Below are 67,274 nucleotides of genomic sequence, written 5' to 3'. Positions count from 1 at the left end.
ATTACTTTTTTTCTCAAACCGTAACTTCTCTCTTCTCTCTCTAAACTTAACTTTTTCATACTTAGATCTTCAGATATACTCACCTAGAGCCATCTTTTCACCTTGGTCCTTTGGGAAAGGTTGTAGATCTGTGATTCGAGTAGTTCGAGGTTTCGTCGCTGATGATTTTTGGGTTGTCTCCTCTTTGCTTCAAGAGGTAGCGATTTCTTGCTCCTCTTCAATGCTTCGTCTATAGATAGATATGTGGTAGATTTTTACTGCATAAAAGCCATTTATATTGGAGTTCTTTTTAAAAAATCATATGAGAGATATTTAGGGTTTGTTACTTGGGGGTTGGAAATCATTATATAAATTGTTGTTTGGGTTCTTTGGAGAGAAGTTTAGCATGTTGATGTTGGAGAGAGAAAAAGATCTAATTTAATATTATAGACTTAAACGATTAATGATGAGAGAAAGTTGTGTAAAATTTTGTGCTTGATGGATTGTGTAATTGTGTTAATTGATAAAAGGGTGGATTAACCATGGTATTAGAATTAATCTTGATTAATTATGTTAAATTGAGTTGAGCTATGGCTTTGAAATTCATGGATTTTAGTTTTCTAAAACAAAGGGAATCGATTTTGGTTTTGCAAAACAAAGAGAATGGATTTAGTTTTGTAAATTAAAGAGGATGAATTATGGATGAAGATTTGAACATGTTAACTTGGAAAACAAAAGTGATGATTTTCATAAGAGAAAGAAACCATGGCATATTGTAAATCTAGAATCGATGCTTGGGGATGGATTTTAAAGCTTGGAATATCGTTATTATTATTATTGTTGGGACTTAAGGTCAAGTGAACATCAGATTATTGTATTATGTGTGTTTAAATATTTATGCTTAGAGGTTTTATCCTTGGTTATTGGTGGAGGATGATGTTGTGATATTGAACAGATTATGTGTATGTAGTATACTCGGGTTATTTATCTTTATTGAATTATGTGATGGTTGGGAATGTGTTTGCGCTTCAAATGAGAGGTACCATTACTTTTCAGCTAGCGCCGGAGAATTGGTTGCACTTAGAATGAGAGGTACTAGTACCTTCCAGCTAGCGCCTAGAGAACTTGGCAGAGGTGCTATTACCTCCCAACATGTGCCTGGTAAATTGGAAGAGATACCATTACCTTCCAGCTTGTGTCTGGTAAATTGGCATTTCGTCATGGAAAGGTATATCATTGGTTTACCGTGCTTAAGGTAGTTAAAGCAGAACTTATTTATCATTATTGTCTCAGTGTATCTGTATATATTATGGGTTATGATGGTTATGGTTCAAGAAGGCCGAGTTGTCTCATTTGTTGAGTAGATAATTGTTGATTGCTTGTTGTTTTCCTTTTGTATTAGATGTATATATGTACAAATATGAATGTGTTGGAATCGGATGTAGGTACTGTATTGAAATTGTGAATAATGTGAATGACGTCTTATACTTGTGAACATGTTTCAAAAAGGTAAATCAGGTGTAAGTCTGGAAAGTGGGAGAAAGCGTAATGGGTTTTGTGAAATTGTTTTCAAGAATTTGTTATTGTAATATGAATTTTGATAAAAGGTAACAAGAAGAAAGAAAAGTGAATTGCCTATGTTGTTGAATGAAATGAATGATTTTGAGAAAAGTTCTTATATAAGTATATTTTTATATAAACCGTCACATTATGTACATGATATGATATAAAGCATTCATGATCATAGCTATCTGTATGTTGTTATTGTTTAGGATCATATTGAGATCCCTACTAAACTTTATGTTCATCCCATGTTGCTAATTCTTTTTCAAGTAAAAGTCGAGAAGTGTTTCAAGATTGAGGATCTTCTTTATGTGTTGGCCACGAGACCTTTTATTTGTAGGCGGAATGCCATTGATGTAAAAGGGTTAAACCTTTTTTTTTTTAAATTTAAAATATGTAAACCCACGAGCAATTTATTTATTTTTAACTCATGTTGCATTCACTTCATATTCGAGTGAGAGAACCTTTAATAATAGTATTCGTTATTGTATTGAATTTTCGCGCATGATCTCTGAAATTGTGTAATAATAAAGGATTTGATAATGGTATCCGTTGGTATAAAAAGTAGGGCGTGACAGTCACATGGGACATAGAATAATTTTTACAACATATATGTTTTGTGAAGTGATGTAACAACCCTCATACTGTTTATTGATTAATGACTGATTGATTACCGATAATCACCGATTACTGTTAAACGAAACGGATAATGACTGATAACTGACTGATAATTGAACTGATTAAAAGTACTGAACTGACTGACTGAAACTGGAAACCGAATTGATTGAGTATATGTTAGTTAAATTGCATTATATCTGTTTGACTGTATGATTATCTGTTCATGTTCATATGTTTAAACTGCTAATTGAAGGCCTTATCGGCGGCCGAATCTGAAAACGATTAGTGTTTTGTGACCCTCATAATTTATGTGATTTTATAGTATAATTATCTGAAAATTGATTAGGTATGATTAAATTTGATTAAATTAAGCTAATTAAAGAGTTGGACTTAATTACCATTTTGCCACTTAAGTGGCCCACTACTTGGATCATCTTTGATTCTCATTATGCTCACACATACACATTTCATCAGCTCATTTTGAGCACACCACCGACTAGAGAGAGGGAGGTAGGGAGTTAGAGTGAATTCACCTTGAATTCCTTGGAAACTTGAAGAATTGCTTGGTAATTGAAGTGTATTTGCATATTTGAGCTCCCTCACTCCTAATTCTACAAGACTAAGGTAGGACATCCATCTTCTTGTTGCTGTTCTTGAGTTCATTCTTGCATGATTCATGTTAATTTGTAGAGCTAAGTTATGATTTGGTTCATTAATGATGGATTGAAGATCATTTCTTGCATGCATGTTGGTATTGTTGCATTTTGAGGTTGAGTACATGGACATTAGTGCATGCATGCTCATATTGTTGTTATAGACCATGTTTCCAACTGGTTTGAAAAGAAATGAGCCCATTTGAACAAGCTTTGAAGATTTAATTTGGTTTAAAAACTCATGCATGACATGTTTGAATGTTGTTCTTGAAAATGGGTTTGAATATGGTTTTAATTGACTCACCTTTGGGGCTTGAATTCATAAATTGAGCTTTGAAACTTGTTATACATTGAATTTAATGATGTTTTCCAGAATTTGGGCCCAATAGGTCGAGTTTGGAGTGGTTGAATGCTTGGTTTGAGCTTGGGAGGCAAATCTGGAAATTCCAGATTTGGCTTCCTCGCTCGAGCGAAGGATTCCCCGCTCGAGCGAGCACCTTTGTCCAGGGCTCCGCTTGAGCGACCATCGAGCGACGATCGCGCGTAAAATTTCAGCATCCAGTACTTTTACTGTTTTGCAGACCGCTCGAGCGAAGGATTCCTCGCTCGAGCGAAGCCTTTGATTTTGGACTTACGCTCGAGCGTAGAAAGTCTCGCTCGAGCGAGGCTCCTATTTTCAGCAAACTTTGCGAAATGTTTTCTAAGTGTATTTTTGCATCCTCATCCCATCCTAGGCATTCTTAGGCCTAGTTTAAGACATTTAGATGAGGATATCGTTGTAGAACACACCGAGGCAAATTAGGGATTTAGTTATGATATTTCCCAACTGTGTAGCTTAGTGTGTGTTCAACCTGTGAACTGTGTAGGGTTGGCAACTGGGGAGACACGCTCTAGCATACTGTAGCCCAGAACTCTGTGAGTAACAAATGTGTAAAGATATGTTCAACTGATATCTTTTGAATACTGAACTGAACTGTTTACTGAACTGGTATTACTGAATGAATGTATGTCCTTTATTTTCTGAACTGTACTGTGGCATCCTTAGTACCTACGGTTTACTGTTACTGTTACTGTTACAGAGATCTCTGTCGGTTCCCTCGTGGAACCACTACTGTTTACTGACTGATGGCTATCATTACTGTTCGGTCTTTTAAGACCTACTGTTACTGTTATGCTAATGGATGTACCACATATGACTGTTTACTGTACTGAACAACTGAAATACTGATTGAATTGAACTGTTTTCATTACTGTAAGGACATTCATTCTAAACCTCTTTACGCTTTATGTTATTCACTGGGCTTTAGCTAACTGCTCATATATATATGTAGGTGTACAGGCACCAGACCGCAGCTAGAGGCGTCAGGGTTACTCCAGTTTTGTCAAGCCCGCCTTTGTGCCTCACTGCGAGGTTCCGAGTTGCCATGCTATGGCTTTGGGGTGTTTTGTTTGTCTTCCCCCGTCTGTCTCCGTACTGTTTGGTCTACTGTACTGTTATTAAGGGATTAGGTCCCTGTACTGTGTGACTGTAAACTTTGTATAGACCGTACTGTTTTGTACTGACGGAATGTTTTCTGTACTGTTATGTAGGGTTGAGTCCCTAGTTTGAATGGATGTCAATATTGTACATACTGTTCTGTACTGCTTGTGTATAAATGTATGAAAAGCCTTTTTGCATACAGACTGTCACAGCTCAATGGACACTATTTACTTGCTGTATTGGCTTCCGCTAGGCCCTGTACTCTGTTTTATTGTATTACTGTTCTGCAGGCCTTCGGTAATCTCGGATTACTGGCCGGTTACGGTGCTAAACCCATAGGGCCGGGTTTGGGTCGTGACAAGTGAACACACAATATATTTTGGAGCTTCCTCATACAGTGAATTACTTTTTTGACAAAATTAAGTAATTTTACAATTTCCAACAAGTGTACTACTTAAATGCTAATGTAGATCAACAGTTTTATAGCTTATATCAATTTGAATTAAAGGAGCTTTATTTATTTATTTTTTATTTTTTATTTTTATAGTGATAAAAACAAAATATATTTATGTAAATTTGTGTATCTACATTTTATTTTTTGAAACAATGAAATCAATATATTAAATTTTTATTTTATTTATTTATATGTGTGTGATTTGAAAAGTCTAAAAAAATTTAATTCTTAAATGTCTATCCTAAAAAAAAATGTCCTGAAACACCCACCGTGAACAACTTAGAAAAAATTCCTAAAGTTGTCACTGATTACTACCAACTCATCTAAAAAGTCAAACTATTAGAGAAATTGACAATTTTATTATTTATATTATATTCTCACCGCTACAATTTAACATTTCAGATGACGGTGACTTACTAAAAATAAAAATCAAGTTTGGGTATTTGCCTTATGTTGTGTTTGGTTGGGGGATTTGGAGAGGGATTTGGAAAGGGAAATGGAAAAGGTAGGTAAAATGTAAATAAAACATGCCTATATTTCACACACATTTTTCCTTTTCCTTTCCAAATCCCTCCCCAAATCTCCCAACCAAACACAGCATTAAGCTCTCTTACACTATATGCAGAAGGTTAAGGATGTTATAAGAGTATTTATATCATCAATAAAATAATTCTCAATAAAATAAAATAAAATAATAGTTTCAAAATTTATGATTTATTAAATAAAGTGTAAGCGACAAAGAATATTAAATAAGTGTCATTCCTTTGATTTATTTATATCTATTATATCGATTTAGTCTAAAAAATATGACGTTTAAGATTAATTGTTTTTAGTTGACCAATTTTGACTAGTTTTAAAAATAAATGTGAGAATTATTATGAATTAGTTCCATCATGTTTTCACCTTTAAAATCATGTATTTGGATTTTTCAATTATGAAAAATCATACAAAGACACCTTTTTGGAGGGGTGAAAATGAAGCAATTTTAATGGTGCTTTGGAAAATTGATAAAAAATTGACTTTTTGACTTTTTTGGTGGCTTTTTTGGCCAAAAAAACTGATTTCTTTGGCTAAAAAAATTAAAAAATTAAAAAGTTGACTTTTAACTTCTTCCTAAAATGCATTGAGTGATTTATATGTACAATTGTAAAGTTGAAAAGGGTCGAGTGATAATTAGTTATAATTGGGCCGAGTAAAGTTTAATTAACCCTTTTTTTAATTATTATTATCTATTTATTATTAATTTTGTTCTAGAGTGATTGAAGAAGATAGTTTCGGATAATGAAACATTGAACAAAAGACGAGATGAGATGTCTAGAGATTGTTGAAAGTAGGGGCTTATGGACAGTCACAGGAACTTCACAATGGGCATGTTCGGTATTGTTCCTTTGGAAAGTTGGACTGGCTTTTTTATATTTTAACTTTCCTAGTTTAGGTTAAAAAAATTGTTTGGATTAATTTTTTTTTGACTTTTATAAGAGAAAAAATAAAATAATTATAATTTTGATGTGACATGTTATTTTATTGACTTTTTAATTTTTTTTTTTGTGTGACTAATTTAGCCAAAAAACTAACCCAACCCAACCCAATTGCCAAACGACACCAATGTATTGTAAATTAAAAGTTGATAATTAAAAAATAAAAATTAAAAGTAGTTCTCTCTAGTTTTTAGATAATTAAAATTTATAGCTTGTTTAAGTTATATCTGCTTTATAAGCTGTAAGCAGAAGTTACATCATAAAACAAGTTAAAATTTAATAATCATAAAGTAAAAATTAATAAAAGTATCTCTCTTCAGCCTTTAAATAATTAAATTTTTTAAACGTATTTAAGTCATATCTGTTTTATAAGTTGTAAGCAGAAATTATACCATTAAACAATCTAAAACAAATTCTCAAAGGAAAATAAGTTATAAACAATTCAAATAAACTGCACCTCGCAATTTCAATGTATGGACCAAAGAGTAAATGTACAGTCAAGCTTAAAATATTGATTATCATAACTAACATATATTTATTTGGGTTTATGAGCGTAGCTCTAATGAAGAGTTGAAATTAGGATTAGGTTTATTAACAAAGAATTGTCTGAAAACATTCCATTTGGGCAATGCAAGCCCATTAGGTTGAGAATGGCCCATGGGCTAGCCACTGAACTATCACTAAAAGAAGTGTCATTGGTTTAAAGTCTGCCATTTTAAAATATGTAATTCTAAAACCATTTTATTTCAGTTTTAAACTTAACAGTTGAATTATTATTATTATTATTATTATTATTATTGCCTATGTACAGCAACATCATGGCACAAAATCACAGAATAGAAACTTCCTCATTAAAAAACAAGAAATGACAATGAAAGTGAACCAATAATTTTTGGTGTAAATTGTCACACTTTTTTTTTCTTTTCTTAAAATACCAAAAACATTATAACTGTTCTAAATTATTTTAATTCTTTCAAATAAAATTTCTATAATTATCAGAAACAATTACTTCAAATAACTATTTTTTTTTTAAATTTCACACGTGAAATGTGTGCTTACTTCTAGTTAGATAAAATACTAACATAAATAAAATATGTCTCATTATGTGCACCAAAACTATATTAGGCAGTTGAATCCCCCATAAGTATAATATTAGTTATTGGGAATTTCTAAAAGGGTGTGTGTCAACCTTTGTAGTTTTTAGTTATGATCTATTATATTGTTAATTATGAGTTAATTATACATATTATGAAGTTAGTTATAACTTTTTGTGAACCAGCCCGTTTAGTCAAAAAGTCAAAAAGTTACTAAAAAAGTCAAAAAGCCAACAACTCATACCAAAAAGTCAAAGATTCTCTTTTCTCTCTACTTTTTACACATTTTTTCGTAAAAAGCTAAAAAGTCATCTCAAACATACTAGTTTTTTTTAGCTCATATTTTAGCCATATAGCCAAAAAAGTTACTAAATTAGCTTGTTCCCAAACGAGGCCTCAGATTATGATATTATTTTGGTTATAATCCAAAAACTCTTTGGTTATGCCCAATGTGATGTTTAGTTAGAATTCATTTTTTCAAAGGTTAAATTTCAATAACATAAATTAATATGACATGAACTTATTGGGCTTTTGTGGGCCTATCACAGAACCTATATCGATAATCCGAACTGTTAAATGTATAGTGCTCGTCAAGTATTTCATCCATACAAAAAATCATGTTAATCAGATATTGATAGCCACTTGATCTATTCAAATTTATGTCAATGATAAGTATGATTTCAAAAATAAATTGTTGACATAAATGTGATATGATCAATTGGCTATTGATATTCTAGCAACGTGATTTTTACAAATATGAAAAACTCAACAAGTTCTACATATTGAATGGTTGAATCATTAAGACAAACACAAAATAAATCTAAAATAAGCCAAACTAAACCGTCGAATTAGAATAACTAATTGGAGAGATTCTAGTCCCAATTAATATATATGTGCATATTATGTGCAGTTACTCATCCAGCATTGTTTGTTTGTTTGTTTTTTTCCATAGATAACAAGGTATTTAGAAGTGTAAAAATGGCATGCGGCCCGTGGGTGGCGCAAAGCTCGCTTGCGGCCCGGGATAGGCCCAGGCCTGAGCCTAGTCCGAGACTTTGGGCCTAGCTTATCATTTTCAAACTTGGCTCAGCCCGCCTAGCCCAGCCCATCGATCCACTTAAGGTCCACTCAATACCTTGCCCGAGGCTCAGCCCACCCAACTTGCCCGAAGCTTAGTGTCTTTTTTAGTGAAAAATAATAAAATTTTAGTAGAAAAAAATTTAAAAAAACAAAAAAAAATATTCAGGCCCGTCCAAGTCTGAGCCTAGACTCAGGCCCACTGACCCATCCAAGGTCCAAATATCCTCTGGGCCTGGGCCTAGGTCTAATTTTTCGGACCCACAGCCCGGCCCGAACCGAATTTTGGCTAAAACTCACGAGGCCCGAAATGGGTTGGGCCAAATTTACACCCCTGAAGATAACTGAAGTTTGGGTGTGTTTCAACTAATTTTAAGATTTTAAAAATGGGATATTTAATAATAAATCCCAAGTACTCTAATTAATTCTAAATTTTTTTTATTAATCTATTAAGTCCTATAAGTGGAGGGTTTCTTTCCATGTGGTCCTATTTTTTTTATTTTGATAGTGTTTTAGTAGATAGTTATACCATTTTATTAATGTGACAGGTATGATGTGATACTCAAATATGGCAGGTATTAATATCACACTCTAATGATGTGATATTCTAAAAAAATTAAAAATTCCTTAGTGTACTTTTTCTAAATGTGACAACGTGACGGGGTATGATGTCACATTCCAAAACTTTTACTCTAAAAAAAATAATTCCTCCTTAGTGTACTTTTTAAAATGTGATAGTGGCTGGTATGATGTGACACTTCAAAAAAAAATTCTTAGTATACTTTTTTCAAACGTGACAATGTGGCAGGTATGATATGATACTTCAAAAAAAAAAAAAAAAAAACTCTTTAGTGTAATTTTCTCAAACGTGACAATGTGACAGGTATAATGTGGCACTTTAAAAAAAATTAAAAAATTCTTATTGTACTTTTCTCAAACGTAATAACGTGACGAGTATGATGTGACAATCTAAAAAAATTAAAAACTCTGTAACGTACTTTTTTCTAAATGTGACATTCTAACGTGGGGAGTATGATGTGCCACTTAAAAACTCCTTAGTGTACTTTTTTTTCTAAATGTGACACTCCAATGTGACAGGTAAATGAGTCATTACATATCCAAAAGCGAAAATGTCTCGTAGCTCGAAAGGGTCGAGCTCGAAAATGGAAGAAGAGTGGAGAAAGAGAGGGAAGAGGAGAAGAGAGGGAGAAAGAGAGAGGAGAGGGCTCGTCGCCGTGGGTCGTCGCCGATCGTCGCAGCAGACCGTCGCCTCGCCCAGCCCCGGTCGTCTGCCCAGCCCCGCAGACGTCGCAGCACCACCGTCATCTGCCCAGCCTCCCCTCCTCCTCCAACCGGTTTTTATGGCCCCCTCTCCTCCCTCCTCCTCCTCCTCCCCTCCCTCCTCTTCCTCTCTTCTCTTCTTCTCCCTTCTTCTTCTTCTTCTTCTTCTTCGTTCTGTAACAAAACCAGGGAAGAAAGAAAGAAAAAAAAAAAAAATTCGACACCAAAACGATGTCGTTTTGGTGTTGAGCCGCGATTTCGAGCCGCGTTTTCGAGCTACGTAGCATGGTCGATCCAAAAGGACTAAATGGATCCAAAAAAAATAAAATTATATGAGACTATATAGATTACAAGTCCAAAATATAAGCCCTGTTTGGTAGAGTTATGGAAAAGTGATTATAAATTATAACTTAATAGATTATAACTCATACCTGTGAACATAAACAATTAACCTGTTTGGTGCAGTTGTGAGATTATGGATTTAAGCAGCAGAGTAGTGTTTGGTTGATAAGCTGAAAAATAACGTTTTGTTGCATAATTGTCCTTTTTGCCCTTAAATGATATAAAAATGATTATTTTGTCATTTTTTACAGTTTTAATTTAAAAAAAATTATTTCATTAATAAAAGTTAATATAATTAGTATTAAAAAATATTATTTTCATTAATAGTATCAATTACTATAAAATTATTTCTTTTTTTCATTATAAATTAATTAGTGTCAATTAATGGCTTAATTTATCATTAATTAATACTAAAATTATTAATTAGTATCGATTAATATAAAATTTATTTCATTAATGACTAAAATGCTTTATTATTAGATTATTATTATTAAAAAAACATTGAAAACCTCAAAATAAAAAATAAAAAAAAACATTGAAAACCCTAGCTTTGGCAAGCACAGCGACAACGTGGCGGCGTTAGGATTTGAGATCGCCTCGCATGGCTGATCGCGATGAGGGATGGGGGGTGACGATGGAGGCACAGAGAGAGAGAGAGTGACCAACAACAACGTAAATCGCAAGGACGACGTTGGTTGAGATCACGATGGCGACGAACCAACGCCGGAGAGAGAGAGAGAGATAGAGAGAGAACAGAGCGACAAACCAACACTGGAGAGAGAGAGAGATATAGAGAGAATAGAGTGACGAATCAACATCGGAGAGAGAGAGAGAACAGCTCGAAATCCTAGTCGGAAATCGTCATCGGAAATCGCCTCTCACGCGCTCTCTCTCTCTCTCTACGTGTGAAGTGTTTGATTGTTAGGTTTATATATCGATATTTTGGTAATTTTTGAAATTTTGGAGGGACATTTAAATCATTTCACCCTTCCACAACCAACTGTGCGCATAAGCTGGAAAAAAAAAGCACCTCAAACTCAGCTTACAACTTTTAACTCAAAATCAATTAATTTAAGCTGTAATATATCTCTCATAAGCTCAACCAAAGACTCTAAAATAGTTTATTTTAAGTTAAAAATGAATTTAAACCGAAATTAAGTGCTACCAAACATGCACATAAGACTTGTTAGTCAATATCCCCTTTTAAAATTAACCGAACAATCATATAGTGCCATGTAGTTGACTGGAATTTAAGACTAGCATTGTTTGACAAGAACGTAACCGCGATCCAAAAATTGCTCCAAGGAGAGATTCTAACGTCTCTTGCTGTGTAAGTTAGCCGTTACCATTCCCTCCAAATTTAAACATACAAAAAGAATAACAAAAAAATTTAAACATACAAAAAGAATAACAAAACCTCTCAACGAGATTGAGAAGCCTTTGCCCAGTACATCACTCATCCTTTCCTCTCTAATCAAGAAACAGAATCGATGAAGAAACGCCAACCCAAATTGCCTTTCGCAGAGAAAAAAGAAAGTGAAATCTCTTTCTGCAACTCCAAAATGCTATTCTTTCTTCCATTACCCCATTCTTTATACATTATGGCTCCGTTTGGGAAGTGAGTTGACTTTTTAGTTTTTTGACTTTTTTGACTATTTTAGCTTGGGCTTAAAAGCTTGATTTGGGAAGGGCTTTTTGACTTTTTGACTTTTTTGAATTTTTTTGTGAGAGAAGAATGTAATGATTATGGGTTGGATGTGATCTTTTGTTTGTTATGGCTAAAATAACCTATTTTATTTTTTGTGACTAAAATAGCCAAAAAAAACCTGCAAACCCACTTGCCAAACACAGGCTATATATATCAACCCATTTCAATTGCTCATCTACTTTTCATTCTCTCAACCCAAAAACAGTGAAACCCATTTCAATTTCAAAGATCTCACTCAATCCCATTCATGTCTTTGAGCCCTCCTCGCGAGACCAATAATGGAAACAGAAACTACCCGCTCTACTGGTGTTACCAGTGCCACAGGACTGTCAGGATTGCATCTGAAAACCCATCTGATATCGCCTGCCCTCGCTGTTTCGGACAGTTTCTATATGAAATTGACAGAGCCAGACCTGTGGTTGTTGTTGATGATTTCACCCAATTCGATCCCTCCCCGGAGGCCCGTATATTGGAAGCACTCTCTCTCATGTTTGATCCTTTGATGGGGCAGCAAAATCGCCCTATCGAGCCGAGGGAGAGTCCTTTAACGGATATTCGATTTCGTGCCCCTTGGGAGCGACGAAATGATTTCCATGGAAGAGATCATAGGTTGCCGGAGAGTGGAATTCGGGGCTGGCATTGGCCTTGGCCGTGGAGGCGAAACCGGGTTTTTGATGATGATTGGGGATCGGAAACAGGAATTCTTGCTCGTCCCCGAACCTGGGTTATCCTCAGGCCTGCTGGTCCTCTACCTATTCAACAAAATTCCCAAGAGGAAGGTTTGATGCCTCGGACGGTTAATCCTCGGGATTACTTTATTGGGCCGGGGTTAAGCGAGTTGATCGAACAACTGACACAGAATGACCGACAAGGTCCTCCCCCAGCACCCGATTCAGCTATCGATGCCTTGCCGATTGTGAAAATCATGCCGGACCATTTGGTTAACGATGCGCATTGCCCTGTTTGCAAGGAGGAATTTAAGGTCGGTGGTGATGCGAAGGAACTTCCTTGCAAGCACATATATCATTCTGATTGCATTGATCCTTGGTTGAAGCTTCACAACTCATGTCCGGTTTGTCGGCATGAACTGCCAGTTGCAGTTGAGGGCAGAGTTGAAGATAACAATGAAGCTGAGGATTCGATTGTTGGAGGACGACTTAGGGACAGACGGTGCTGGAGGTTGAGACAGCAATCGAATCCCCACAGCGGTAACATTACTACTCATGGCAGTGAGAGTTAAGTTTTCTTAGCTTTGACATAGCTGTGCAAGTTTTAATCCGTGAAATTTATGATTCTATTCTGGTTCATCTTCCAAATGTAGCAAGTAGATTGTATCTGTTAGAAATTAAGAGCCCAACTAGCAATGAAGATGATATTAGCAGGCTGAATAGAAAAAGTTTGTCTGAACTCTGAAAAACTTAAATTAAATTTGTTTCTTGAGAAGGCATTGATATCTATTTGTGAGGGATGGGAACAATATCTCCTCTTTATTAAGTAATATTAATTCTAGAAAGCGATTTGTTCATGAAAAAAACCTAATGTTAATAGAAACTCAAAGTAGTAGATCAAATGTCCAATGAATAATCAAGAAGTGCAAGTAAATGGTATTTTTGATGAAATATACTGACATCGTCATATCAAGTTTTATGCATCGATCACTACTATATCTCTCTTCCATGAACTCCATTGAAAGATATTCAGTTTTCTTCATTTTTGTTGCGAGTTGGAATGACAAAATGAAATTGTGTTTATAATCAAAGGAATAATGGAAGGAAGTTGAAAAGAATTGAACTTTCATGAGGGATAGATTCAAAAGAAATTGCCTAATCTTAACGCATATACATCATACTGTTGTTTTCACCATTAACTCAACGAAGTGAATCCTTACATAGAGCGGAAAACCCTAGCAGTTTGTTGGCAAAAGTGATTGCAGGAAACACCATATCGATGAACATGCTTGTCTTAGGAAGATGAAAACCTAGCAGTTTGTTGGCAAAATTAATAGCATAGAACACCAAATCGATGAACTTGCTTGTCTTAGGAAGATGATCTTTCGACATAAATTTTTAGTAGGATCAATCAAACTATAGTCTTTTGACTGCTATTTAGTTCATTATAACCTCAATGATTGTTTTCGTTCTGAACCCTTCATGTGATCTTTGCCTGTTTCCAGCAGCTGACTCACTGTCGGGCTCTTGCTTTATTCTTTAGCCCATAATGTTACACTCAATGCCAGAAGAAGTAATGTTCATCATTGAAACAACGGCTAATTGCATACATAAATATGAATGGGCATCAGCAAAACGAAGCTACTGTCTCAATGTTGGGTTATATGGTATGTCTTTTGGCTGCTGTATATTGTTAATCGCTCCATGTTACTATCATCGAATAATTCGATGGTGCGAAATGTTATATGTCATGATTTTTATTATCTTTTAATTTCACTGCATATATGGCAAGATCACTCTCCGTTATTTTTCCCTTATATAATTTCTTCCAAACACAAAAACCAATCCCAAGCATCCAACCGGTGATGTACTAACATTTTTGTTCAATGATTTATTCCTTCTTCTTTATGTCAAGATATAGGTGAATTTTCTCAATGAATGGCGTTCTTTTTCTCTAATGAGGGCGATAGTTTGTTGCTGCAGGCCTTTGACTACTTCGTGTACATCAATTTCTACAAGGATCCTCCGACAAAAAAAGAAAAGAAAAGAAAAGAAGATTAATTTTACGTTTGGTTTTCTTCTTTTTTCTTTTTTAATATGTAGAATGATTATTGTTCTGATTGATAATAAACCACTTGAAATTTGTTACTGTTGAAGGTTTAAAGTATTTCCCACTATTTTCACTATCATTTTATGGCTACCTGTTTTTTTATTTTATTTTATTTTTAAATACTCGTGTGTCAAACAATTTTCTTTTGCTAAAATTGTTTTATATTCTTGCAAACTAGGAAAATGAAGAGAAGAAAAAAAAAAAAAAAAAAACGTTTGACAAACTGTTCATGATTTTTTTATTTTATTTAGAATATCCCGCTTTTCGAGGTGTAAATTTGGCACGGGCCCAGGGGGTATCTAGGTCTTGTACAGGCCAGGCCTCGGGCCTACGCCTAGGCTCGGGCTTGAGCTGGGCCTGAGCATGCCTGAACATTTTTTTTTTTCTATTTTTTCTACTAAAATTTTATTATTTTTCACTAAAAATGACACTGGGTCTCGGGCTGAGCTTTGAGTGGGTCTTGAGTGGGCCGATAGGCGGGGCCACGGGCTGGGCCAGGCAAGCTAAGCCCACAGGCCAAGCCGGGCTTCAAAATGATAGCCCGTGCAGAGGTCCCAAGCTTTGAGTGGGCCCACCTCGAGCCTTGGGCAGGTTTCGGGCCACGGACCATTTTTACACCCTACCCACTTTTAGAAAGCATTTTAAAATTGTTTTTGATTGTTATAATGAATGACAAAGCGAGTTTTTGGCTCAAAAGTATAAACAAACTGTTGGTATTTTTTCATAATAATACTATAAAAATATATAAAATAAATTAAATAGAAATGACAAAATAATTTTTTTTATTAAAGAATAAAATACAAAATAAACTACAAAACTACGAATATAGGAATGAACTAGATTATATCATAAACATATTACAATACGGATCCACATAGACATACAAAATAATATGCAAGAAATAATTTAAATCTAGAAGTTTGATGAACAAAAGATAAGAGACGTAAACCGAAACCCATATGATATCACAGTTTCCTTAAGATAGATTCATCGCCTCCCGTTGGGTGTTGGAGGTACGCTGGTGTCTCCCAAGATGCGATGGTTGAAACTAGCTGATGTAGAAGTATCTTTTGAATAGCTTTGGTGAATTTGACAATAGCAGTACTCTCTCTCTAACAAAAACAAAAAAAAAAAAGGCTAGCAAAAAGACCATAGAAAAAATTTCTTTGATATAAAAATCATCTCCAACTTTATTATCTCTAAACACTATCTCATTTTTCATTACAAAAAATCTCTTTAAAAACAACTTACTAAAGAGTGGCTTGGGATGATCTAAATAAGTGCACTTTTTGACTTTTTATGAAATATGGGTTGAGTATGGGTTGGCTTTGAAGTGATGTGTTAGAGATGTGATGTGAATGTGACTTAAATAGGATAGTGACTTTTTGAATTTTTTAGATCATGCCAAACAAGGCCTAAGTTAGAGGGAAAAAACCTCTATTTATGCTTGTGGGGAAGAGCCTTAGCTATGAAGGCTAACATTAATAGGGTCATTAAATTGCCATTACTAAGGCCATCACTACAAGAATTTACACATTTTGCGACCACTTTTACCGACTAAAAAAATTTTGGTCGCAAAAAAATGACGTTTGGCGACCAAATATTAATTAGTCGCGAATGATCATTAATTTTGGCGACCAAATTTTATTAGTCGCAGAAGGTTATATTTTTGCGACCAAAAAATATGTTGGTCACAGAAAGTGGTATACTTTTGCCGACCAACTACAAATTTGGTCGCGGAAGGTCACATATTTTCTGGCGACCAAAAATTTAGTCGCGAAAAACTTATTTTCAGCAACCAAAAAAAATTAGTCGCCAAATTAGTACTTTTAGCGACTAATATTTTAGTCGCCGTTGATTGAGATTTGGCGACTAAAAAAATTTGTCGGCGAAAGAACCTATTTTTGCGACTAATTTGAGAGTTTGGTCGCCAAAAGTTTGGGGGAAATTTAAATCGTGGGGCGGGAATTGAATTTCAGAAAAAAAATTGCAGATTGGGGTAATTTTTTACTTCACACACTGTTGATGCATCAATCGAGCATCAATCGAACCCAGATTGGGGTAATTTGGTTTAACTCGTCTCCTCCCATTCCCTCTCTGTCTCTCTCTCCCTCTCTGTTCTTCTTTCCTACCCTCCCTCTTGTGCTCGCTCCCGACGCTGGCCTCCATTTCTGCCTCTCCCCCATTCTCTCTCAGTGTCTTCAAGTCGCAATCCTCCCACTCGCAAGGTAGGGTTTCCGATTGTGAATTGCGACACTGTGCTTCGATTGGGTCACCGAAGGCTAGGGTTTCCACCACCACAGCCACCGTCATCATCATCAGCTTCCTCAAATTCTACATTGACGCCGCTGTCTTCTCTTTCTCTCTCTGCTTCGAACCCCCATGGGAGCTCTCCGGTACCTCTATCCCTCTCTCTCTCTCTCTCTCTATGCTTCTCTATGCTTCAAGTAAATCGATATTTGTTGGTGGAATTGAGGTAATGGTAAAGACTGATTATTGTCAATAATCAGTCAAGTAAATCGATTACAGAGTGGAATTGAGGTAATGCTTTTCCTGATACTTTGAGGGTTGCTTTGCAATTATTGATGTTTGGATGTTTATCTATACAATGCAGGCATATCTTTACTTTAGGGTCAATGAAGATATTGAATTCTATTTTATTTTATTTTATTTTTTAAAAATTCTGGTTATTGATTATCCTATCCGATCCAATTCAATAGAAATAAACTAGGGGCTTTGACTACAGAGCACTTGGATTTTTGATTTTGAAGTTTTTCATGTGGAATTTAGGTTTCTGTTAGGGTTCTGTTATTGGTATGTTGTTCTAATGTGTCTGAAACTGAGGTTTTTTGTTTACATCATAACCATATAGTAGGAGTAATTACATAACCTTCATTTGTGTTGAATTTTGTTGGGTTCCTTTGAGAGATGCGTCAATTGCTTTGTTTGGTCCAGTGACAAAGCATAGCAAACGCAGAACATCATCAAATATTGAACTTATTACTTGCTATCTGGTTTCCAACCTTGTAAAGGCTGTAAAAGCCTTCTAAGACAATTGGGGTTTCTTCCAAATTTAAGTCATACCATGCATGTTTCGCTTGCCTGCTAATATGTAAATTCTAATTTGAATCTTTTTTATAAAAAAAAGTTGGTAGCATATTCTGTTGTTTGTACATATAGTTTTCCTTACAAAGCCTTATTATGATTCATGTGCTTTGCTAACTGGCAAGTTCCTTCCACTCCTATGAAGGTTTTCTCCAACAATATGGGAAAGAAATCTGAGCCCGTCATAACAAAATGCAAGGACAGCGAAAACTGGACAAAAGTTACATTTAAGCCTGACTTAGCAAAATTCAATATGACTCATCTTGAAGATGATGTTGTTGCCCTGATGAAAAAGCGGGTGATTGACTTGGCAGGATGCCTTGGAAAGACTGTGAAGGTTGAGCTTAATGGGCAACGTATTCCAGTAAAGTCTTTTCTTGACTATGTTAATCTCTACCTTCAATCTGCCTCCAAAGCCAGACTAGATGCCCTCCCAGGGTTTTCATTTCAATATTTATTGATTCATTTTACTTCTCATAATTTTAATCAAAATACTATTCAAATTCAACAATTTCATCAGGATTGCTGAAAAGGTTAATGATAGGTGGGAGATAGTAGTCCTTCCAAACTTAGGTTAGGAATATAATTCTATTTGTTCCATTTTTTTTGCCAAATTAATAAACATTTAAACTTTTTAGGATGAGCCTCATCATAAAATTTTCACTAATATAAATATTCATCTTTGAATTGGGCATCATTGGCTGATCTTATCTAGAATTTGTCCAGGAGAGTAGTGATCAGTCGCCCAATTGGCAGCATAAAGCTCTTGTAAAATTTCATTCTATTGGTGATCAAACACACAATGGAATTGTCTATAAACAGGATGGACTAAGCAATGGGATTGCACAATCTATGCAACCTGAAATCATTCGAAGATAGAATCAAAACAATCTGGTATTCAGGGCAATGAAAAGGTAATGGTACCTTTTGTTCTGTTTTGTTCTGACAATTATATATCATAGTTTGAGTGAGATATAGTTTATTTATATGTATCACCTATTTTGTGTCTTAGATTGGATCCTAATGTTACAATTTCCAAATTGATTTTTGGCTAGCTTGCTAAAATTTCTTAGTTTTAGGAACCTTTGTATGGATTAAATATTTTTTATTAAAATTTAATTTTGGGATCAGCACATTCCCTGAGAAGTTATCACTTCGCTGTGTTTATGATGCAACTTCTGTTTTTTTTTTTTTTTTTTTTTTTTTCTTTTTTTCATGTTTCCTCTCTTGAAGTCGATTAGTTAGTGTGTTTCATTTTTGTTCTTTGTCCATAATGATTGAAGTTGACAACACATATATGAATGCTTTCTAGGAGCTTGCATATTTGTTAGAAGAGAAAAACATGTCTCTGGCAGCGATTCAGGCAGCTCATGAGTCGGAAATAAATAACTTGGGCTTAGAACTTGAGAAAGAACGTGACAAGTTAGCAAATATTCAGCTAAAATTACAAGGTTCTTCCCTACTCTTTCAATGTCCAATTGTAATATCACATTTTGTCGTCTTAAATTTCTCGCCTGATCTCTTTTCCATTCCTAGAGGAACTGAAGTTGAATAAATTCTGTCAAGAGGAGCTGAACTTATCAAAAGTGGACAAGAACAAAGTGAGTTCTGAATTGGGTTCCTTTCTATTGGAATTGATGGCTATTTTGGCATTTTGACATTATTTATGTAAAGTTGACCATAAATTACTTTTACTCATTTATCTTGAAATTCACCAATTATTTCTCAAATAGTTGTTACCTTTCTCTGTTGCAGCGAAAAATAAGGATCATAATCTAACTATATTTTCAAGGATCTAATATATTCTCATTAGTGGAACTTACTACTGACTATAATATCTTGATTGCTATTTTCTTTACAAAGACAAGTTGAAACTAATAGCTAAACTGAAATGTGGATAAAAGTGGTGAAGGGTTTAAGTCAAGTTTTATTGCTTAACAAAACATCACTTGAGGTGCTGTGTGCATGCACAGGATTTTGTACTCTGGTAGAATCTGTAGCATAGTGCTGGGAATTTAGGGTGTGGGTCTTCATGAAACATGAATATCTGGTACTGTTCATGACATGAATTGTACTCTCCGTTAACATCATATGTATGTTGTGTGTATATGATACACCCATGTACTGTGTACATCATTAAATGTAACCTCTGTGAAGAGTTCTATGATTTTAAAACTGTTCTTAAGAATTTGGATCTGGGGTTTTTGGGCAAAGAATGCCTACTGGTTTATTCTTTTAGATTGCATATTGATTGAAGTGATGAAACACTATGCCAATGACGTTTCCCACTTTCTGGAGAGTTTCTTTGTTCCATTATTTTTGTAAGATAAGATGGTCTTGTTTTTGCATGAAAACTAATGATTGGCTTTTATAGTCTAAATTGACAGTGGTATGGTTCATTGTTTTCAGTAGGGACAGAGAAAGGCATCCAATAGGGATATTTTTCAGGGTAGGTTGGCCATCATAATATTGATCCTTGTAATCTGATTCCATTTATTTATTTTTCCTTTTCAGAATATGGAAGCGGAGAAGCAGGTTAAATTTTTCCAAGGTTGTGTTGGTTCTGCATTTGCTGAACGAGATCATTCAATAATGGAGGTTACTACTTTTTCCCCTCTTAAAGTTTCTATGTTCTGCTTGGTGCACAGGAGAAGGTTGGGGTTTAATGCCAAAAAAAAAAAAATTTACATATTTAGCAAAGAAAGCACATTTATCTGATGGTATACACCCGGTAAACTTAGAACAGCAGAAGAACACAACTGACAATCCATCAACTAACAACAGTAGCTGAAATGTTGAAGGTGATTGCTCACATCTGTGGGTTTTAGTCTCAACTCAAAGGAGTTAGGGATAGAAGGAAATAAATAATATCTGACATCTGGTGAGTGATTGTGTTCATCAATAGAGGTTAGTTTTAATTCACTTACTTGGGAATACCGTGCGTGTAACTAAAACAGAAGGTGGCCGACTATAAATTGGTCTTTTTATGTGGGTTTCTATAATTTTTAAAAGGGACCACTTAGGCCACATTAAGTAACATTCATATAGTTATATGGGCTTATAAGAAGTGGGTAGCATTTCTAAATTTAGATAGTAATCGTCTACGAAGCATGGACACAACCTCATTAAGTAACATTAAGTAACATTCAGTAACATTAAGTAGGCCACATTAAGTAACATTCATAGTAATCGTCTACGAAGCCATCGACCTCGACCTCCATCCAGTCGACTTCGACCACCGTAAGCCTCTCTCTCTCTCTCTCTCTCTCTTGCCTTCCCTCTCGCTCGCGTCTCTCGTTCTCTCTCTCTTGCTCTCCCTGATTAATATGTATAATATATATATATGTATGTATTTATTTAATATTAATAAAAAAGACATCTTATATAGATTGAGAGTCTTAATATTTTTGGCCTTTACTTCCCCTAACTGATAGCACAATGGGTTGTCATTAGCATGACCCCAATCTGTTACTATTGATTTGCAGATACTGTGCGTAAAGAAGCAGCCACAATAACAGCTGTATTTCCTTCTCCGAAAGATGTTATGTCGATTTTGGTTCAGGTATTCTGACAAGGAGTCCCTTCTTTTGTCCTATATGGGTTTCATGACAGTGGACTTGGATGAAGTTTAGATACCAGGATCATATTGGTTGGCAGTTTCATAATTTTGACCAGTTTCTGTGCTTGTATGCAGCGAGTTTTGGAGCAGCGACTTACAACACTTCTTGACAAATTGTTGATAAAACCATCTCTCGTTAACCCACCTACTATGGAAGAAGGCGGACTTCTATTGGTGAGTTGAATAATTGTTAATGTTTTTGTTCTTCCTTCACCCCATTGTCCATTTGAAGATAAAGTTGGATTGTGATTTCATTTGTATTCGCCTGAGGTTACAGTATCTTAGAATGCTAGCAGTGGCATATGAGAAGACACAGGAACTTGCTAGAGAGCTACATGCTGTTGGGTGTGGTGATTTGGATGTTGAAGGTAAGAATTAAATTAAGCAAAACACTAATTACATATCAATTAGACATCTAAATTTTATTTTTTTCAAGAGTCTAATTGATATTTTGAGATAATTTGAGATTGAAATAAAATTTTAATTGAATTTTAGATGCCACAGCAACAACTTCCCTTTAATAAAAAACGGCAATTAACGGTGAAGGTTAAAATCGAGACAAAATCAAATAATTTAAATATAAAATTAATATTATTAAAAGATATAGATTAAATTAATTTTTAAATGATAATTTAGGGGAGAAAATAATATTTTCTCAATTTGCAATGGCTTAGTGTAGTTGGCAATCCGGGGGCCACAGGCTCAGCTTGTGGATGAAATTTCGTTACATCTTTGCATGGTCCCTCTCTTTACCTCCTCACCCACCCCCTTCTCTCTCTCTCTCTCTCTCTCTCTAGAGTGAGGTAAGTGCTGCATTTGTTCGTTGAGTATTCAGGATCTGCATTACCCTTCATTCTTGAATCTTGATTGTCTTTTCACTGTACTTTGTTTAGTGGATTGTCTAATTCTGTGATGTTTTTTTAACTTCATTGATATGTGGGTATTCTATTATCAGTACTGTTTCAATCTCTCAGTCACCATATATATCGCTCTTTCTTTTTAGTTACTGTTCAGGTTTGTTTGAATTTTCTGTTATTTCATTTGTTCTGGTGACAATAATCCAACATTTGTGTAGAGCTCATCATTTGTGACTATCTGTTTATAGAACAAAGCTAGAAGAAAAGAATATGAGGTCTTTTATTCTGTGAGTGAATTCATAATATGCTACTTCCTGATGGTTTCCTCATCTGGGCTTCAATTTCTCTTTGGGGTTTTTTTTTGGTGTGTTCCCATATATAGAAATCTGAACTTCTTTCAGTACATTTAATTTGATTCACTACTTGTTATGCAATTGCTCTGAGGTGTATATCATTATTGAGGACTGTCAGCCCATCCTTGAAGGGATTTTATTTTAATTTAATTTTAATTTTTGATTTAATATGCAGATAAGATAAAGGTCAAGCTTTGAAGAATTATTTGATTACGACAAAACACCACTCAACATAAACAATAACACTGTAGTTAAGTCGTGGAGTCGAGTTTTATTGCTTTTTTGCCCAAATGATGGCAACTTAAAACAAGATATAATATAACTATTTATAGATGTCGAGACCCCATTGGCATCAAGTAGTTTTTGGGTGGTTGATGTAATATAGCTAACAAATTAGAGTAAGAAAGTGAAAAGGTTTTTAATTCATAGCCTTCCCTCTTGCGTGCAAATCCCATAATGTGAGAGAGGGAGAGCTATGAATACAACAATGATGCAAATTTCTCAATGTCTAAAATGATGGTGACATAATAATTTATTGGCAGCATTGAAAGCCATCACTCGTAGAAGTGTAGATATCTTTCGCAATTCGTTAGACTTTTGTGCTTGCTTGCTAATCCAGGCTGAATTAACAAACTTTAAGCAGTATCGTATCAACTAGCAATTAATTTGAACTCACTGAGTGTCGCAACTATTTTGAAAGTGAACGCAATCTATTCCTATAGTTGTTAGTGTATGTCCTGGTTGTTAAAATTTTACACAAACAATGCAGTTACACCTTAAACATGAAACATATGCAATTGAAGTTTTAGAAAATACCTTTGTGGAAAACATCAGTTGGTTTGATTATAACTTCACTGGCTCAATGGCACTTTTATGACTTTAACGTGCCTCAATATTGTGCATTTGTAATCGAAGTATCAATTTGTGTGCCCCAAGGAACTTGCATAAGGACATTGATATGGTGTTATTCACAAAAGAGAGAGCACTACTTCTAAAATATTGAACTGAATGAGTTTTTTTTGAAGCCTATAGTGCAGAACCATTACGTATTTCTGAAAAAGATTGACATGGTAAAGTTGTTTGTTGCCTGATGATTTTAGTTTCTTAGAAGCACTTATTTGTACTTTCTTCAGTGTTGACCTCCTAATTCCATTTTATAATTTGCTTCAGCTTTCAGCTTACTCAAAGGATATGCTGGCTGGGATTGTAAGCTTATCTTGATCCTTCTATGGCTCTCACTGCAACCAAGGTTTCAAAAGGTTCTGTAGCGATTGATGCAACAACTGTCAATAACTTACAAGGAAGCAATTATATTTTTGCCAAGTCACCGCAGCACACTAGATTACATGGTACAAGTCCAGCACTTGAGTTTGGTAAACAGAGTGATGGACATCTCTGGACATTAAAGTTGAAGTTTCCTAAGAAAGTTTTGTGGAACATATGTGGAAAACCTAGTAGTTTTGTTCTGTCTCCAGGACTTTCTGCCATATGTCGATCAACAAACACAAGCAATACTGAAACACAAGAATGTATTAGAGACCATGGTGATTGTTCAGAATCATCTAGGTATGGGCTTTGGGCAAAACATATAACTGAAACTGTTTGCAATACAATTTATTATACCATTATTGTTTTCATTCTTCTGTTGATAAATCAATGATCCATGATAGATTTCATACAATAACATTATTGATTCCAATTTGCTAGGCTCTAAAAAATATATTTTGATAGGAGCAACTTTTTTTAAACAAATATCTCCGAAATGTAAGCCATTTTTCATCAGTGTTTTAATCTTGAGTCTATGGCTGGATTTTTTGAATGCTTAGATGTAGTTATGGATTATGTGATGCCTAAGGGATTCTAGGAGTGATTCTTAGACCTATCTTCTTCTTCTCCTTTCTTTCTTTCTTAGATTTCAGCACTTTCACAGCCCCAGAACTGCCCTTACAGCGCTGTCCCTATTTGTCCTACATCAACATGTATGATAGAACTATGATCATAATGAAAACAAGTGTAAGTGAACCTAGTGATTTTTTAATTATTGTATGTTTGCATTAGGGATATGGTAGTGACCGCAGTGTGGGTGTGTCCTGTATTTCACTTTTTCATGTCTGAGGTGCTTCATGTATCACTTGGAGTGAATTTTGGTGTAGAAAAATTTCAGAGACATAACAGAAAATCAAAACAGTCAGCCCTATTTTAAGTATAACACTTGTACGCTTTGACAAAAAAGAGAAGAGAAGGGGTAATACTAAATTAGAAGTTTAGAAAGAAGCTCTAAAATGAAGAAGGTTTAAGATAAGTTGGACTAAAATTGAGTGTATGAAATGTTACTTTTGTAAAACCTGAAATACAAATGAGGTGGTAGTTATAATTGCAGGCTAATAACCAAAGTACCTAGGCTCGATTATACATACAGAGGGACAAAATGGTGATGGTGCTACTCATAAAAAAGAGGAAGAATAAATTTTTGTCTGATCTTTGACCTTTTCTTATATGTATATGTAATTAGTGTTTTATAAATGATATATTAGCATACTAACAACAAAAAACTGAAAAAGCTCAAACTAGTGCTATTGGCTTATCAGAGCCAATCAACATGCTTACACTTCTTGTTATTGTCGGGTACTTGTGTAGGTCAATGCAAGGTATTTTCAAACCCTGAAGCTATGGGAAAAATCATCGATGTTGCAACTCTTCTGGGTAGATCTAGAGGTTTGTGCACATTTGAGCTGTAATGTTGGTTCTCTTGTTGTGCGTTTGAACGTTACCAAACTTTTAGAGATGGTGTTGCATAAGGTGGTGACATAGCAGTTTATCTTCCCAGCATGTGTTCTATTTACTATCCCATGTGAGCTTAAAAAAGAAGTGCCAGCATTCAACTTTGTCTCCATATATCTTGAGCTAGAGTTTGTACATCATAATTTTAGCCTCAGATCAGTCTGGAATGATTGCAAGAAATAATTGTTGCAACAGGTTTGGCATTCATTGATTGCTCTGCCAGTTCTGAGCCTATTGGAGTGCTAAACTGAGTGGTAGATTTGGGTTGTTGTGTTGTGATGGCCAATAAGAAGCCTCTTAGTTCTTCAATGGTAACTAATCCTTTTATGTATTTCTTACGCACCCTAGTTTGTTAATGGATGCCTTTTGATGTTTCTGTTTGTGATAAAGGTAATGATAGTATGTGGTTGCTGTTTGATTGTTCTGCTTACCATGACAAATTGTGGGGAAAAATTTCATATAATATTTCATTTGCTTTCTGTTGTCTGAAGAAAAGTTATTTTTTGTCTGGATTGTAGGAAGATTATGATAAGTTGCTTGCATATCCACGTCGCATTCGACATGAGTCAACTGTGAGTGTGCTTTTTACTTGGTTGGTGCAGATAGAAGTGTTTTTACACCTTGGAACATAGATAACATATGAATGTGATGGTCGGAGACTATTGTTGTGCAATAGTGAGTGGACAGATGATTATGACTTGCAGATCAAAACTGAAATTTTTGCTAATCTCTTCTTTGTCTTTTAGAGCTAGTATTCAAGACTGAAATTGTGATTCAGTTGATGAAATTATACTAAATTGAAATACATTGTTGCATTCTTTCACATATTACTGCAATTACGAACCAGTTAAGATGTATAAAGTCTCTTAATGTAGGTTTAAATATTTCAGCTTGTATGCTTTCTGTTTGATGTAGAGATGGGTCTGCCAATATTAGCATTCAACCAGTTATGACTTATGAATGTCTTCCATACACTGTTTGTAAGCGGTTTGTAATAAATTCTTCAGTGGTTTTGGTGGTACTTGGAAGACACTGTTTGTAATAAATTGGAAACCTCTTTACGGAGTCTTGTTTTTAATATAAACTCTTCTAAATAGTTTTGGCCAATTAGTTGTTTCATTTGGGAAAAACCATTTATCTTGAGTAGATCTTGCTCCCTAAACCTGCTTCTGCTTCTCCTATAACTATAAAAATTTCATTGTTTCTGTTAGTTTTTGTTTATAAAAATTGAGCTTGATAGGACTAATCATTTATAGTCTGCATAATTTCATGCTGTGATATTTAATGAAAAATAATAATTTCATGCTATGACAACTGGCAGGTTGGTGCTGGCCTCCCTGTTATAGCATCCTTAAATCGTATACTTTCATCTGGAGATCCCGTGCACCATATCATTGGGAGCTTAAGTGGTATAGCATTTATTTTTATTTTTTTATTTTATTTTTGAAATGTCTTATTTCTTCTTCATGCTTGCTTGCATATATCGAACATGCTTTGTTTTTTAAGTTGTAATTTTATCATTTTGTTTCATATCCTTGTATGTGAATAGGTACGATGGGTTATGTAATGAGTGAGGTAGAAGATGGAAAGCCATTCAGCCAAGTTGTCAAATCTGCTAAAAGCCTTGGTTACACTGAACCAGGTTTAATAATTTATGATGTTACCATTTTAATAAATCAGTTTAGTTGAATTCTAGGATTGTTCTTGGTATAGAAAAGCCATATCTAAATAATTAGTGATATGGGTCCAAATTGTCAATTATAAGGCCTTTTTTACCTTGACTATTTGTCTATTCTTGTTATTCGTTTCCATTTTTTGTTGAAAAGAAAAAGGCAAGACAATGAAAACTGTGAGCTTAATTCAAAATTCCTATGGCATTTTATTAGTATTAGATTAATGAATTTATTTGTTTCTTAAACTTTTTGACAGAAAGCATATATTTTGTAAGAATTTTGCGTTATACATTACTTTGATATCTATATATGATGCTTGGTTATTTCTTGTTTGTTTGTTTGTTTCTTGAAATTTTTGTTCTGTATTGAAGGATTTCTGCTAAAATATATCTTTTTTTTGCCATTAGTTTCTAATTTGTTATAGGAAAGTGAGTGACTTCTGACCATTGTACAAATGAATGTGATTTTTTTTTTTTTTTTTTTGGAGTTTTCCCTGATTATGGTTAAGGAATTTTGTTTTCTATTATTATTTTTAAGGAAAACTCGTCAGATGTATTCATTCATATCATATCTGGTAGGTAGGGTAGCAGAATGGATGAATATGCTTTCCCTTGATGTCTTGGGAAAGAGAACGGAAAGGAGGCACAAATGTTATGCCACCTTATTTATGTGAACTGCAAATTTATATTTTTTTTTTGGTACACGTTAATCGTTTGTGTGTGATTACTTAGATTAGGGGCCTTGATCATCAGTGCTGATTGAATGTCTGCTCAAGCTGCTCATTTACAACCCAAAGTTTAATCTAAAACTAAGAACATCAGAATCATTCATGTTTTAATTAATCTGTGGTATTATTCATTAAAATAAACTTTACCAACTTTATTAAAAAATCATATGTAAAAGTGAACTGAATCAATGGAGCTTTGATAGTTAACTATGCCTGTATTTGTTATGGCTGTTAGCTTATTAATCATTGTGTACTGAAATTTGCTGGTACAGCAACAGGTATAATTTTATTATGCCACCTAGTTGTCTCAATACGATGTACATGTTGATAGGATTTAATTGATTTTTGCAAAGATACGGATTTGCAATCCAGTGTTGCTGCCACTATCATGCTTCTCTGAATTTTTTTTCTTCCAATTCTGTTTCTTTATTAGGTGCCTTACGACACTACTGCTTTGATGGATGCGAAGCGTGGCACGGAAGGGCGCAAGGATCTTTTTGATTGGCTATCAAGGCAAATTAGTGGATTAAGCAATTTTCTTGATGCTGTAAATTTGAATTATGTATTGTTTCAATTTGTTATGCTAGATGGATGTGACTTGTGAATGAAAACTTAGAATAGTTGTATTGTGTCGAATGTTAATGAATTATGTATTGTGTCGAATGTTAATGATTCAGTTAATTTGAATGATGCTTTAAAATTATAGGTTTATTATGGATTAAATGAATTATTAGGAATTACAGGTGTATTGTTTTCTTGCTTTGGCGACCAATGTATTAGTCGCAACAAATAAATTATTTTTTTTTGTAAAAAATGACAATTGCCGACCAAGAGTTTTGGTCGCAAAAAATACATCTATTGCCGACCAAAACAGTTTTTGGTCGTGGAAACTCACTTTTGCCGACCAAAAGTTTTGGTCGCGAAAAGTAATAAATGGCAACCAAAACCTTTTTTGGTCGTGGAATGTCACAATTGACGACCAAATTTTTTGGTCGTGGAATGTCACGATTGGCGACCAAAATTTTTTGGTCGCGGAATGTCATGATTGGCGACTAAAATTTTTGGTTGCGGAATGTCACAATTGGCGACCAAACTTTTTGGTCGTTGAATATGATGATTGGCGACCAAATTTTTTGGTCGGGAAAATATCACTTTTTGCGACCAAAGTGTTTTGGCGACAAAAAAAATTAGTCGCGGTAATTAAATATTTAGCGACCAAAAATTTAGTCGCGAAATCTAACTTTTGCCGACCAACCATAATTTTGGTCGCGAATTACTTTTGCCGACCCTCAATTGGCGACCAAAGTAGCGACCAAAAAAATTGGTCGCGGATAACTTTTGCCGACCAAAAATTGACTTTTAGCGACCAATTTTTTTGTTGCCAAAAGTGATAATTCTTGTAGTGCATCGACTAGAGTTACAAAGGTTAAAAAATTCTTAACCACTAATTTGGTCATCAACTCCATCATTAAAAGATGAGAATTACAAAAGTCTAAACCTCACATGTGCTTAGTATATACAAATAAATATGTATATAATGATATTTGAATAAACTAACTAAATGGGTTGCAAAATGGATATAGATATTGATCACAACCCGATCTAAGCCCAATCTTAAACGCATGCATAAGCTATGCCCAACACAGCCCAGCTCAACCCAAACTCCAGATTAAGTCCAAGTCTAAGTCCAAATCCAAGACCAAAGCCAACACATGCACAAGTATAAGCCTAGGCCCAGTCCAAGCTAAGACTAAGTCCAAATTTTATTGATACCCCTTTTATGAGACAATTCTCATTTACAATTTAATAGTTTCAACTCACTATTTTTATATTATAATCTTTCCACTTAAAAAAACACAACCCCACTCGGACCCATCTCAACTAACGATTGGGTTCCACTGTATTTTCCAGCACAACCAAGTTACTATTGCAAAACAAATTATTCAAACTCGATTTGTGTTTGATTTGTTAAAAGTTTATTCAAGATCGGATTATCAAGTAAACAGATCACACTTTAACACATTTTGAAGGCTGTTAGTTTTTGAACTCAACTCAATAAGCTCATATAAAAAAAATATACTAAACCGAGCCACTTGGCGTTGGCTTGATTAAAAATCATTTGAAATCAACTCAAAGGATAAACAGGCTAAAATTGATCATTTTTTTAAAACTAGACTTAATAAACACACCATCCGTTTACGCCCATTGGCTAAAAAAAAAAAACCTCACAGCTCTTACTTGAAAATAAATATGAAAATCAGTACAGGTATCAAATAATGCCTTTGAGGTATTATGAAAAAATTCATTCATGTTGTGTTTAGTTGAGGATTTGAGGAAAGATTTGAAAAGGGTAATGGAAAAGGGAGGTAAAATATAAATAAAATATATTTATATTTCACCTAGTTTCACACACCTTTTCCCTTGCTCTTTCCAAATCTCTCTCCAAAAGGCAAGAACATGAGGTTATTGCTAATGTTCCAATTTTCTAGCAAGAATAAAAAAACACTCAGTGCTCTGATAAATGATTCCCCTTTGGCAATGATTAACACAAATGACACCATTAGAGACATCTCGAACCTTGGTGGTGAGTACCAGCATGAAAACCCTCCGTATAAGCTGTGTTTTTTAATATTGTCTGCAATAAATATTTCCGCTCATTACTATAAGCTGTCAAGGGAAAGAAAAATTGAAATTGATTGACTAGAAAGGGCTGGGAAAACAAAAATGAAAGGACTGAGAAAAATGCAATGATCATAATTCACAACATATCTGATTAGCCTTGAAGGCATAGCACAGTTTATGAGGTATCTACAATTAAGTACTCAGAGTTTATGAGGTGTTAAATAGCAAGAAAGAGAAGAAATGACTTACAGCCAGGTTAATGAAATCCAAGCCTAGATGTTTTCTGATACTTTGAAACAAGAGTACCAAGCTGTTCCCCATGTTGCTTGATAGTCTCCTCCTTGATCTGTATTGTTTGCTTTCTTAGTCCTAGACCAGAAGAGGCTTTGAAATTGCAAATAGCATATACTCTACTTACCTCTGAAAGAACTATATACACTACAGGAATTTTGAGTTTTAACGGCGTTTTAAAAACGCCGGTAAAATCCTGAAAAACGCCATAAAAGAGTACAGCAACGTTCAATATTTTCGTCGCTGATACGGCCGTTGCAATAGCTTTACAACGTTTGGAAAACGTCGCTAAAAACATTAGGCGGCGTTTTTGAAAACGCCACAAAAACTTTGACAGCCGCTTACAATTCCGTCACAAATAACGTTTGACATCATGATGACGTCATTTAGTGGCATTTTTAAAAAAACGCCACCTTCTACCTTTTTTTTTTTTTTTTTTGGGAGGGGGGGTGGGTGTGTGGGACTGATTCTGCATAACACACAGGGTCAAACAATTTAACAAAGAACGCAACTTGAAATATAGCACGACACAAGATCACAATTTTTACATATTCAATATATTGTAATCAAACACATCCATAAAAACATTATACGGAAATGAGGAAATAGTGCATAAAAATTATCTCAATCATTCGTACAAAAAATACCATCAAAGTACATCTTTATAAAACCATCATCCAACTCATCCATCCAAGCACCAATAATTTGGTTCCATCTTGCCAATGACATACAAATAACTGGAGTTGAATAACTAACAGACCTTGATCTTTATATTTTTCATATAAAATGTTCAATTCTTTGTAGTTTGATTGTTGTTTAGCCACTGCAAAAGGGAGCCAAAAAAGGTCAAAAAAGTTTATGTTAGTTTGAATTGAACAACTTGAATATGATTAAAAGAACTTTGTAGTCTATATTATCTTTGTAAACTCAAACAAACAATAAACAAGAAGTCATATACCAAGCAACAAAGTAGGTTTCAAGAAAGAAGTAGCATTATGAATAAATCCAAAGAGCTCTGAATATTCCTAGGGAAATAAAAGAAGAAGAATATGCCCAAAGATCAATAAAGTAATTAACAGCAAGGACAAAAACAAAAACAAAAAAAAAATAATTTTTTACGTATGAATGATTATCAAAAGAAAAAGAGAAGAAGAAGAAGAAGAAGAAGAAGAAGAAGAGGCAAATTAACCATGTAAATATAATAGATTTGACTAACTAGGATATATAAAGTCACTTGCCATTTTGAAGCAACATTCATAATCAGAACAACCTCCCATTGTAATTGCTCATTTCCCATTGTAACTGCTCAGAGGTACATCATTTCCGCATATGTTTTGCACTTTCAATTCTATTCAATCAGCAACTACTAACCACATATTCACCAAAAAAAAAAAAACTACTAACCACATACAATGATAATATTTGACAAAAACAATGGAAAGCTTCAAACCAAAGAAGGTGGCCACCACCCTCTCACAACTACAAACTTACTGCTAAAAGGGTAGGAACTGAGTTGTTGGTGTAACATCTTAATACAGCTCCTCTCTAACAGCAACCTAAACTTCTAAAGCCTAGCACATTATTATGATATAAAAAAATAAAAATAAAATAAAAAGAAGCAATTATGTCATATAATTCTAATCCAATTATATGAAGTTCTGCTACTGACTATGAGTGTGTCTTATTTTTCCACCACCAAAAATTAAAAGCTACAAAAAGAGACAAAAAAGAAAAAAGAGAATACGATAGTCCAATAATACAAAAACAGTATGGTGACCCAACACGATGTAAGCGGAGTTTCATAATGCTCTGCACATCAACAAAAACAGAGCAATGGTACAAATGGGAATTGGATGAGAACCTTTTTGTTCTTGTATGGTGACCCAACTTATGACAGACCAATAATACAACTTAAAACTTTCAGAGAAAACACACTCACTCATTCACACATATATATATAGATCTCAAACAGGTATGAAAAATTTAAAGAAAGAATTTAAAAAAAATTTTGTTCTAAAAAAATTCATTACCTGAACTAGCTGATGTTAAAAATCCATATCGAACAAGACTTCCTTTTTGCTGAACTCCTTCCGTTTCCAGTGTTGTCTTTCTTTTTTTCCCAGGCACTGAAACAATGAGTGCACAAGTCACCACCACCACCCCTGCAGATATTAGTTGCTGATTTAGAAAGTCAAATTACCAGAAGTAATCCTTTTCAAAACTAGTAGTGACAACAAAACTAGACTTGTGCAGATTCCCTTATTGAATTTATACCCTGCACATGTCAAAGTTTAGAATTGACAATGTTTAAAACAAAACTTTTGCATCATTAGCATAAATCAAATACAAGCAGTAAGAAGGTAATAAAGAATTAAAGAAAACAAATCAAACTATAGAATGCAGAGAAATAATAATAATAATAATAATAATAATAATAATAATAATAATAATAATAATTCAGAAAGAGGCTCAATCAAACCTGAGAAGGGTTTCGCGGAGTAGAAATTCCAAATTCAGCCTCCATTGCCATCGGACCAACCTACCTGTTGCTGAAAGTAACGGACAAAAGGGAAAATCAACAACTCAAGGGTTTATTAAACATGTTAAATACTTAATAAGCATTACAATAAGTACACGTATTTATTAAACACCAACTCAAGGTAACAAGTGCACAATAAGTACACATCACAAACTAATAAGAATTACAACAAGTGTTTCCATAAAATAACAAAAAAGGTCACTAGAAGGGCGTAAACATACCCTGCTCAGCAAGGTGCTCGTCCACCTCATTTGCTATCTGTTTCCCAACAACATACAAATTCAAACTTCTTAGCCAATTAGCAACATCTACATGTACACATAGATATACATTAAGTTGATAAAAAGATGAGATGAAATTCAATTAAGACCTTATTAAAGTACTCATACTGTCTATTGCCAAGGCCAAACACTCCATAAGTAAGATTCTGAAGCCATTCCCCTCTGTCTTTACCCTATGAAAAATCATATATAACAAAAAATGAACCCCCCAAATCTACTTTCTCAAAGAACCATACTATCAATATACACTGAAATTATTCAAATTTATCTCTGTAAACCATTTATAGAACCTTGCAGCATTGTCCGTTGGCTCACCATTTTCATATCTACAGCACAAACAAACAAGAAAATAAATTTAATACATAGCTACACCTACGCACAAAGTTACAAACAATCAGATATATATATACATCATGTCTGTATGTGATTAACGAGGAAGGTAGGAATTAAAAACTCACATAGCTAAAAAGAAAAATGCCAAACTCTCTTTCTTCGACTTCTCCTCATATTCCTCATCATCTGCCGCATAATCATCCTATGAACCATATACATAATTTGATATATAAAAAAAAACATCAACATCGATAATCAGTACCATCAAACAATCAAACCTTTAAATAAAAACAAAAAAAAAAGAAGGTCAAACTCACCAAATCAACTACTTTAAAGGTGGCCTGATGGGAGGTTAAAAGAATCATCCAAAACAATAAACATGGGTTTTCAAGGAATAAAGCTACAGATGGGAGGTTAAAAGAGATCTGATACACATAAAAACTACCCCTAACTAACATAGATTCCATGCTCTTCTTCTGCAAATTATGCCTCAAAAGCTTGGAACGATCAAAATTTATAGCAGAAACAAGCAAAAGACATGAAATGAGGATGGCCAAGTTTAAAATTTACACATTGACAATTAATTAAAGAGATACATTGAAGATGACATCGACGACATCGACGATTTTGTAGTTGCAGAGGAAAGCTCTTCCGGTGCTGATGGTGGTGGTTCAGTAATGAAGACGACATCGACGTCGTTGGATTAGGCGGCAACATCCTCACCGCGGCGGTGGCGGCGACTCCATCGTCATTGTCATCGTCATCGTCCTCCTCATCATTCACGCTCTCTTCTGAACTGTCCTCACCACCATCTTCTCTATTACTCCTGTGAATCAACTTATCTCCTCTCCTCCCCTTGCTCCGACTCGACCGATCTCAGTCCCGGTTCCTGTCTTGATCCCACTGATCTCGATCCTTCTTCACTCAATTGGTCTATCTTCCTCTGCAAAATTATTAGAATTAGAATCAAGAAAAACAAAAACCGTCAAGAAATTTCAACCAAATCGATTCAAGAATCGATGGATTTAGAATTAGATCTGAACAAGTCATCGCAATCGAACCTGGTGAATCTCTCAAGGAGACTGGGGAGAGACACATAAACCCTAGATCTAGGACAGTGAGAGAAAACGATAAGAGAAATAAAGACTGGGGGAGAGTGAGCACTGTTATAAATGGAACGCGTGTTTATAATAAAGGATAACGCGTAATTTCACTTTATTCCACAGCGTTTTTCAAAAAACGTTGTCTAACAAACGTGGTTATAGCCAACTTTTGTTGTAGTGATAGTAGATGTTCTCTCTAGTATTTCTTCAATGAATTTCTCAGGATTGGTAAAGGAACTTGATAATTTCACATTGGCAGATTTCTCCTTTTGTGTATCATTGGATGGCTTACCAGCTTTTGCTACATCAAAGAGAGAAGAATAAGAAGTTAATAACTAAAACAAATCAAACCAAACCAAGTGTCCTACTCAAGTGAGGTTGGCTACACAAAATTATGAAACAACTCCCATTTTTTCTTATGCAACAGTCATCCAGACTATTCAAGCTCTTAGGTTTTAATTTGCACAAGAGTTGGAACAAGATTAGGCTTTAAATCGCTTTCCCCACTGAACATTTCTCCCAGAAAGAGTAGTTAGCAAAATCACATAAATCAAAAGGAAACATTCTCCCTTTACTTTTCTTTTTTTAGGATTTAGGGTTTAGAGTATGTTTCCAGCCAGCTGATCAAAATAAGTTGATAAAGTAAAAGACTTGGAAAGTACTGTATATCTCAAGCAGGAAATGATTTTTTTCCAGAAGCACATCTCTAGTGGCTTTCATGAGGCCCCCACAGCTCATACATGATTTAAGATGGCTTGTTCTTTACTTGCATCATAGGACGGACACTTTCAAACATTGGATACCAAGACTTTAAGGTACTAAAGCCTTTCTAATCCTTTCACAATCCCAGACCAAAACAAATACTGTGGTTTTAGAATTAATAAAAGGCGAATTACACTAGTAGTCCTTATAGTTTGAGACTTGTGTCACTTTGATTTCTGACCTTTCAATTGTGATACATTTGATTCTGAATTTTAAATCTCATTCCAAATAAGGACAATTGAAGACACCGTTGCGCCATTTCAAGGGCAAAGTCGCCAATTTAATAAAATATAAACTAGTTCGATAAAAATAAATGTCAAAAGTTATTTCTAAATTTTTAAAAATTATTTCTACCATCAAAGATAAAATTATATAAAAATAATAACTCTTTTACATTTTATTTTTTAATTTTTTTTACCAAATTAATTTTTAGTATGCGTTTGGATAATGATCATGTAATGGGTGACTATTTTTGTCGATATTTTTGGATGGTTATCATGTAATGGATAGTTCTTAGACTTTTAATGTGTAATCGACATGTTTAATATATAAATATTTTTAGTTTTGAATTTTTTGATTTAATGGATTGGTTTAATAATGATATCAAAGTTGTCGCCATGTTTGACTTTTAAAAAAATAGAAACTAATTTAACGAAAATAAATATAAAAAAAAATATTTTTAAAAATTATTTCTACCCTCCCAAAAGATAAAATTATATAAAAATGATGTGTTTTTATTTTTTTTTACCAATTTAATTTTTAGTTTCTTAGAAAAAAAAAATTCAAAATAGATTATGAAAATCAAGCCAAACAGAACTTTATAACCAAGAAAGTTCCACCATTATTCAATTAAAAAAATGTCATTATCAAACAACATACGAGTTAACCAACACAAAATAAGTTGTACGACAACTTTGCCCTTGAAATGGATCATTTGCAAAGAAAACATCTTTGATTGTTCTTGTTTAAAGCAAGATTCAAAATTCAGGATCAAATGTATCATAATTAAAAAGTCAGGGACCAAAGTGACACAAGTTCCAAACTACAGGGATTGTTAGTGTAATTCACCCATTAATAAAAGAAAAGGCTTTTGAAAAAGATGAGATGATAAAATGTATATCAAACACTACAAGAATCCTATTTAAACGTTCAATACTTGAGTACAGGCCATTTTAGTTGCAATTGATAATCAAATAGACTCATTGCAAATGCTATGTAATCAAGGTAAAAGAATTCCATAAAAACAGTAAACTGGTTAAAGGGATCAACAGTTCCTTCATCTCTTTGGTCCCTAAGAAGGAGAATCCAGTGGGTTTAGCTGATTACAGACTAATTAGTTTGGTTGGTTCACTATATAAAATTGTTTCTAAGGTTCTATCCTCCAGGTTGAAGGCGGTGATTCCTCAAATAATTAGTGAAAATCAATCAGCATTTATTGGAGGAAGGAGCATACTAGATGGAGTGTCGGTGGCCAATGAGGTTGTAGATAGTTGGAAGAAATCTAGGAAAAGAGGTTTGATCATAAAGCTAGACTTTGAGAAAGCTTATGACTCATTGAATTGGGATTATCTGTTTACAATGATGAGAAATTTTAGGTTTGGAGGAAAGTGGGTGGAGTGGATAAAGGAGTGCATTACCTCTTCTAGATTATCTGTACTTGTTAATTGAGCACCAACAGATGAATTCAATCCACAAAGAGGGCTCAGACAAGGGGATTCCCTGTCCTCCTTCTTGTTTAACATAGCAGCAGAGGGTTTAAGCATCTTAATGTCAAGAGCTTTGGATCTGTAGTTGATACAAGGGGTGAAGATCGGCTCACGTCGGGTAGTTCTTTCTTATCTTCAGTTTGCAGATGATTCATCAATATTGTGTGAAGCTGATGTTTTGGAAGTTAGTAATCTGAAGAGGATACTGAGGTTTTTTGAGATGCTGTCGAGTTTGAAGATAAACTACCACAAAAACGTAGTTAGTGAAGTGGGTGTTCCAATTGAAGATATGAATGAGTTTGCATCAGTGTTAAATTGCAAAGTGAAAAGTCTACCATTTCAATACCTAGGACTTCCATTGGGTGCTAACCCAGGAAGAAAAGCATCTTGGAGACCTGTTTTGGACAAAGTTAGAAGCAAATTGGCAGGTTGGAAAAGGAAATTACTTTCATTTGCAGGGAGGCTCACTTTAATAAAATCTGTTCTTTCTTCTTTGCCTATACACGATATGTCTCTATATAAATTGCTAGAGGGAGTTGGTAGAGACTTGGACAAGATTCAGGCCTCATTCCTCTGGGGAGGATCTAAATTGAGAAAGAAGGTTCACCTAGTAAAATGAAAGGAAGTATCCAAACCAATTGAGCAAGGGGATTTGGGGGTTAGAAGAGTTAAGGAGGTCAATGATTGTCTTTTATTGAAATGGTGGTGGAGGTTTGGTGTTGAGAGCAAAGCATTGTGGAGAAGAGTTATTTGTAGTAAATATAGGATTGAGGAGGGGAATTGGAGGCCTTCAATTAGCCTAAATAGCAGGTGCTCTAAAATTTGGAAGGATAAAATATTAGGCAATGAACAGAATAGCAGACTGGAGGAGTTTTTTCTAGATAATTGTAAGGTGCAAGTGGGTAATGGCCACAGAGGTAAGTTCTGGGTTGATAAATGGTGTGATAACTTACGTCTTAAATATGAATTCTCACTCTTGTATAGATTCGTAGCAAATAAGGAAGTGTCTTTATCTGCTATGGCAGAAAGGAAGGAGGACACTGGTGAGTGGAGGTTCCAGTTTAGAAGGGAATTATATGAATGGGAAAGAGTGGAGGCCACTAGATTGGTAAGCCAGCTAGAGGCAGGTCCTGCTATTAGGCCATCCTCAGAAGATACACTAGTTTGGAATGCTTCTAAAACAAGGAGATTTACAGTTGAATCAGTGTATAAATTTATGGCAGGTGGTTTTGGAAGCCTTAGTCCAATTAGCAAAAGGATTTGGGTCAAGTACATTCCCCCTGGAGTTCAATTTTTTGGTTGGCTAGCATGGAAAAGAAGGTTAAAGACTGCAAACTTTCTTATCAGGATTGGTGGTATGAATGCTGATGTATCTTCGGTATGCAGTCTGTGCAAATCTGTGGATGAGTCACTTAACCATGTATTACTGTCATGTCCAGTTGCTTGGAGAGTGTGGTCAGAAATGCTAAGATGGTGAGATATACAAGGTGCATTGCCAGGCAGATACAATGGAGGCTATTCTTAATTGGTGGGCAGGGATGAGGCTTAACAAAAAAGAGAGGATGATGTGGAAAGCTGTTCCTTTAGTTGTAATGTGGAATCATCAAAATGAGTGCTTGTTTAGGGATGTTGTTCCAAATGTGGTAGGTGTGAGGGATCTGATTAAGTTTAGAATGGCTGTTTGGTTCAAGGAAGTGTTTAAGGATCATATGTTTACAGTGAATGATTTTATTTTTAATCTAGAACACATTAGATTTTGCTTGGGAGGTGGTTCAAGGGGTGTACCTTGAGACAGTGTAATGAGTTTGGGTTGGATGCCTTAGTTTTATGTGCTATTCAAGGGAGTGCTGACTGATGGAGTTGAGAGTCTTGGTAGCCAGGTCTACTTGGAGATTTGCTGTTACTTGTTTTTGGTTTGTTTTTTGAGTATGTGTTTGCCGATGTTGTAGTTTGGGGATTTTTGGTGTTGACTTTTTGCTGTCTTTTGTGGGTTGGTTTTAGGTGTCCTTTTAGTTGGTTGCTCACCAACTTGATGCAATACTGCAGATGATTAGGCTTTGTCTATGGTGCCAACCTAGTTGGGATCATATTCCTTGGCTATGATGCTTGTGCATCCACCTTTTCTTTATTGATGTATGGTGTTTTACAATATTCATCAATAAAATTCCTTTTGCTGATCAAAAAAAAAAAAAAAAAAAAAAAGGTGAAAGAATTTCGTTCCAGAAGGAACCAAAATGAGCGTGCAATGTGCATAGAGAAAATTAATCCATGGAAAATATTATGTTTGAAAAAATAACAAATTAAAACACCGAAATTGCTTTACTGAGCCAAATAAATTCTGATTGTTGAATCACATACCTGTAACAGTTGTGGACTTATTATTTGCAGCAACAATTTTTTTTTCCAGGAACTTGAGGGGGAGCTGCGTTTTCTGGATCTTCTTGCAGGACTATGGCATTAGATGGAACAAAGGCTGCTAGATCAGGAGGTTAATCCTTCCCTACTGAAGGGCTAGCCTGAAAGAAAGAAAGGAGAATCATTTTTAATCTCCAAATCCACCCAAAATAATTAGATAAATTCACTCAGGAAACAAACAAATTATCTCCAGATCAACATAGGTTGGGTCTTTTCCTATCGATTTGAGAAACTTGTCAAGATCATGGACACTTAGTGCTGGAACCAGCACAATTCAGATACCAAATAATCATCAGGTAAACATGCAGGCAAGAAAGTAATTTTCATATATTAAGGCAGTGCCACAGACTATCAACAATAATTGGAAAAAGAATTTTCCAATGAAGCACTGGTTGCCAAAAATAGTATATCAGTGCAGAGATTAAAAATGTCATGTCATGCGGGAAATAGAGCAGATTGATGTATGTAATACAAATAACTAAAAGAAATATGGCTTCATTAAGAAATCCTTGTCACTTACAGATTGATGTATCATTTAACAGCGGATGGAAGAAGCAGCACTCCTGATCTTTAAATCCTTTATCCATTAACAAGGAGACTGTTGGCACATAAATTTCAACTAAATTTATGACATGTATAGAGCCTATGATAGGAAGGTTGTAGGTAATCACTCCCTCAAAAAAAATCAATATGATCCATTGAAGTACATAAATAAAACAACGTTGTATCTCAACAACGTTATTCAAGATACTCAAATGACACGTGAAGCCTACGAAAGATAACACCTGTAGAGCCTACAACAAGGACACCACACAGGATGAAACCCCAAAGATCAATCCGGTTAATCAGATATACGATTAATCAGATAGCGTTATTATTCAAAATTCAAATGGTGCTATCATTCAATTTGAAATTCAAATTGAAGATGAAGCATTCCTATCACTTGATGGCCCTCCATAAATATGAGGACCATCACACAAGATGAGGGATCGGAAAATCAAAAGGGAAAAGATCAGAGAGAGAGAGAGAGAGAAAGAAATTGAGAGCTAAAGAAGTCGTTACAAAAAAAGAAGAAGAGAAGCCTAGAGAACTGAAGAGCCTACGCTAATGGCGATGAATAGGTAAAGGGTTCCAAACCCAAACTGTATTTTGTATTCGAGGGTTCAAAACCCATAACAATCTCAATAAAATATTTCTTTTTTTAATTTGTCATTTGTTGTTTATTTTGTTCTTCATTAATCGGAGGTTTCATTTGTATAAAATGTGTAATTAACGATCTGAAATACAGATCGGAAATAAGAACCTGCTATTCAAATAATCAACATTGTTTAGTCCAAAAACTAAACAGTGGACATTTGTAACATAAATTTTGAAATGTGTAGAAACACTTCATGTTTTAAAATTTGTGTCTACAAATTCTGGCACGCCCAGTGGGACATTATTTCCCCTCCCATCTTTTGAAGAACAAAAAAATATATATATATAGTTGAAAGTTACTGACGTATTCTTTTATTATAGGAATGCTGAAGCAACTGTTAGGAGACAAACCTACACTCCAGTGGTTCTGAAATCACCAAGGTTGGAGATAACACCCATCACCCAAGGGGCTCCGGAGCGAATGCTCTTGGCTGTCCCAAAGGTAGAGTCAACGAAATCCTGGAAAGATGCACTTCTTTCCCCTGCCACCCAAGGGGCTCCAGAGCGAAAGCTCTTGGCTGTCCCGAAGGTAACTGGTGTGACGAAGAAAGTCACACTTCTCCAGAAAGCTGAAAGTTTGAGAAAGATTACTGAAGATTATGTGAAAGTGTCAAAGCAGTACGCAATTGTGAGGGCCACAGCCCGAACGAAGAACTTTCTAATTCAGGCAAAGGAGGCTAATCAGTTTGCAACTGCGACTTTTGTTGCAGCTTCAACGGGGGCAACAAAAAATGTTGTGGCCCAACTACTCAAAAGGGTAGAAGACTCCGTTAAAATGGTGGAGTCTGCCCAGAAGAAAGCTTCTGTTGAAAACATGGCCATCATTAGGGCCATTAGGAGGAGGGTAATGACCCAAACTCCTGTTGATGGAAAAAAGGCCCCTGTTGTTGAAAAAACAGTTGCTGCCTACGAACCGATAGTTCTGTTCAGAGCACAAAATCGGTCAAACCAAATCTCAGTCAACTCTCAGAAGCCAAAGGAACACTCGTTGGCTCGACAAGGTTTGAATAAGGAACACCCGTTGGCTCGACAGGGTTGAAATAAGGAACACCCGTTGGCCCAACAGAATAAGGAACACTCGTTGGCTCGACAGGGTTTGAATGAGAAACACCTGTTAGCCTGACTGAATAAGGAACGCCCGTTGGCCCAACAAGGTTCGAATAACGAACACCTGTTGGCCCAACGGGATTTGAATCAACATCAATTGGTCCACTCTAAAAATGTAGGGACTGTTTTGAAAATTCATGAGGAGTTTGCAAAAACGCAAACGGTTCCTTCTATGCCCTTGGGGGCTCAACTTGATATGTCATTCGGTCCAGTTTCGAAAAGACAAAGGCGAAGAAGAAATAAGGCTTTAAAGAAACTGGAACTAAGAACAGTGGCAACAAATGTTATAGGAGCTATTGAAAGGGCTCTCTCGAAAGATGAACCCCAAAAACAAATTGAAAGTCCTGTCTTTGTTGGAAAATTCAAGGTGGAGGAGGGTAAGCAACCCTTGGTAAATATTTCTACTTTGGTTGAACTATCTATGGAGGGAATAAGAAAAGGGCCTGTGACAAGGTCCATAACCCGTCAGGCTCAAAACAAAACGTCGCAGTCAGATGCTTCAAATATGAATAATGTTGTGGGGGTTGATAATCCTTTATACGAACAAGATGATTCTATCTCGTTTGTTTCAACGAATATTGGAAACAATGAATTGAAAGATATTAACAAAGTCACAGTTATGATGACTGAGGTTGAGAAAGAAGGTGAAAATTCGCAGGTCCAGCAAGACCAAGGTCTCAAGGAAAAAGTGATGGCCTTACAGGAACAACTTGAGAGAAAAGAACGGGAAATGGCTGCTATGTTGGAGCAAATGCAACAGTTACAGGCCCAAATGACAGGACCAGGAAGTGCACCCAAACAAATGACACAACCTATTGTGGGGACATCCATAGGCATACAAAGCACACTAGCCCCAGGGGGCAATGGTCCTTGTTACTCCGAACTAACCAGTGGTGGTATGAATCCATTGCTCATGGCCATGATTGATGATATGGTGAGGAGACAAGTAAAGAAAGTCAAAGAAAAAGATGATGAGAATTTTCGAATAATTACAAAACCTTACCCAGCATAGGTAGATGCTGTTCCATTCCCTTCTGGTTTTTCCCAACCAGATTTCAAAATGTTTGATGGAACAGGAGATCCAAGACAACATGTGGCTCATTTCCTTTCAAGATGCGGGCCAATAGTCCAGAATGAGGCCCTGTGCCTGCAGCTATTTGTCCAATCGCTTGAAAGTTCTGCATTTACTTGGTATGCTAATCTTGCTGAGGGATCAATCCTAAATTGGGATTCCATGGTGAAGGAGTTCCTTAAACAGTTCTGCAACACACAAAGACGAGTTGGAGTACCAGAACTGATTGAGACCAAGCAACGTGACAATGAGTCTGTTACAGATTTCATTGCAAGATGGCGAGCTTTGACATTTGCTTGTCCTCAAAAGTTTACACAATTAGAGTTAATTCGGATGTGCCTTAACAACTTCCGACATGAGCTCTCTACGGCTCTTATGGCTCAAACTTTTGAAGGATTCAATGATCTATGCACTAAAGCTCATGATATGGAGCTGCATTTAGCTAAACGAAGGAGGTCTAGGGCCGTTGAAAGGGTTGAGTCCTCGACTGCAGCTACAATCGAAACCAGAAAGAAGGGTCCCGTTGTAGTAGGGGCTAAAAAGCCCAAGGAATTTAAAAAAGTGACTATGAAAGAGAGGTTGGAGAAGAAATATTCCTTCATGGATGATCTGGTCGAAGACCTATTTGAAGATCTGTTGGAGCAAAAGTTGATTGCTCTCCCTGAGGTAAAAAGACCACATGAGGTAGGAAAGACCAACGATCCAAAGTATTGTCCCTACCATCGTTTGATTAGCCATTCGTTAAAAGAGTGCTTTGTTCTGAAAGATAAAATTCAGGAACTTTTGGACTCTAAAATTATCGAACTCCCTCCTCAAGAGAAAGCATCTGCTAACCCAATCACTATCGACAATGATAATGAAGGTGAATGGGTTGTTTATCAGTCAAAAAGCATGAAGAAAAAACAAAATGCCACAGTGAAAGCTAGAAGTGTGGTTGATTCAACAACACAAGGGCCAAAAGTTTCCAAAAAGCAAAAACCAAAATTTTCTAGGAAACAAGAAAAAACCAAAGTAAGTAAGAGAAAAGGAAAAAAGAACCCAAAGAAGGAAAATGGGGAGAAATTGGTCCCTGATGAGCAGTTAGAGCAAGGTCCTCTTGTCCCAGTCACATTGGAGGAATTTCTACCTTCAAAATTTCAATCTGTGGAGTTGCAGACATACTTTGATAAAAGAAGGGAGGAAAAGTTTACTTTGGCCCCTTGCCTAACCATCATTGTTTTGAGTGATGGTGAGGAAGATGAGGGTGAAGTTGGTTCAAAAGTTAGGGAAGGGGATTGCATTACATCTCCTATCTGTATACCTGACTCACCAGAGTATACACCAACTTCTCCAGAATACACACCAGCCTCTCCAGAATATACACCAGCTTCTCCAGAGTATACACCAGAAGCCTTTTCTCCAGAGTATTCGTCAGTACCACCAATGTACTATCAAAGCACTCCAGACTATGTAAGGGGAACAAAACAAAGAGACACTGGGTGTAGGTCCGACTCTGAGCTTGTGAAAAAGGCGAAAAAACGACTACACTTCAAGGATGATGAGGTGAATGGCAGGTGTAAGTCGGATGATGAAGTATGGAAGCATTCAAGTAAACAAGCAAAGTTATCTCAAGTTGAGGATCCTAATGAAGATTGGGAACTTGACTTTTCCCCTGATGGTTCACCATACACATCCCCAGCTAGGACATACGATGGAGAAAGTGTATCAAGTGACCACTTTGACTTTCCTTGTAATGTCATCACTGTAGACGTAAATTTTGAAGAGTGAGAAATACATATCATTCGCAATCCAGGTGATGATGAGAAAGAAAAAATTGAAGCTAGAAGGGAAACGGAACATCAGGCAAAAGTAACAGTCTCTTTGAAAGATGAGGGTTTTGAAGCCCATCAAAATTTGAGTATTGAAAGAAATCAAATTTCTAGACACCCTTTCCCTAATTGGGTCGAATGGGTTCAGCTTCCACGAGGATATGCAGTACCTCGTTTTCCTTTATGTAATGGGACAGGTTGTCCAAGGCACCATTTGGTTCATTTCCTTGCACAATGTGGAAACATAGTAAAAAGCCAGGCATTACTTCTACGGCAGTTCGTTCTTTCTTTGGAAGAATGGGCAGCGGATTGGTACTTCAGCCTGCCACCTAATTCAATCCCAGATTGGGACACCATGGCTGATCGATTCTATAGGACATTTTATAAATCATGGCCAATAGAAATTGAGATGTCAGAACATTTGGATGACGAAGGTACATTTTCTCAAACATATGATTTCATAGAAGGCACAATTGAGGAGAAGATTGAAACTGCCCTTAACCTTCGAGAGATGGGCACTTATCGCCCAAGGGATTTGTTCCCTTTATGGGTAGAGCAAACACCATTTCCTGAAGGATACGTACTTCTAAATTTTGTCCTATATGAGGGGTATGGAGATCCTTAAAAACATATTAGGCGTTTTTTGAAACAGTGTGGGGAAACAGCTCAAAATGAAGCACTTTGCCTAAATCAATTCCCCCTTTCCTTAGAGGGGATCGCCTTTGACTGGTATTGCTCCCTCGATGGAGTCGTGGTGCCTAGTTAGGAGGCCATGAAGAATGGTTTTGAAGAATCTTAATGCTTTTATAGGCGTGACTCTCGGTACCTAAGAAATGGGAGAAGAATGCAGCTCCAAGAAGATGGAGAAGTGACTGATGATGATGATCACCCTGCAGCTGGACCAATTAACATGGTCCAAATAAGTGAGGGAATAAAAGAAGTTGAGGTCAACAAAAAGGTGGTTACTGAAGTATGCTAGACTTACTTGACCTACCGGAGGAAATTACGAAATCCTCAGGACCCTCAAACATCAGAAGTTCCACAGGTTTTACAGGAGGAAGAGCAAGTGAAATATGATGTACTAGCTCATCTAAAGAAAATTCCAGCATTGTTGAGCGTATATGATGCACTGAATATGTCTCCAGAGCTTCGAAAATCTTTAATATATGCCCTGTCCAAGCTAGAGGATTTCCATAAAGAAATTGAGGGTAGAAATCAAGAGAAGACAACTATATGCACGGCTATGGTAACCTTTGATGACAATGACATGTGTGCTGAAATGGCAGACCATAATCGGCCTTTGTTTATAACTGGGCTTATCCATGATGTGAAAATTTCTTGAATTTTGGTTGATGGAGGATCTGCAATAAACCTCCTACCTCGAAGGGCCTTAAACCTATTTGGGATTCGAATTTCACAACTGTGCCCAAATCGTCTGGTCATTCAAGGATTTAATCAGAATGAACAACGCCCAATGGGAAAGATTGAATTGCGAACCAAGTTTGGAGATATTGAAGAAAGCACTGAGTTCTTGGTCATTGATGTAGACACCTCCTACAATGCTTTGCTTGGGAGACCATGGATGCATAATCATCATGCAGTGCCATCAACTTATCACCAATGTATCAAGTACCCGTTGCCTTCACCCAAAAAAGAGGGGACAATTGTGGCTAACAATGATCCATTTGGAGAAGTAGAGGCCTATTATGCTGATGCTCGCTTATATACAAAGACTTCACAAAGAAAGGGAAAAAATGTGAAAAAGTCTGAAGATACTCCGAATGTCAAAGACACTCTAGAGTCTACTCCAGTTTCAACAAAAAGAACTTTTCGATATGTGCCAAAGTTCGAAAGGAAACTGGGGGCAAAGGCTATAGCCCCAATAAATCCAATTTTGGATCTCAAGGGTGAGTTCACATTGCCATTAAGGAGGACAGAATGCACCTATGTGGAGAAATATAATAAGATTGTGGTCCCTTCTAAAGGAAAAAGGTTGAAACCCATCATATTCCACTCACTTGGAGATGTTGAACAGAAAGTGCAAGTTGAACAAGTGCCAGAAGAAAACATCTCGAGTTTTGAGAAGCCTACCTTCAGTGCAGAAATTACACAGATGTTGGTAAAAGTTGGTTTAGATCCTGAAAAAATACCAGGAACAATGACACCTTTTGACTTTGCATTAAGACCTTTGCAGAGGTAGGCTATCCAGCAAGGCGGTATTATCACCGCTAGGACAGAAGGGTTAGGCTATCAGGGGGATGAGAAAAAATTTCCAGTAAGCATTACTATCACTCAAGATGTGTTGGAAGATGTTGACCAAGATGAAGCTCAACCTGCACCAATAGAATTTGAAGCAGGAGGCCAAGCCACCGTGGATGACCTTCGTGAAATAAATCTGGGTGATGAAGGAGAAAACAAACCAACCTTCATTAGTACAAATTTAAAGGAAGAAGAAGCTCGACAATATATTTCCTTCGTAAGGGAGTATCGTGACATATTTGCATGGAACTAGAGTGAGATGCCTGGTCTTAATCCAGAGATTGCAGTCTATAAGCTAGCAATTCACCCTGAGAAACGGCCAGTTAAACAGCCTCAAAGGCGAACTCGACCAGAGCTTACAACCCAAATTGAAGCCAAAGTTGACAAGCTTATCAATGCAGGATTCATCAGGGAAGTCCAATATCCAACCTGGCTAGCAAACATAGTGCCGGTCAAGAAAAAGAATGGTCAAATTAGGGTCTGCATCGATTTCCGTGATCTCAATGAAGCTTGTCCTAAAGATGACTTTCCTTTGCCCATCATTGAGCTTCTTGTAGATGCAACTACTGGGTATTAAACCTTGTCTTTTATAGACAGATACCCAGGATACAATCAAATCCGAATGTCACCTGAAGATGAAGAAATGACTACATTCAGGACTCCGAGAGGAGTCTTTTGCTATAAGGTAATGTATTTTGGCCTGAAAAATGCTGGGGCCACGTATCAAAGGGCGATGACTGTAATTTTCAGTGATATGCTCCATGACACCATTGAATGCTATGTTGATGATCTTGTTGTCAAGACGAAGGAGAAGGAAAACCATGTGGAAGATTTGAGAAGAATCTTCGAACGTTTGAGGAGATACAAACTCAAGATGAACCCACTAAAATGTGCATTTGGAGTTTCCTCAGGAAAGTTTCTAGGGTTTGTGGTTCGAAACAAAGGGATTGAAATTGACCCTACTAAGATTAAAGCCATTGCTGAAATGCCTCCTCCGCAAAATTTAAGAGAATTGAAGGGGCTACAAGGGAGGTTGGCTTATATCAGAAGATTTATTTCGAACTTGGCTGGTCGATGCCTGGCATTCTCAAGATTGATGAAAAAGAGTGTTCCATTTGAATGGGATCAGCAGTGCCAAAATGCTTTTAATAGTATTAAGGAATATCTTTTGAAGCCTCTAGTACTCATGAGCCCAATAAAAGGGAAACCACTTTTGTTGTACATAACAGTCTTGGATGGTTCGTTAGGGGCACTGTTGGCACAACACAATGAATATGGGAAAGAAAATGCCTTGTATTACTTGAGTCGTACTTTGGTTGGGGCAGAAGTCAATTACTCTCCTATCGAAAAGACATGTCTTGCCTTGGTGTTCGCCTTGCAAAAACTAAAGCACTATGTCTTGGAACACGAAGTCAAGTTGATGTCAAAAGCAGACCCCTTGAAATATATACTTTTACGGCCCATACTTTTAGGGAAAATTGCAAAGTGGGCTGTAATTCTCCAACAATTCGCAATTGAATATGTTCCCCAAAGAGCTATAAAGGGGCGGGCTCTAGCAGATTTTTTGGCAGCATATCTTATACCTGAAGACTCACCTCTAGTAACTGATTTACCAGATGAAGAGGTTATGCAAGTAGAAATTCAGAAAGGATGGGAGATGTATTTTGATGGAGCTTCAAGGAGTCCAGATGGCAAGAAGCAAGAAAATCCTAAAAACAATAAATCTGGAATTGGAATTGTGTTTGTGACTCCAGACAATGCTATAATCACCCATTCTTTCGCCTTAAGTGAAGGATGCTCCAATAATGAGGCAGAATATGAAGCTGTAATTGCTGGATTAGAATTGGCATTACAAATTCCTATTGAAGAACTCTCAATTTATGGAGATTCGGAACTGGTGGTAAAGCAACTCCGTGGAGAATACATTGTTAAGAAAACAAGTCTCATCCCGTATCATGAAATGACTGATCAATTGCTTTCGCAATTCAGGAAAACACATATTTTCCATGTGAAGAGAAGAACAAATGCTCGAGCTGATTCACTTGCAAGTTTGGCTGCGTCACTCACCCTACCAGATAGCAAAACAATTACTATCACGGTAGGTGAAAGAAGGGTGTTACAACCTTTAAAAGAGGTTTCTGACTTGGTTCCAATTTTGGTCGTCACCACGAAAGGAGAAAACGAGGAGGATTGGGGGGAACCATTCATAGCTTACCTCCAACATGGTAGGCTACCTGAAGATAAAGTAAAAAGAATTGAAGTGAGACGTAGGGCTACCAAATTCGTCCTGTGGAAAGATGGAACGTTATACAAAAGGTCTTTGGATGGAATGTTCATGCGGTGTATAGCCAAGGGGCGTATTTAAGAGGTAATGGCAGAAATACATGCAGGTGTATGTGGGGCACACCAAAGTGGTCCTAAATTACATATGTAGCTAAAACGGTTGGGATACTATTGGCCGACTATGATTGCAGATTGCATAGATTATGCTTGAAGATGCCAAGTCTGCCAATTCCATGGGAACTTTTTCCACCAACCCCCAGAGCCTTTACATTTAACAACTTGTTTTTGGCCATTTGCAGCATGGGGTATGGACATTATTGGTCCTTTTGTACCTCCATCTTCAGCAGGATATCGATACATCCTAGCTACAACTGACTATTTTTCAAAATGGACAGAGGCTGTGGCTTTAAAGGATATAAAAAGTATAGTTGTCTCCGAGTTCATCCGAACCCATATCATTTACAGGTTTGGGATTCCAGAAAGTATCATCATGGATAATGGACAGCCATTCAGGAGTGATGCTTTGAACAAGTTATTTGCCAAGTACAAAATCAAAAACAACCATTCATCAAGATATCATGCACCTGCCAATGGTTTGGCAGAAGCTTTCAACAAGACATTGTGCAAAATTCTTAAGAAGATGGTGGATAAGAACAAAAAAGCTTGGCACGAAAAGTTACAAGAAGCTTTGTGGGCTTATCAAACTTCGCACAGAACTCCTACTCAAGCAACCCCTTATTCGTTGGTTTTTGGAGGAGAAGCAGTGTTACCACTTGAGGTTCAAATACCATCATTACGAGTGGCAATACAAGAGTCCTTAACAGAAGATGAAAGTGCAAGAGTGAGGTTGGCTGAGCTGGAGACCCTGGATGAAAGAAGGTTGTATGCTCAACAGAACTTGGAAATCTACCAACAAAGGATGGCAAATGCATTCAATAAAAGAGTGAGGCTTCGTTCCTTTAAAAAGGGAGACTTGGTACTAATGGTTAGAACACCCATAGTAGTCTCACGAAGAACTAAAGGAAAGCTTGAGCCCAAATGGGAAGGACCTTATGTGATTAAGAAAGTTTATTCTAATGGGGCCTATTTGTTGATAACAATGGATGGTGACAGAATCATTCCCCTAACCAATGCAAGGTTCTTGAAGAGATATTACCCTTAAGAAAGCCTGCTAGGTTGAAAACTCGAAAGGGCGGCCTAGGCAAAAGTTAGGGCAAAGAAAAAGAAAAAGAAAAAGGAAAAAAAAAAAAAAGTCTGCTAGGTTGAAAACTCGAAAGGGCGGCCTAGGAAAAAAAAAAAAAGCCCACCAACGGTATTGTATGTGGTTAAACTGCTAAAATACCTCACCGAAATCTAAGGTGATAAAACATTAGATACTCATGGCCCGCAAGAGTATAAACTGTGTACAGCCAAACAAAAGTCAAACACCCACCAACGGTATTGTATGTGGTTAAACTGCTAAAATACCTCACCGAAATCTAAGGTGATAAAACATTAGATACTCCTGGCCCGTAAGAGTATAAATTGTGTACGGCCAAACAAAGGTCAGAACCACCAACGGTATTGTATGTGATTAAACTGCTAAAATATCCCACCGAAATCTAAGGTGGTAAAACATTGGATACTCCTGGCCCGCAAGAGTATAAACTGTGTACGGCCAAACAAAAGTCAAACACCACCAACGGTATTGTATGTGGTTAAACTGCTAAAATACCTCACCGAAATCTAAGGTGATAAAACATTGGATACTCCTGGCCCGCAAGAGTATAAACTGTGTACGGCCAAAATAAGATAAATCAATGTATTATATTAAGAAATTTCATATAAACAAATAAATCTATTGTGTACGGCTAAAATAAGACAAATCAATGTATTGTATTGAGAAATTTCATATAAAAAATAAATCTATCATTGGGCGAAATTTCATAAATACATTATGTTCGGATGAATAAAAAAATAAAAGTGCATTCATTCATTAAGAGAAGCCTTAGCCCTTTCAAAAGTACGTTCCACAACACTGTGTTGTCCATTCTTCTTCTTGTGTTGGCTCAAAACATTCAGAGTAGTTTGCACGTCTTCTTCTGATTTAGAAACACTCTTGGAAGCTTGTGCAAAATCACACATAAAGGATGCATGTTCCGCTTGGGTGGATGACAATTCTTCTTCAAGTTGTTTGAGTAACTCTTTGGTTTGAATAATCCTTTGATTAAGACCCGCAATATGCTCATCCGACTTGATAATTGAAGCAGACAATTGTTCATGTTCGCCAGAAACTTTGTTGAAATGTAGCTTCTTCTCATAATATTGGACCTCAAATTCTGCAGTAGACAAGTTTAAAGAATCTACAAGTTGGGTTTTCAAAGCAAAGCATCCAAGGAATATCTTCACCTTCTCATAAAAGGAGATGAAGTCTACACCCAAACTTTTCAAAATCATGAAAACGTTGTTTGCTACAGCAATCATGCCATTAACATCCGTCATTGATTGGAGAGAAATAGTAAGACCTTTCTGAATATGGGTGGCTGCTTCGTTAGAGGAAGTTCCCAAAAGAAGGTTAGATGGAGCAAAGGGTGCTTCAAGTTTGTCAAATAATTTGTTAACCCCATTTGCTTCAAGTAAGCCTGCAAGAATTTGGGCCTCTTTCGAGGTATCAGAAGTAATTTCGTCTGTCTCTTCTAATGTGTCAGAAGTATTTTCTGTGAAAATAGAAGGAGATACTCAATGAAAACGCAGAAGGTAAAAACAATATATATATAGATGAATGAAGTATACCTTGGTGTACGGCTTGAAGAGACTTAGGTGGAGGAGACAAGTTGTGATTCCCACAAGTGGACCATGGATTTTGCAATGTGGCATGATCTAAAGAGAAAAGAGTTCTTTGAGTATCTATACATGATGAAATAAAATGAGGTACAAGAAATGAATAAGAATACCCTCAAAGGTCGCCAGTGGCATATGCGAGGCAGTTGGGGAAGTCCGAGGCAAAGTGTCTAAGAAAATGAAAGGTATTAAAAAAATAATAATAATAAATAAAAATAAAAAAATAAAAAAATAAAAAAATAAAAAGAAAAAAAAGAATTATACCTTTCTCTAATAGCTTGGATGACTCGTTCGAAGGAGAAGAAAAAGCTACATTTGCTGAAGGCGATTTACTCATCTTAGTCGATGTGCCATCTAAAAGAGGGGTGTAGTCATAAAAATCATCTTCACTCTCGCTACTTCCATTGAGAGAACAATCAAAAGATTTGGTAGGAGAAGGAATTTCAACACTCTTAATGCGAATACGACCCAAGGCAGTTAATTCATACCCATCTCCCTCAAAGAGTTCTTGAATCATATTCTCATCTTTATCTTCAAGAAAAGAGTACAAGTATGTGCGAAATTGATCCATTGGGGTTTTGGTCGCTACGGTGGGTTGGGAAGTTCCTGTACAATCACTAACAAACATAGTCTCTGGAAAAAGCTTTGCGAGATTAGAAAATTGAGGACCAGAATCTACTTGCTCAAAGCTAAATCTCATTTTAAATTGAGAATTACACATATCCTCGAAAAGATGAAGGAGATCTGAAACCGAGTAACTAGATCGAGAAGGAGCAATAAGTGATCGACTACTATCCATTCTCTGAGGTGATGATGCTTCTAGAGCAATAGGTGAAGATGATGACCTAACTCTAGAGTAAGGAGGATTCTTCGTCTTTCGGTCTTTAATTGACATATCCAATTTTCTCTTGCGTGAAGATTTTGGCTGGGTATGAGTAACATATTGAAGCACGGTAAAGGAAGTTCCCAACCACCAATTGGCATAAGGCATGGTTACGTGAGAAGTAGATCGGGAGCCTGGTAACTCCAATGAGACTTTTGTACTGTAACGTAGCATATGGCGCCAGTTGTAATAAAATTTAGACCACTCAGAGGGCTGCCGACAAGATACATTAAGCGGTGTAGGGCACGCTTGAGCAAACCCAAATTGACGACCATATCGGCTAGGGGAGTACGGTTTAGAAATGAAATTAAATCCCATTTTAAAAGTTAAAATTCCTTGCCACAAAGATATAAGATAGCCAAGGTGGAACTGTGATATCCTTTCAGAGTCGACCAGAACACCTGAAGGTTCACTTTCATGGGTAAGAGCCCTAAACTGACACTCCGTACGATAAGTTAGGAGAGAGTCCACAAATGGAAACTTATCAATAAAAAACTGGGCAGCCGATTGGTTTCCGATAAACCGAAGATATGGCATGAAATGAATATCAGAAATCGGACAAATCGACTGAGGATCCCCATGAGAGTAAGTCTTAACAAAATATAATGAAATCCATCCAAAAAGGTAATGTAAAGGACCCTGAATATTTTCTTTCCCAAGTGAAGATGATGATGCCATTTTTCCAAGAGAATGATAGAGGTATGCAAGGACGGGGATGGCCAGGCTAAATAAGGTTCCACCTGCCATTTTGGTGGCTACATGAAAGGTCGTCGAATGAATTTCCCCGGAAGAGTGAGGGAAGACAAATCCGCTAAGCCAGCTCGCCAAAAAACCAGAAAGATACACATCATCAGGAATTCTATCTTTTCGTTGAAAACCACTAATCAAAGTTGGGGATTCATCAATGAATTTGAAAGTCCAGTGGTTAAACTTCTTGGATTGAGAAGAGCTAGCATAAATGTTGAAAAGCCCACAGCATGCCTTGGATGTTTGGGATGAATATAGAATGTCATTGGAGGGGGTGAACTCCTCATAAAACTCACCATGGATGGGGAGCCCACTAATGCGATGAAGGTCCCCAAATTCTGGCACGCCCAGTGGGACTTATTTCTCCTTCCATCTTTTGAAGAACAAAAATATATATATATGTATATAGTTGAAACTTACTGACGTATTCTTTTGTTATAGGAATGCTGAAGCAACTGTCAAGAGACAAACCTACACTCCAGTGGTTCTGAAATCACCAAGGGTGGAGATAGCACCCATCACCCAAGGGGCTCCGGAGCGAATGCTCTTGGCTATCCCAAAGGTAGAACCAGCGAAATCCTGGAAAGATGCACTTCTTTCCCCTATCACCCAAGGGGCTCCGGAGCGAAAGCTCTTGGCTGTCCCGAAGGTAACTGGTGTGACGAAAGTTCACCGTAAATGGTGTGGAAAGTGTTGGTGTCGGGTGACCACCGCTCGAAGAATCCTTTGAGCAGGGCAACATTCCTAGCATAAGCAAATTGGGATACATAGATTGCAGCATAAATCCCACACTTCTTCAAAATAGGGGCAAATGTCGAAAGAACGTCATTCAACCAAAAAATCCATATAGGGGATTGCTAATGGGTAGAAATACCGCGGACATTAAAAGAATTATCCCACTTCAATTTTTCATGTTTCATTCTCTTAAAAAGAGTATTAAATTCAGAACAATCAAGGTCTTCAGAAAATGGACGGAGGATTGAGACAGGGAATGAACCGATTGATTTGGAGTGCCCTTTCTCGAGAATCTCACAGCAGTTTCGAATTCCTGTATAGACCAAGTCTTCGGAAGCCGTATGTAAAGGGATGTAGGGGTCCAACTCAGTAGGTGACAATAAAGCAGTGATAGGTTTGTGCCGAATTATTTTCGGACCAGATTTATCCAATACATTCCTCTCGTCACGTCGAAGATATTCGAGTGTTTTTTCCATGCTTCCTAAAAAAAAAAAAAAACGGGGGGGAGGGGGGGGGGGTTAGTCGAGGCAAAATGTCCTAATATAAAGAAAGTGACGAAAGCCCCTTGCCAAGAAATCAAACCATTGGAGTGAAAGACACAATCACTGCCAAGGTTTCAAGCCGTTGGAGTGATGGATACAATCAATGCCAAGGTTTCAGGCCATTGGGGTGACGGACACAATCACTGCCAAGGTTTCAAGCCATTGGGGTGACGGACATAATCACTGCCAAGGTTTCAGGCCATTGGGGTGACGGACACAATCACTGCCAAGGTTTCAAACCATTGGGGTGACGGACACAATCACTGCCAAGGATTCAAGCCATTGGGGTGACGGACACAATAGTTGCCAAGGTTTCAAGCCGTTGGGGTGACGGACACAATCGCTGCCAAGGTTTCAAGCCATTGGGGTGACAGACACAATCACTGCCAAGGACTCAAGCCGTTGGGGTGACGGACACAATCACTGCCAAGGACTCAAGCCGTTGGGGTGACGGACACAATCACTGCCAAGGTTTCAAGCCCTTGGGGTGACGGACACAATCACTGCCAAGGTTTCAAGCCGTTGGGGTGATGGACACAATCACTGCCAAGGACTCAAGCCGTTGGAGTGACGGACACAGTCACTGCCAAGGTTTCAAGCCGTTGGGGTGACGGACACAATCACTGCCAAGGTTTCAAGCCGTTGGGGTGACTGATACAATCACTGCCAAGGACTCAAGCCGTTGGGGTGATAGACACAATCACTGCCAAGGTTTCAAGCCGTTTGGGTGACGGACACAATCACTGCCAAGGACTCAAGTCGTTGGGGTGACGGACACAATCACTGCCAAGGACTCAAGCCATTGGGGTGACGGACACAATCACTGCCAAGGTTTCAAGCCGTTGGGGTGACGGACACAATCACTGCCAAGGACTCAAGCCGTTGGGGTGACGGACACAGTCACTGCCAAGGTTTCAAGCTGTTCGGGTGACAAACACAAACCGTTGGGGTGACCGATACAATCACTGCCAAGGACTCAAGCCGTTGGGGTGACGGACACAATCACTGCCAAGGTTTCAAGCCGTTGGGGTGACGGACACAATCACTGCCAAGGACTCAAGCCGTTGGGGTGACGGACACATACACTGCCAAGGATTCAAGTCGTTGGGGTGACGGACACATTCACTGCCAAGGTTTCAAGCCGTTGGGGTGAAGGACAGAATCACTGCCAAGGATTCAAGCCATTGGGGTGAAGGACACATTCACTGCCAAGGATTCAAGCCATTGGGGTGAAGGACACAATCACTGCCAAGGTTTCAAGCCATTGGGGTGAAGGACACAATCACTGCCAAGGATTCAAGCCACTCATTGCCATTAGGCTAAAATGGGCAATGATACCTGCAAACAAACTCTGACACCATGCAGGTTGCCTATAAAAGAGGGAAAAAGACATGAAATAACCGTTAACCAAAAAAAGAGGGAAATTAGTCATCATGATTCGTACAATTAAAATTCACTTGCACGAATCACGAGGGGGTAAGGCCGATTCGACTTTTAACAAAAAAATTTGGCCAATTGTACAAAGGGCTGCTACTAATACAAAATAAAATAAAAGGTAGCAAGCTTAAAAAAAAAAATTTGTTCAAAAAAAAAAAAATCTGCTATACAACACAGCAACAAATAAGTTGCTGCTGTAAAAAAAAGAGGCTGTCTTTGCAAAAATTTGCTAAATAAATAGATAGTTTGTTCCCCAAATGATAGGCAAAGCAACCTGTGTTGGTTGGTTCTATCAAAATAATATAAAAACTAAAAAATAAAAAAAAAAGAAAGAAAAAATTCTTGCTGCTTATAAAAAAAGAGGGCTCTTTTGTTTGTATAGGGCAAGAACTTTATTTGGGCTAGCTAAGTTCATGATCTAACAGCAAAATATATAAGGGGCAGCAGCTAAAAAGGGTTGCCGTTTTTTTTACACGGTCTTTGTTTGTTAGAGTATTTGGGTCTAGCAAAATGGGCCGTCTTTGTTGCCATCATATAAAAAAAAAAAGTCTGTTTGGTCTGAAGAGTAGAAGCAACAAGAAAAAAATGGGGCAACAGCTAAAAAAAGGGGCCGCAGTTTTTTGTTTTAGGTTTGTTGTCTAGCAAAAATGGGCTCTCTTTATTTCTAGGCCATATTTGCTAATGGCAGCAGGTTATACACAAGGTTCATATGGGTTATAAAAAGGTTCATGGAAATTTTCATGGGTTATAAAAAAGGTTCATGGAGAAGAAAATTTCTGCTGGAAGGTAAAAAAAAAAAAAAAAGAGAGCAGATTAAACTGTGAAAAAAAAAAGGTCTTTGGGCTAGGAAAAAAAATCTGCTGGAAAGGCAACAGGTTTTTTTGTTCAAGTAAAAATAAAAATAGTAAAATAATAAAAAGAAAAGAAGCTACAGCTTTTGTTATGAAATAAGGCAGTAGGTTATTCATGCTTTCAAGAAGGGTCTTTGTTGGGACTACTTGGACTTAGGGTCTAGTAAAAATTTTTGGGAAGGGTTGTCACATGGTGATATACATGCTGAAAGAAAATATTTTATGGAGAAGAAAGCATACCTAATTTAAAGGAGTTTGAAGAGATTCTTTTGTGTCTTCTTTAAATTATAAGAAGAACAACTTTTGTTGGAAAAAGAAGAAAGATAATGGCTGGAAAGTTGCTGGTGGAAAGTTGCTGGAAAGATACTAAAATAATGAAGACCTAATATGCAGAGAAAAAAAGAGAGGCTGCTGGAAACAATCTACTGGGAGAAAAAAAAAGCTACAGGGAAAATATATGGGGCTGTTTCTTTTGTATACTCAAAGAGCAATTGCTGCTGGAAAGATACTAAAATAATGAAGACCTAATATGCACCACAAAATCTGTAGAGAAAAAAAAAAAGAGGCTGCTGGAAACAATCTATTGGGAAGAAAAAAAAAGTTACAGGGAAAATATGTGGGTTGTATGCATGGATAGGTGTCATATAAGCAAAAATTCTTGCTTAAGAAAGGAGGTAGTGTTCTCCTAAAATACTTAAAACAAACAAGAGTTTAGGTAGGATTTGAAATACTAAGTAAGAGTTTGTATAGGATTAGAAATCCTACCAATGCCAATCCATCCTATTCCATTTAGACAAACTCCTAAAATATATATATATATATATATATATATGTTGTAAAAAAATCCTAAAAATAATAAGTGGCAAGTTGGAGGCCCACAAAAGAAAAAGCCCAATTAAAAAATGATGGCTTAGAAAAATCCATGATGGCCTAGAAGAAAAATCTACTGTAAAAAATGGTGGCAAGTTGGAGGTCCACAAAAGAAAAGGCCCAATTAAAAATGGTGGCCTAGAAAAGGAAAGGTCCAAGATGACCTAGAAAAAATTTGCTGTAAAAAATGGTGGAAAGTTGGAGGCCCACAAAAGAAAAGGCCCAATTAAAAAATAGTGGCCTAGAAAAGGAAAGGTCCATGTTGGTCTAGAAAAATCCATGATGGCCTACAAAAAAATCTATTGTAAAAAAAATGGTGGCAAGTTGGAGGTCCACAAAAGAAAAGGCCCAATTAAAAAAATGGTGGTGTCACGACCCAAACCCGGCCCTATGGGTTTAGCACCGTAACCGGCCAATAATCCGAGATTACCGAAGGCCTGCTTAACAGTAGTACAGTAAAACAGAGTACAGGGCCTGGCGGAAGCCAATACAGTAAATGAATAATGTCTATTGAGCTGTGTCAGTCTGTATGCCAAAAAGATTTTTCATGCATTCACATATACAAACAGTACAGTCTATACAAAATTTACAGTCACACAGTACAGGGACCTAATCCCTTGATAACAATACAGTAAACATTCAGTCTATACAGAACAGTTGACGGTACAGAAGGGGGAATTGTAAAACACCCCTAAGCCTTAACACGATAGGCTCGGGACCTCGCAGTGAGGCACATAGGCTGGCTTGACAAAACTGGAGTCTAACCCACGCTCCTAGCTCCGATCTGGTGGCTGAGCACCTACATATATATATAAACAGTGAGCTAAAGCCCAGTGAATAACATAATGCGTAAAGGGGTTATGAATGAAATGTCCTTACAGTAATGAAAACAGTCCATTAAATCAGTATTTCAGTCAGAACAGTTATTCAATCATATGTGGTACATCCATTAGCATAGCAGTAAACAGTAGGTCTTAAAGACCGAACAGTATTGATGGCCATCAATCAGTAAACAGTAGTGGTTCCACAAGGGAACCGACAGAGATCTCTGTAACAGTAACAGTAACAGTAACAGTAGTTGCTAAGGATGCCACAATACAGTTCAGAATAGAGGACATACATTCATTCAGTAAACAATATCAGTTCAGTAAACAGTTCAGTTCAGTATTCAGAAGATAATCATTTGAACATATCTTTACACAATTGTTACTCACAGAGTTTGGGTTACAGTATGCTAGAGCGTGCCTCCCCAGTCGCCAACCCTACACAGTTCACAGGTTGAACACACATTAAGCTACACAGTTGGGAAAGATAACAACTTAAACCCTAATTTGCCTCGGTGTGTTCTACATCTATATCCTCAATAAGATGTCTTAAACTAGGCCTAGGAATGCCTAGAATGGGATGATGATGCAAGGATGTGATCAGAAAACAGTCTCGGAGTTTTCAGAAAAACAGAGTCCCGCTCGAGCGCATTTTTCCCCGCTCGAGCGGACATGCAACAAAGGTACACGCTCGAGCGTCAACTTTCCCGCTCGAGCGTACTGTAAAAGTACTGGATGGGTGAAATCTCCGCTCGACGCCCGCTCGAGCTTGAGACATGACTCCGCTCGAGCGCCCAATCTTCCGCTCGAGCGGACTGTAAAATAGTGCAGAGATACTGGATGCTCGGATTCCACGCTCGAGCGGCGATTCCCCCGCTCGAGCGGAAATGCAAAATCTGGAAATTCCAGATTGCACCTCCAAGCCAAAAACCAAGTTCAAAGGCATCAAAACCGATCCTCTTGGGCCCATTTTCTGGAAAACATTTATAAACACATAGAATAACATGTTTCAAAGCTCAATTTTAAGAAATCAATGCCCAAGGGTGTTTAATTCAAACTTAATTTAAACCAATTTCATGAACAATATGAACACGCAAACATGCACGAATTCAAATCATTTGGAAGTTCCAATCTGATGCTCTAAGGAGCCAATTGATCCAAAACCAAGTTGAAAACATGGACCATTACACAATTATGGACATGCATGCACCATTTTGCCATGAACTCAACTCCAAATTCAACCAAGAACACATGCAAGCATGAATTATGCTCTATATCAACATGTATGAACTAAAACATGACTTAGCTCTACAATTAAACATGGACCATGCAAGAATCAACTTAAAGACAAACCAAAAGGATGAAATTCATACCTAGGTTTCTTAATTACTAGTCTTGAGGTTCAATCTAGCAATCCACACTTCAATTAGCAAGCAATTCTCAAGTTGAGCTCAATTCTCTCCTATCTCCTCTCTTGGTCGGCTAGTGTAAGGAAAAAGGGCTGAGGAAATGGTTTTTGATTCAAGTGTATGAGTGTATACAAGGCTCAAAGGTGTGTGAGATAGTGGCCCACTTAGTGGCAAGTTGGTAATTACGGCAAACTTTGCAATTAACTCGTTTTAATCTAATTTAATCATACCTAATCCTTTTTCAGATAACTTTACTATAAAATCACATTAATTATGATGATCATAAAACTTCAATCAATTCCGGATTCGGCCGCCGATAAGGCCTTCAATTAGCAGTTTAAACACAAAGACATGAACAGATAATTAATCAATTAAACAGATAGAATGTGCAACACAATAGTTATACTTGGCTAATTCAGTTTCAATTTCAGTCAGTCGGTTCAGTACTTTTAATCAGTTCAATCATCAGTCATAATCAATTCAGTTTAACGGTAATCGATGGTTATCGGTAATCAATCAGTCACTAATCGGTAAACAGTATGAGGGTTGTTACAGGTGGCCTAGAAAAAGAAAGATCCATGATGGTCTAGAAAAATCCATGATGGCCTAGAAAAAAATCTACCGTAAAAAAAATGGTGGCAAGTTGGAGGCCCACAAAAGGAAATGCCTAATTAAATCTTGGACCTTACACATGACCCTTCAAAAAAAAAAAAAATCAAGTCCATAAAAAGGACCCATGCAACAAAAGTAAATGGCCCATGGACTATAAAGGGCAATTAACCCTTTATTTTTTTTTTAAAAAAAGATCAAATCCACAAAAAGGACCCATGCAACAAAAGTAAAAGGGCCCATGAAAAAAGAGCCGTCAACCCCCCTCAAAAAAAAGAAAAAAGAAAAAAGGCCAGGGACCAAAGCAAAGAAATAATTCCATCCAAGACCTAAAGATCATCCAGACAAAAGTGCCAAAATTGTCGTGACTCGCACAGTTAAGAAAATTCACTTGTGCAAGTCACGAGGGGCATTTGTTGGCACATAAATTTCAACTAAATTTATGACATATATAGAGCCTATGATAGAAAGGTTGTAGGTAATCACTCCCTAAAAAAAAATCAATATGATTCATTGAAGTACATAAATAAAACAACGTTGTATCTCAACAACGTTATTCAAGATACTCAAATGACACGTGAAGCCTACGGAAGATAACACCTGTAGAGCCTACAGCAAGGACACCACATAGGATGAAACCCCAAAGATCAATCCGGTTAATCAGATATACGATTAATCAGATAGCGCTATTATTCAAAATTCAAATGGCGCTATCATTCAATTTGAAATTCAAATTGAAGATGAAGCATTCCTATCACCTGATGGCCCTCCATAAATATGAGGACCATCACACAAGACGAGAGATCGAAAAATCAAAAGGGAAAAGATCAGAGAGAGAGAGAGAAAGAAATTGAGAGCTAAAGAAGTCGTTACAAAAAAAGAAGAAGAAGAGAAGCCTAGAGAACTGAAGAGCCTACGCTAATGGCGATGAATAGGTAAAGGGTTCCAAACCCAAACTGTATTTTGTATTCGAGGGTTCAAAACCCATAACAATCTCAATAAAATATTTCTTTTTTTTTTTTTAATTTGTCATTTGTTGTTTATTTTGTTCTTCATTAATCGAAGGTTTCATTTGTATAAAATGTGTAATTAACGATCTGAAATACAGATCGGAAATAAGAACCTGCTATTCAAATAATCAACACTGTTTAGTCCAAAAACTAAATAGTGAACATTTGTAACATAAATTTTGAAATGTGTTGAAACACTTCATGTTTTAAAATTTGTGTCTACAGAGACATGCCTTCACAAAAGAGAAGGCAGGAAATCATTTAGACCAACAAAAAAAAAAATAAAACAAATAAATATGTATTTATTTATCTCAATGGATATTGCAACACAGGTAAATGATCTCAACTAACAGCCTACAGAAGCTTAGAAACATACTGGGCTGAATCATTCACTAGTGCAAATAGAGTAACACAACCCAGAGGCACCTTGAAAATAATAGGGTAAGAAACAGTGTCAAAGATTGAATCATAATCAAATCTATTGTAATCTATGCATACATATTTAAATATATACATATATGTGTGTGAATAATACATAAGGAATGACTATTGTTCATGAGAATGAAACCTCCTCCCCAAACATGAGTTGATGAAACAACATGCCCGGGATAATTGCCCAGATAGAAATATTCTTCCTCCCTAGAATAACTGAATAAATATCAAAAAACATGATGGGACAAACCACTAATACCAAATTTAGAAAGACGGTTTTATAATACAAAAAGATGCTTTTCTGCTGCAAAATCCAAGGTAGTCAAGAAATATATCCATTAAAGGAGCACATCAGAAACTCAGAGAAGTCGATAGAACGCAATGAGAGAAAAAGGAGGCTGGATCTCGGTGTTGAAGCATAGAGGAAAACCAGTAGCAGGGAGGAACATGGTTAGCTCGGAAATCTTTACAGTTTTTGTGGATAATCTACCTTACTCATTGGATCCCAAAGGTCTGTTTAATCTTTTCTGGAAGTTTGGAGTTGTAAAAGATGTATTCATATCGCAAAAGAGAAGAAGAATCACCAACACAAGATTTGGCTTTGTAAGATTTAGTAGTGAAGTAACAGCACAGGTGGCAGTGCAAAAAGCTCATGGTCTTTGGGTGGATGATAAAAAGTTGGGAGTGAAATTTGTTGAGTTTGAAAGAAACAAAGAGCACGGGCAGACTCATATTCAACCACCAAAGCAATCAAAATACAGAGTAGAGGTTAGGAGAGGCCCAAATCCTTTTACAAATAAGAAGTCATTTGCGGAAGCAGTTGTAACACGTCCACGAGGGACCCCGCTACAGTTCGGACTCGATTTGTGTCACGATTCTTAATCTTGAACCAAAGAGTCCAAATCCGGCAAATCGTTTTGAGAAACAATTTTTTTTGAAAAGAAGTGCCAAACATGGACTGCTTTGCCAGATACAGAGTCGCCACCTAAATATTTTTTATGGGAGAATTTAGGAAACCCTGACTCAGTGCCAAAGGCCACGTGTCCGTCATCACCAAAGTTGCCTCGGCTCGAGAACTTGGGTACGATCGGGGAAGGTCAGCTATGAGCACCCCTTCTCGCCCGATCCGAAGATCGGCCTCTACTAACCGTGATATCCGTTTTTGAAAACGTTATGTGTTCTTATTCTGGTTATTAGCCTAGAATTACTATGTTGTGCGCACAGCAAACAAGTATAGACCAAATCGCCTAAATTGGAACAAAACATTTCATACTTGTTTTGAAAATGGTTTGCTACTCGCAAGTAGGTTAAAATGTAGGTTTTGCCACCCTCGAGTGGGCTTTTAGAAAAGATGGTTTTGCCACTATCTAGTGGGCTTAAAACTCACAGTTTTAATGAATTATCCCAATTTAAGCAATTCGACCTTCATCCACAGGCATTCAAACAGTTTATCACGTAAGCATCTAGCCACATGGTAAACATGCTGTCATGATAGCATTCACACGCATGCGGTATGCTAAAGCATAAAAGCTCACTTAGTACTCCAAGCCAAAACAGAAACCAGTTAGTAATCACATGCATGATCCTAGTTCATATTTGAAATGGCTAATGCAACACATGCAAAGATGCAATCTAAACAGGCTCGGCTATCCTAAACATGGCATGTGAAGTGCTGCAACTAACAAATACTCAACTTGGAATTGAAATACGAGTGCAGTTAGCATGATGTACCGAGCCTGGTGCATGCAGGACAAATGTATGAATGCACGCATGCATAGCATAAGGTATGCTAATTTAAATATGCCCTAGTCTACCATCATAAGCAGGTAAATAAAAGGGAAGAAAGACGTGGGGTTGGAAGACACGCACACACGCACCCACACTTATTACAAATTTGCCCTTGCTCGGAGGGACCGAAAGAATAATACAGTCCGAATAACAAATCAACTATCCTAGCTAATTAATTATTACAGACCCTTAATTAATTAACAAAATAAATGCAGACAGAAGGTGGCCGCAGCCGTGCCTCGAAATGCGCGAATGATGCATGCTCGCTCCATTTTGCCCAGAAACCCATACCATGCCACTGCTGCCTCTGTTAATGCTGCCCTGCTCCTCTGAAAATTGCCAAAGTCTCAGGGTATCTTCAATTAGAACTGCATAACACCACTGGCTAAGTGAAATGACCACCGGCCACGGGAAATTTCCATCGGCTGCTTTCAAGTCCATCGGCCTCATATCCTTTGTCGGTCGGCATTCTTCAGTGCCGGTCGGCAGAAACTTCCTGCAGAAGCTGGTTTTTGACAGCAACAAGGACAGATAGTGCATGGCATAGAATTTCAAGCACATGTATGCGCGGGCACACTCCCTATCATGCAAGGGACTCAAGGGAGCATGACCCTCGACCCTCGGGCCATCAATTATGCATGATGGCCTAAGAGGCCAAGTTTTGCAACTTTGATATCAAATGAAATGCAAGCACAAAACACATCAAAGGGCCCCAACCCCTATCATGATTGATCAAGAGGCAAGGGATGCATGCTCAATGAAATGCAACCTAGGCATGGAGGCTAAGTATGCAACATGAACATGCAAATGAGCAATGTATACTAGGCGCGCAACCTAAACATGTAAGCAAACATGGCATGCAACAACATGCGATGATGGACTTAAACTAACATGAATAGCTTGCAAGCATGCCAAAATCAGTGGCCATTAGATGAAAAATGAGACTCTCGAAATGCATGCACGCATGCACGTAAATCGAGGACCAAACCTAAGGCATAGTATGCAACTCTAATAAGGCATGGCAAGGCATGAAATATGGCATACAAGCATGTAATTCTAGCACTGAAATGTGGTACAAAACAGCCCCAAATCACGGCAAAATAGCACCCGATGCATGAAATGAAACCGAAATGCAAAACTAGGCCCATGCATTGGCCTATAGCTATATAAAACATGCATTATTCGATTACGACATGTGAAGACAGATTCTAGGCAGCCCCAAAACAAGCATTTTTGCAGCTTTAAACAAGGCCAAACAGCAAACACACATAGGGCAAAACTAGCATGCAAAAATGGCCCTAAATGTGAGATAAAGAAGCAACTCACAGCTGCTGACACCAAACAGATTAGGGCCCTTCAACAATGTTGAAGAGGGGCCCAAAATATGACCTTTTACAGTTGATGGCCAAGCCCAAAACAGTATACAATTATGCTCAAAATACTATGCAAGATTAAGGCCAAAAAAGAGCTACAACATAAAGTATACAAAGGGTGTCTCAAACAGCCATGGACCCTTAATGAAACATGAAGAGGGGGTCAAAATAGGGCCATTTTCAGTTCGGACCAAAGTCCAAAAACAGAGACACAATAGGCTAATAAATCATGCAAAAATAGGGACCAAAGAGGGGTATAATGACAAGTGGCACATTGAGATCCCAAACAGTGATGAGCCCTTCTTCAATGTTGAAGAAGGGCTCAAAATAAGCCTATCTACAGTTTACATCATGCTCCAAAACAGATCACACATAGGCCAAAAATACTATGCAAGATTATGGCATACAAAGGGGTAATGAAGCAAGTGCAAGATGGGGGTCCCAAACAGGGTAAGACCCTTAATGAAACAGAAAAATAAGCTCAAAAAAATGATATTTCCAGTTATGGTCGGAGCTCAAAACAGCAAGCAAAAGGGGCTAAGAAAACTTGCAAAAATGAGCTAGAAAGAGGGAGAAATCAACTCACCCTTGAAGACCAATCCTTTGCTACCTCTTGGACCAAGAAAAATTGCCTCCTAGCCTCTGACAAGGCCCTCCAAGCTGCTGGAATGGAGTGGTGGTGTGGTGCTATAGGGTGTAGTGCAAATAGGCCAAGAACAAGGGTCTTTGAACACTCTAACACACCCAAATGTAGAGAGAGAGGGAGATATAGAGAGAGAGGGTGATATATATGTTATATGTATGTATTAGGTCTGATTTTGCTGAACCAAAACAATGGAGGAGGATGGCTTTCTTTTATAGAGCAAGGAAATGGCATAAAGCTTCTCAAAGAAGCTATACAAAAGGGTCAAAGGGACCAAGCTTCTAAGAGAAGCTAATGCAAAGGTGCAAGCTTCTTGAGGAAGCCAAGACAAGGGGTCAAAGCTTCCTCAAGAAGCTTTGAGCAAAGGGTGCAAAAAAGAGGGTCAAAAGGGGTGCAAAGGGTGCAAAGCAGCCATACACGTGCATGGGGAGCAGAGCCTGTGCATTCCAGCTGGCACAGCTGGCATCCATTCAATCTGTAGAATACTCCGGAAGGTCATCGGCTAGCAAACTTGGTCGGTCAGCCATCTTTTCTGGCCGGTTGGCAATCTATTTGGCCGGTCGGCCATCTATTTGGTCGGTCGACCATTTGTTTTGGCCGATCGGCAGGAAAAATCTGCTCTGCAGGTCCAACTTCAAACGGGCATAACTTCTTCATATAAACTCCTTTTCAGGTCATTCTTGTGTCAAAATTGAAGCCCCGGAAGTAATATTTCCAATGGCACCAGCCTTGCATCAAAATTCCAACTGTGCAAAACGTTATGCTTGTTTTAGTGAAGGCTGCTCAGTTTTGGTCCAACCGGGATGGTGCCCAACTTCAACCAATCATATCTCCGCCCTCCGGTTTTGGATTTAAGAGATTCTTGAATGAAAAATGAAGCCCCGGAAGTCTTCTTTCCAACGG

General features: G+C 37.0%; 4 protein-coding genes and 1 non-coding gene across 40 annotated transcripts; 2 read left to right on the top strand and 3 right to left on the bottom strand.

Annotated features, from left to right (window-relative positions):
- Positions 1-11,870: 11,870 nt before the first annotated feature.
- On the top strand, positions 11,871-14,584 carry LOC114278993 (putative E3 ubiquitin-protein ligase RHC1A). Of its 11 annotated transcripts, none has more exons than XM_028221168.2 (3): positions 11,871-12,956; positions 13,901-14,062; positions 14,379-14,584. In XM_028221168.2, the coding sequence occupies exons 1-2, from the start codon at positions 11,975-11,977 to the stop codon at positions 13,936-13,938; spliced, it is 1,020 nt and encodes a 339-aa protein (XP_028076969.2). In that variant the 5' UTR covers positions 11,871-11,974; the 3' UTR covers positions 13,939-14,062; positions 14,379-14,584. The 11 variants fall into 11 exon arrangements, with proteins under 11 accessions (XP_028076969.2, XP_028076961.2, XP_028076995.2 ...); XM_028221160.2 differs by having other exon boundaries at positions 11,872-12,962; positions 13,904-14,062; XM_028221194.2 differs by having other exon boundaries at positions 11,878-12,935; positions 13,904-14,062.
- Positions 14,585-18,350: 3,766 nt separating this feature from the next.
- LOC114273954 (uncharacterized) lies at positions 18,351-28,331 on the top strand. Of its 21 annotated transcripts, XM_082874673.1 has the most exons (14): positions 18,351-18,524; positions 18,923-19,061; positions 19,147-19,211; positions 20,125-20,208; positions 21,096-21,172; positions 21,305-21,403; positions 21,507-21,597; positions 23,610-24,005; positions 24,352-24,452; positions 25,077-25,154; positions 25,739-25,792; positions 26,542-26,629; positions 26,770-26,862; positions 28,054-28,283. In XM_082874673.1, the coding sequence occupies exons 8-14, from the start codon at positions 23,981-23,983 to the stop codon at positions 28,119-28,121; spliced, it is 507 nt and encodes a 168-aa protein (XP_082730799.1). In that variant the 5' UTR covers positions 18,351-18,524; positions 18,923-19,061; positions 19,147-19,211; positions 20,125-20,208; positions 21,096-21,172; positions 21,305-21,403; positions 21,507-21,597; positions 23,610-23,980; the 3' UTR covers positions 28,122-28,283. The 21 variants fall into 21 exon arrangements, 11 of the variants coding, with proteins under 11 accessions (XP_082730799.1, XP_082730801.1, XP_082730798.1 ...); XM_082874675.1 differs by lacking the exon at positions 18,351-18,524 and having other exon boundaries at positions 18,897-19,061; XM_082874672.1 differs by lacking the exons at positions 18,351-18,524; positions 18,923-19,061; positions 19,147-19,211; positions 20,125-20,208 and having other exon boundaries at positions 21,007-21,172.
- A 1,429-nt stretch (positions 28,332-29,760) lies between these two features.
- LOC114278979 (uncharacterized) lies at positions 29,761-30,676 on the bottom strand. Of its 2 annotated transcripts, XR_014333023.1 has the most exons (3): positions 30,661-30,676; positions 30,492-30,588; positions 29,761-30,255 (listed from the first exon to the last, which is right to left on the bottom strand). It is a non-coding gene; the product is annotated as an uncharacterized LOC114278979 (transcript). The 2 variants fall into 2 exon arrangements; XR_014333022.1 differs by lacking the exon at positions 30,661-30,676 and having other exon boundaries at positions 30,492-30,651.
- Positions 30,677-31,262: 586 nt separating this feature from the next.
- On the bottom strand, positions 31,263-33,528 carry LOC145789258 (uncharacterized). 5 transcript variants are annotated; one of them, XR_014333021.1, is made up of 5 exons: positions 33,443-33,528; positions 33,294-33,330; positions 33,013-33,082; positions 32,564-32,808; positions 31,271-31,356 (listed from the first exon to the last, which is right to left on the bottom strand). XR_014333021.1 is itself a non-coding variant. In XM_082874696.1 (5 exons), exons 1-4 carry the CDS (start codon positions 33,487-33,489, stop codon positions 32,569-32,571), a joined length of 312 nt encoding a protein of 103 aa, XP_082730822.1. In that variant the 5' UTR covers positions 33,490-33,521; the 3' UTR covers positions 31,271-31,356; positions 32,564-32,568. The 5 variants fall into 5 exon arrangements, 2 of the variants coding, with proteins under 2 accessions (XP_082730822.1, XP_082730823.1); XR_014333019.1 differs by having other exon boundaries at positions 32,564-32,695; XM_082874696.1 differs by having other exon boundaries at positions 32,564-32,695; positions 33,294-33,380; positions 33,462-33,521.
- A 26-nt stretch (positions 33,529-33,554) lies between these two features.
- LOC145792868 (NADPH--cytochrome P450 reductase 2-like) lies at positions 33,555-34,964 on the bottom strand. Its single transcript, XM_082874695.1, has 3 exons — positions 34,004-34,964; positions 33,812-33,888; positions 33,555-33,679 (listed from the first exon to the last, which is right to left on the bottom strand). Exons 1-3 carry the CDS (start codon positions 34,151-34,153, stop codon positions 33,592-33,594), a joined length of 315 nt encoding a protein of 104 aa, XP_082730821.1. The 5' UTR covers positions 34,154-34,964; the 3' UTR covers positions 33,555-33,591.
- Positions 34,965-67,274: the final 32,310 nt, after the last annotated feature.

This window comes from Camellia sinensis, chromosome 6, assembly GCF_055761805.1.
Source record: "Camellia sinensis isolate YWXY chromosome 6, ASM5576180v1, whole genome shotgun sequence".
NCBI lineage: Eukaryota > Viridiplantae > Streptophyta > Magnoliopsida > Ericales > Theaceae > Camellia > Camellia sinensis.
This window is presented reverse-complemented; position numbering and strand designations above follow the sequence as displayed.

Excerpts from the sequence above, each read along its gene's own strand:
- LOC145789258 (XM_082874696.1), bottom strand. The coding sequence starts at position 33,489 with ATGGAGTGTTTGGCCTTGGCAATAGACA. Across the intron at positions 33,381-33,461 it reads TTTGGCCTTGGCAATAGACA|ATGTTGCTAATTGGCTAAGA; the intron begins GTATGAGTACTT and ends GTGTACATGTAG. Across the intron at positions 33,083-33,293 it reads CGAGCACCTTGCTGAGCAGG|CAACAGGTAGGTTGGTCCGA; the intron begins GTATGTTTACGC and ends CGTTACTTTCAG.
- LOC145792868 (XM_082874695.1), bottom strand. The coding sequence starts at position 34,153 with ATGGAATCTATGTTAGTTAGGGGTAGTTTTTATGTGTATCAGATCTCT. Across the intron at positions 33,889-34,003 it reads CCTTTAAAGTAGTTGATTTG|GATGATTATGCGGCAGATGA; the intron begins GTGAGTTTGACC and ends TATGGTTCATAG. Across the intron at positions 33,680-33,811 it reads GCATTTTTCTTTTTAGCTAT|ATATGAAAATGGTGAGCCAA; the intron begins GTGAGTTTTTAA and ends TTTGTGCTGTAG.
- LOC114278993 (XM_028221144.2), top strand. The coding sequence starts at position 11,975 with ATGTCTTTGAGCCCTCCTCGCGAGACCAATAATGGAAACAGAAACTAC. Across the intron at positions 12,963-13,900 it reads TACTACTCATGGCAGTGAGA|CAGCTGACTCACTGTCGGGC; the intron begins GTTAAGTTTTCT and ends GCCTGTTTCCAG.
- LOC114273954 (XM_082874673.1), top strand. The coding sequence starts at position 23,981 with ATGGTGATTGTTCAGAATCATCTAG. Across the intron at positions 25,793-26,541 it reads GCATTCGACATGAGTCAACT|GTTGGTGCTGGCCTCCCTGT; the intron begins GTGAGTGTGCTT and ends GACAACTGGCAG. Across the intron at positions 26,630-26,769 it reads TATCATTGGGAGCTTAAGTG|GTACGATGGGTTATGTAATG; the intron begins GTATAGCATTTA and ends GTATGTGAATAG.